We start from the raw sequence: 72,089 nt of genomic DNA, 5'->3' as shown, positions 1-72,089 counted from the left end.
TGAGTCTCATAATAGACTGGCACGTGTTCTGTAGGGATCACTTCTTAGCAGTCATCTCATTATCATCACAGGCAGAATTACAATGAAAGGTAAAGCTGGCCATACACATTAAGGCCTTATTCACACGAACGTGTCCGTCTTGCACGCGTAAAAAATGCAGCGTTTTTCTTGCGTTGCAGTTCCGTGTAACATCCGTGTACAATGTGTGTCTGCATTATTTATTCTCTTATTTCATACGTTTTTTACGTCAGTGTTTTTCTTTTTCTCATAATTTCTTTAGCAACTGTTGCGTGAATCACGGACAGCAGACAGATGTGCGTCCGTATGCTGTCCGTGATGTTCACGCACCCTTTGACTTCAATGGGTGCGTGATGCGCAAAAAACGCACAAGAATAGGACATACAGTAAGTTTCACACAGTGGACACACGCTGCGTGAAAAACACTGAATGTCTGAATGGACCCAATAAATTGTATAGGTTCATGTGACGTCCATTGTTTTAACGCGCGTAACACGGACATGAAATACGCTTGTGTGAATAAGGCCTAAATGTATGTTGGCCGAACCCACCAATTTTGGCAGGACCGGGTGACCATCTAATGTGTATGGCGGTATCACGACTCTCCTCCGACAGCACATGTCAGGGGAGAGTAGGATCGAGCTGTTGAATGGGAGAGGTGGCCAAAAAACAGCAATTCTGTTTTTTAATAATGTTATATTGTATTAGTTCAGACTTTTACAAACACGGCGATACCAACATTGCTTTAGGGAAAAAACTGTTTTTTTACTTTTTATTAGTCCCCCAAGGGGACTTGGATCACTTGCACAGTATACGGTAATACTTATGTATGGCAATATATTGTGGTTTTTTTACCAGCTCTTATTAAGCCCCCTGGCACAAAGATGGCAGACCTGGGTGCCTTCAGTAGACCATAAGCTGCCATAACAACCATAGGCATCTATATAAAAGAGTATCCGGCACACCAATTTTGAAATAAAGGTATTTTTTATTTTGTTTTTAATGCCAGTGACAGAGTGCGACGTTTCGGTCTAAGTGACCTTCATCAGGACCTGAGCCGTGCTGGGAAACTGAATAGACGCTCATGGAGCGCCATGATACAGCGGCCAGCCACTATCAGCACCACTAGCGCTCGTCTATTCAGTTTCCCAGCACGGCTCAGTTCCCGATGAAGGTCACTTAGACCGAAACGTCGCACTCTGCCACTGGCATTAAAAACAAAATAAAAAATACCTTTATTTCAAAATTGGTGTGCCGGATACTCTTTTATATTTATGTTTGGGTTGGGCCCCTATCCGTGCAAAACCTCACCCTTCCACGTATCTGGTGCTGTCTGAACCTATTCACAAACCATAGGCATCTGCAATCGCCTCGTGGGGGAGGGTGTCGATGGGTTGAGAGAGCTTCTAACGGCTTAGATGCCGCAGTCACTATTGAATGGTTATCTAAGTGGTTAAACGGTCGAGATCGGAGCGGTTTCCGATCCCGGCCGTTGCAGTAAGGCATACTTCCTTTTCCCGGCTATGAGCTAACTGTACACCAAATGTTGGGAATGGGTTAATTATAAAAAAAAAAAAATTAGGTGATAAATTCCCTTTAAGATTGACAAAGTCAATACTACTTTTAGAAGAACAACAAGAATTTCTAATCAATTGTTGCACTAGAGTAGTGATTTGTAGTATGTGAGTGAAATCCTACAAGACTTTCTTATTTCCAGGTCATCAGGTAACAGTAAAATTTACCTGGGAAATATAAAAATGCAGTGCTTATTTTCAAGGCCTTGCCTTAATAACAAATAGCCAGTGAGTGTTAAGATGATACTAGACAAATGCAAAAACAAAATACCTATTTGAACTCTTGAAATATTTGGGTGTCAAAAAATTATTGTCAGGTATTGATCAAATGCATTAAACAGAAACACAACCATAAATGTAATTATTTTTTTAATGCTTTCTCTAGCATTGTGAAAACACCAAAGATTGCTACACCGTAATAGAAAAATGCAAAGTATGAAATATATCTCTGATTAATACACTTTAAACCCTTCTCGACATCCTCTATACATGTACTGTGGAAGTCGGAGCGGGGAGTATGGAGCAGATTCACAGGCTGAAGCGGCTTCATATGCTGCGGGTGTCAGCTGTGTACTACAGCTGACAGCCTGTTCTTACGACCGGTATCAGATAACTCCGATCCTGGCAGTTTAACCGTTTCGATGCCTTGGTCAATAGCGAGCGAAGGCATTTAAGCCATTGGACAGAGGAAGAGGCTCTTTGTCACCCCATTGCCCAATGCTGATAGTTGTCTTGGTAGCCTGATGGCCTAATGAAAGCCACCGGTCTTCCTTCTTTGTCCTCCCATTATAGGAGAACGATAAAAAGCACAAAGCACTGCAATACAATAGTAACATAAGTATTGCAATGTATTATACCAGCAATCGAATGATCACTTATTCAACTTTCCTCTTGGAACTAAAACAAAAAAATAGATAAAACGGATGGCTTATGTAGACTCTTGTATTCTGCTGCATTTTGGAAACAGGAGCGATCTCGTTAAAGTTTAGGATGGGAACCGTGGATATTTTGTTGGAGGGCTACAGTGGCGACAACACAGAGTGTATTGTATCCAGCTAGGAGCGGTGGTAACTATGTTTCCGACAGAACGTAAGCATCGACACTTTGTTACTAGGTAAACGGCTGACGCTAGACTTGGTGGGAGGATCACGCATGTGTACATTGGCTCAGGGGCGACTGAGGCACGGCAGTATCTCTACTGGCATTGATTGAGAATTGTCAGCCGAGTTCATTGTAGTAGGGATAGTGAGCTTGTCAACAGACTTGTGGTGGAGCGGGGCATACATTTTACTATTAGCCATAATATGCTGGGCAACGAGAGGGAACAGGGAGGAAGGGGAAAGGAGTGAGGGGTAACAAATGACGATTGTTTTTGGTGGAAGTGTGATGGAGAAAATAAAGGGGATATGTTGAAGGAATAAAGGAATGTAAGAATTAAATACATGAATAAATACAATAAAGGCTGTGTTTGCATAACTATATTCTGTGGTTTAGACAATAAGTAAAGACTGGCAAATAATTGACATTTAAGAGGTAATGATAATGATAAAGGTAATGAGTACAGTCAATTTTGGTACGAATTGCTTTGTTTTTGTTGATCAAGGAGCAGTAGAATCAATGGAGAAAAACAAAAAAGCAATGTGGTATATATCAAATAGTAAAATCCATTTGAAAACTATAAATAATAGTTGTATGTCCAGAGCTATTAGCACATACCCCTTGGGATCCATTCTGAAAGCTAGAAGAGCGAAACCGTTCTGGATTTATTGGGATATGCTGTGCTGTTTTTACCTGTTAGTTTAAAATAAAACCTATATTGGCTGCTATCCTTTGAGTATTGCATGGACGTTGTGGTGAGGAAGTTTTCCGGAAGGTTTGGCACAGTGTTTTGTGCTCTATTTCCCACTGACACAGGCGTTACTGCTTGGCTACACTGAGAGATCCACAGGACGCGTTGGTTTGGATACAGGAGGAAAGGTGCCGACCGCAGCGTCTAGTGAGAGATTTTAATGAGGAGGCACTGAAGGAAGTGACCGGTAGAATAAAACCCAAGGAAGTCTGGACTGACACACGAGTCACATTTATCGAATCTTAGTCCAACTGGAGGATGGGTGAGATGAGAGTTTGATACAAATTAGAGCTCCGGGATAATCTTATTATTGATTTTAGACATTACTTTGAAGGCTCTTTTTAGACCAAGGGGCATCAGGAAGTTAATCTGAAAAATCCAAAACATCTCATGTTTATGTAACAGCTGGAAATGGTCAGTTGCAGACGGTGAGACTTGCTCGTTCGGTGTCACTATCAACAAATTAACATACGTATTCTCGTATTGAAGTCTGAAGATACAGTGAAGGAAATAAGTATTTGATCCCTTGCTGATTTTGTAAGTTTGCCCACTGTCAAAGTCATGAACAGTCTAGAAATTTTAGGCTAGGTTAATTTTACCAGTGAGAGATAGATTATATATAAAAAAAAAAAAAAAAACAGCAAATCACAGAGTCAAAATTATATATATTTATTTGCATTGTGCACAGAGAAATAAGTATTTGATCCCCTACCAAACATTAAGAGTTCAGCCTCCTCCAGACCAGTTACACGCTCCAAATCAACTTGGTGCCTGCATTAAAGACAGCTCTTACATGGTCACCTGTATAAAAGACTCCTGTCCACAGACTCAATTAATCAGTCTGACTCTAACCTCTACAACATGGGCAAGACCAAAGAGCTTTCTAAGGATGTCAGGGACAAGATCATAGACCTGCACAAGGCTGGAATGGGCTACAAAACCATAAGTAAGACGCTGGGTGAGAAGGAGACAACTGTTGGTGCAATAGTAAGAAAATGGAAGACATACAAAATGACTGTCAATCGACATCGATCTGGGGCTCCATGCAAAATCTTACCTCGTGGGGTATCCTTGATCCTGAGGAAGGTGAGAGCTCAGCCGAAAACTACACGGGGGAACTTGTTAATGATCTCAAGGCAGCTGGGACCATAGTCACCAAGAAAACCATTGGTAACACATTACGCCGTAATGGATTAAAATCCTGCAGTGCCCGCAAGGTCCCCCTGCTCAAGAAGGCACATGTACAGGCCCGTCTGAAGTTTGCAAATGAACATCTGGATGATTCTGAGAGTGATTGGGAGAAGGTGCTGTGGTCAGATGAGACTAAAATTGAGCTCTTTGGCATTAACTCAACTCGCCGTGTTTGGAGGAAGAGAAATGCTGCCTATGACCCTAAGAACACCGTCCCTACTGTCAAGCATGGAGGTGGAAACATTATGTTTTGGGGGTATTTCTCTCCTAAGGGCACAGGACTACTTTACCGCATCAATGGGAGAATGGATGGAGCCATGTACCGTCAAATTCTGAGTGACAACCTCCTTCCCTCCACCAGGACATTAAAAATGGCTCGTGGCTGGGTCTTCCAGCAGGACAATGACCCGAAACATGCAGCCAAGGCAACAAAGGAGTGGCTCAAAAAGAAGCACATTTAGGTCATGGAGTGGCCTAGTCAGTCTCCAGACCTTAATCCCATCGAAAACTTATGGAGGGAGCTGAAGATCCGAGTTGCCAAGCAACAGCCTCGAAATCTTAATGATTTACAGATGATCTGCAAAGAGGAGTGGGCCAAAATTTCATCTAACATGTGTGCAAACCTCATCATCAACTACAAAAAACGTCTGACTGCTGTGTTTGCCAACAAGGGTTTTGCCACCAAGTATTAAGTCTTGTTTGCCAAAGGGATCAAATACTTATTTCTCTGTGCACAATGCAAATAAATATATATAATTTTGACAATGTGATTTTCTTTTTTTTTTTTTATATATAATCTATCTCTCACTGGTAAAATTAACCTAGCCTAAAAATTCTAGACTGTTCATGTCTTTGACAGTGGGCAAACTTACAAAATCAGCAAGGGATCAAATACTTATTTCCTTCACTGTACATTCTAGTAGGTAAATGATGTAGGAGGAAGAGCAGTTCATAAATTATTTCATTGTGCATTGTTCTCCCGTGTTATTGCTATTGAACTTATATTGTCTTCATATGACAGCATTTTTTCCAGATTACTCCTTTAGCTATCTTTAATTTAGGGAAATAGGGACTTTTTGAAGTTGGTCATCACAGATTTATTTTTCTGACGGAGCTTGCTAGGGGCACATATATTTTTTAATGTTTGCGACCTCTTATACATAACTTATGGTCTGTTTGGTATGTCATCTTTCAGGAAGGGATCCCGTTTGAGGATAGGCCAGTATTTGTCCAAGATGTTTTGAATAATTTTGTGGTTTGGATTAATAGTGGTTATGAAATTAGTATTGTAGTTTGTACTTTTCTCGTCCTTCTTATCTGTGGTTTTGTTTTGCGGTATGAGGCATACTTACTGTGTGATTGCTTGTGCCCGATGGTATGCTGCTTCCACAATCTTTCCAGGGTAGCACTTGCCTTTGAATCTGGCCTTTAGGCTTTTACTTTGATTGATAGTTACTTATTTTTGTGCAGTTGTCTTTGAGACATTTTTACTGGCTGAGTGGGAAAATTGGTCTTCCATTTATTCTTGTGCGTACTACGAAAGTCTAAGTAGCTATTACGGTCTACCTTTTTTTGAAAAATGTTGTAGTTATAATGTTGTCACTTTCTCCTGATAGAATTAGATCCAGATACTGTTGGTGTTTATCACTCTTCTTATTTCTATATATAATTTCACTTGTGTTCTTTATGTTTTTATATATATATATATACATACACACACACACACACACACACACACACACACACACACACACACACTGTAAAGGATCTGCCAGGCACAACTTCTGTGTATACGCCCATTGGTAATCAGTCTGCACCTGAGTCTATGTCTCTGAGACGGACTCCATCTTCCACCACTCAGGATGGCAGGCTTAGGAGTGGGAGAGCCTATCGCAGCCTGGCCAGACGGAGCTAGCTCCCGCCCTCTATTTATACCTGCCTTTCCTGTTCCTCCTTTGCTTGAGATTCTTCTCGTGTGGTTTCCTGGCCCACCTACAGCTTCTATCTATTTGATCCTGCTCCATACTGACCCTGGCTTACTGACTACTCTCCTGCTCTGCGTTTGGTACCTCGTGCACTCCTGGTTTGACTCGGCTTGTTCACCACTCTTGTTGCTCACGGTGTTGCCGTGGGCAACTGCCCCATTTCCCTTTGCTTTGTGTTCCCTTGTCTGTTTGTCTCATGCACTTATTGAGCGTAGGGACCGCCGCCCAGTTGTACCCCGTCGCCTAGGGCGGGTCGTTGCAAGTAGGCAGGGACAGAGTGGCGGGTAGATTAGGGCTCACTTGTCCATTTCCCTACCCCAGTCATTACACACATACTGTGTATATATACAAACACACATATATACACTACCGTTCAAAAGTTTGGGGTCACCCAGACAATTTTGTGTTTTCCATGAAAACTCACACTTATATTTATCAAATGAGTTGCAAAATGACTAGAAAATATAGTCAAGACATTGACAGGCTTAGAAATAATGATTTTTATTTGAAATAATAATTTTCTCCTTCAAACTTTGCTTTCGTCAAAGAATGCTCCATTTGCAGAAATTACAGCATTGCAGACCTTTGGCATTCTAGCTGTTAATTTGCTGAGGTAAATCGGGAGAAATTTCACCCCATGCTTCCAGAAGGCCCTCCCACAAGTTGGATTGGCTTGATGGGCACTTCTTGCATACCATACGGTCAAGCTGCTCCCACAACAGCTCTATGGGGTTGAGATCTGGTGACTGCGCTGGCCACTCCATTACAGATAGAATACCAGCTGCCTGCTTCTTCCCTAAATAGTTCTTGCATAATTTGGAGGTGTGCTTTGGGTCATTGTCCTGTTGTAGGATGAAATTGGCTCCAATCAAGCGCTGTCCACAGGGTATGGCATGGCGTTGCAAAATGGAGTGATAGCCTTCCTTATTCAAAATCCCTTTTATCTTGTACAAATCTCCCACTTTACCAGCACCAAAGCAACCCCAGACCATCACATTACCTCCACCATGCTTTACAGATGGTGTCAGGCACTCTTCCAGCATCTTTTCAGTTGTTCTGCGTCTCACAAATGTTCTTCCAAACACCTCAAACTTCGATTCGTCTGTCCATACCACTTTTTTCCAATCTTCCTCTGTCCAAAGTCTGTGTGCTTTTGCCCATATTAATCTTTTCCTTTTATTAGCCAGTCTCAGATATGGCTTTTTCTTTGCCACTCTGCCCTGAAGACCAGCATCCCGGAGTCGCCTCTTCACTGTAGACGTTGACACTGGCGTTTTGCGGGTAATATTTAATGAAGCTGCCAGTTGAGGACCTGTGAGGCGTCTATTTCTCAGACTAGAGACTCTAATGTACTTGTCTTGTTGCTCAGTTGTGCAGCAGGGCCTCCCACTTCTCTTTCTACTCTGGTTAGAGCCTGTGTGTGCTGTCCTCTGAAGGGAGTAGTACACACCGTTGTAGGAAATCTTCAGTTTCTTGGCAATTTCTCGCATGGATTAGCCTTCATTTCTAAGAACAAGAATATAGACTGTCGAGTTTCACATGAAAGCTCTCTTTTTCTAGCAATTTTGAGAGTTTAAATCGAACCCACAAACGTAATGCTCCAGATTCTCAACTAGCTCAAAGGAAGGTCAGTTTTATAGCTTCTCTAAACAGCAAAACTGTTTACAGCGGTGCTAACATAATTGCACAAGGGTTTAAGTGTTTTCTAATCATCCATTAGCCTTCTAACACAGTTAGCAAACACAATGTACCATTAGAACACTGGAGTGATGGTTGCTGGAAATGGGCCTCTATACACCTATGTAGAGATTGTATTAAAAACCAGACGTTTGCAGCTAGAATAGTAATTTAGCACATTAACAATGTATACAGTGTATTTCTGATTAATTGAATGATATCTTCATTGAAAAAAAACTGTGCTTTTCTTTAAAAAATAAGGACATTTCTAAGTGACCCTAAACTTTTGAACGGTAGTGTACATATACACACATACAAATGCACAATATATATACACACACACCATATGTATATATATTTGGGACATAGGTCAGTTCCCTGGGGCTTGAACCCACTGCTGCCTGCGCTGCTGGACTTTTGTATTTTCTATATATTGATCAACTAGCTTGCACGGCATATCTTCACTACTTCCATGATGTCTCTACAACCAACATATCTTCCGATGTTTTTTCCTACAACAATGACTATGCTGAACGAATCTTGTTGGGACTGCAGGGAGAGACAGGATTCCTGACTATACCGTCCTCTACGGACCTAAAAAGGAGACATGAAAAGGAATCTAAAAGGGAAAATTACCTTACAATTACACCTAGCTACACTAGGTGAATATTATAAAGCAAAAAATAATTCTGCGAGGGATGCGATCCAACTTAAGAACAAACCTTTTTTCTCAAAACATATTTTTCTGCAACCGTTTTAAGCAATTATCTAACAAATATTAATTAGATGTAATTTTGTTGAACCTGGAATTTCTACAGCAAGAAATTGTGATTGTACAAAACATACAGGATACAGACATTGCTCTCAAAACTAGCATCAATAGTCAAGAATGAGAAATTTTCGGAAAATTTATCAACACAAATCTTGAGACTAAAAAATTAACAGGAATGAAACGAAGAAAACGGAATAGATACTGAGGACTATCTTAGAGGCCAAGTTTACAACTGGCACCAATATGATTAATTCAGAGAAGCAACCGTGACAATAGAAGAAAGAAAAAAACTCAAAATAAACCAGCTGCAAGTGATTCAATCCCTTTTTTAGGGGAAACCACGGATGCTTCTATACCAGTAAGAAACGTACCAGGAGAAGGGGAATAAGACACCACTGGCATTCAAGCACAAAGAAACCACAGAACAAGACCACCGATGACCAAAGGAGCGATGTCGCTAAGGAGACCATAGTGGTAAATCTTTAATCTAAGACATTATCTGTACCTCAACTCTCACTCCTGAATGAGATGAGGGACAAAAGGATAACCCCTTAGACGGATTGGTTTAAAGTAGAGACTGAAAGGTTTAATTTTTTTAGAGCTATAAAACTTAAATGGTGGTTTTCTGAACCTACAATAAGATAAATTAAAATTCTGAACGGAATCTTAAAAAAATGTGGACTTTCTAAAGGTAGCCATTATTTGCCTCCCACTAGTGTGCCCGTCATCGATGCCTTTATTACAGCAGTTCAAAATGATATAAATATACTTAAGTCTCATGAGCACGATAAAGCTTTCTTACACCCTAACTTAACAAAAACCTAAATAATGGCTATTAGTGAACTATCCAGTGACACCAACATCACAATTAAACCAGCCGATAAGGATGGGGCGGTGGTGGTAATGGATACTACTTTGGATCTGAATGAAATTAAAAAGACAACTAAGTGACACCTCCACATATAGACAAATCTCTTATGACCCTAAGTTTGAGGTACAGAGGGAAATTAAAACTATTATTGATGCAGCTCTAATGGGTGGGATTGATGAAAATCTGGCTCATTACCTTATCGTTGAACAACCCAGAACTCCTGTACTATATACCGTCCTTAAAATCCATAAATCACTAACATACCCTCCAGGCCGGCCTATTGTATCAGGGATAGACGCAATCTTTTTCCACATTGCAATCTTTCTTGACAAAATACTGAGAAGCTATGCAATGGAAGCTACCTCATACATACGAGACACATCTGACTTTTTAAATAAACTCAAAAATGTGACCTTACCTTTAAACACACAAGTCATACTAGTATCATTTGATGTAATTAATTTGTATTCAGTAATAAACCACACTAGAGGCATCAAGACAGTAGAGTGTTTTTGGGAATTTTCTGAATATACATCTGATTGTCGTAAATTAATTTGCCAACTCCTAAATATCATTCTTAGGCACAACTACTTTCTCTTCAGTGACGACTTCTTTTATCAACTGCAGGGGATGGCAATGGGGTCTAATATTGCACCCACCTATGCAAACATGTACATGCGCAGACTTGAGGAGACCTGTATCTATGTGACCCACCACTTCGGAAATGTTCTTAAGCGGTGGTGTTACATAGACAATATTTTCTTAATTTGGACAGGTGATCTAACTGTTACAATCTTTTTCACAGTTTTCTCAACACCATTCATGACTATGGTACAGTCAAACTGATATCCAGTTCCTTGATGTACTTGTGAAACATAGTGGACTAGGATTTAGCACCAAATTCTATGTTAAACCTACTGATTGCACCGACCTTCTTTTCTTTAACAGCAACCATCCAAGAAAAATGGTCAGTAGTTTACCAACCAGTCAAATGATGTGGGTTAAACGAATGGTCAATGACCCTGACAATTCGGAAAAAACACTGGACATAACGGTTGACAAATTTAAAATACATGGATACCCTACACGATTACTTGCTCAACACCGACAAAAAAAATCAACATACAATCGACAGAGATACACTTCTTAAACAAAAGAGATCCATAACAAAATTGGGCCGTATACCATTTGTCTCTACATATACGGAAGGTAGTGACAAAATAGCCAGTGTTATTCGTCGTTATTGGTCAATGCTGGGCAACTGTATTAATCATGCACCAGAGTTTACTAAACCTCCTCTATTTTCGTACCGCGGGTCAGCAAATCTAAAAGGACAAACTCGTGAAAACAGTTACAGGTCCATTGAGAGTAAGGCCTCATGCACACTTCCATCACTGTTTTCACGGCCGTTTTTCACGGATCAGTGTGTCCGTGATTGGATCAGTGTGGTTCCCGTGTGTACTCCGTGTATGGTACTCACTGTCCAGCGGTAGTCACTGTCCAGGGTGCTGAAAGAGTTACGATCAGTGCTGGATAGGGAGAAGGGGCTGCACTGATCGGCAGTAACTCTTTCAGCACCCTGGACAGGGACTATCGCTGGACAGTGAGTACCATGCACGGCACCCACAATATAAATTTGTAATGTTTCTTTCAAGAACCCGCAACAAAAAAAAGTTTATACTTACCCAAAACTCCCTGCTTCTTCCCCCAGTCCGGCCTCCTGGGATGTTTCATCTCATGTGACCGCTGCAGCCAATCACAGGCTGCACCTGTCACATGGACTGCCACGTCATCCAGGGAGGTCGGACTGGATGTTAAAATATGGACGCGTCACCAAGGCAATGGCCAGGGTACGTATGAACTGCGCTGCGGAAACTCTGCCCAAAAGGGCTGCCCCTTCTCTCTATCCAGTGCTGATAAGCAGTCTCTTCTCTCTATCAGTGCTGGATAGAGAGAAGGGGCTGCCGATTAGTGCAGTGCAATATCTCTTCTGTACTTCTGCCTGCCCGCCCGTTGCTAGGCAATGGCTCCGGCACACTGAAGGCACACGGAAGGCATCTGTTTTTTTGACGGACCCATTGACTTGTATGGGCCCCACGGTCATGGAATCTCGGACCAAAGTAGGACATGCTCTACTTTTGTCGGAACGGAATCGTCAAAAAAACTGAAGTGTGCATGGCCCCATTGAAATTAATGGGTCAGGGTGCTTTCAGTCAAAAAAAACGGCTAGCACCCTGAAGGAAAAAACAGAAGTGGGCATGAGGCCCAAGTAGGCAGACATATCTGAAATCCCCTAAATTCGGTTGTTTTCCCTGCCTCAAATGCATAAAGTGTAAACGTATCTATAAAGCTCAACTCTGGTACATCCGATCACTAATGTATCTTATTACATTTGTCACTATCTAACCTGGGATAGTGACTTTGTGATTTAAGTCCTACAATGTCCAAGTGGTCTTTTATATGTTGGAGAGATGAATCGGAACTTAAAGACAAGGTTAAATCAACACTGATACACAATTAGGAAAAAGAGGTTGGACTTACCGGTGTCTAAACATTTCTCAGAACTAGGACATAATGAGAATCCGCTTAGATTCTGGATACTGGACTGCATACCCCCTCTAAGATGAGGGGGCAATAGAACAAAATTGCTTAAAATTAAAGAATTAAAATGGATTGAAAAACTTAATACATTGAGAGTTAATGGTATCAATGTAGATTTTGCATTGGGTGGGGTAGTCTAGGTATTGCCCTCTCGGTTTCCTGTGGTCCTGATTTCTTTAGTTTGACACCGTTACTGGTGTCTAGATAGGAAGAAATTGAGACAGCAGTCCAAAACATTCAAAAATAGAGATCCTTTTATTCCACGTGTGTGCAACGTTTCAGCTCAATGCGAGCCTTTCTCAAGCATAAAGGCACGCATTGAGCTGAAACGTTGCACACACGTGGAATAAAAGGATCTCTATTTTTGAATATTTTGGAGTGCTGTCTCAATTTCTTCCTATCTTGACTGAGGGGTCACTCTTGGACTGTGGCCTGGGAGACGTGCACCCGTTCGAGAGAATTAAAGCCGTCCTGTGCTGCTGATTTGCTTCTATCTGTTACTGGTGTCTAGATGTATGACACTACTAATATATTTATTTATAAATGAGAACGATATTTGTTGATTTTATTAACAATTGTTCTTTTTTTATCCTCTTTAGGTAAATCGCCTTTCAATATTCTCATCACCTTTGAGATTCCAGAATATGCATTATACTGTACGTTATGGCTATTTTGATCTTACTAAACTTTTGGAGAACATATAAATGCCTAACTTACTATCTTATGCAACTCTCCTGTAGGGTAACCTGAATGGGAATTTGTGTGTGACACCCATCTAACCACTTACTGTACTATATAATATATATAAATTCACTTTTATTTTTCACAACATATTGGCTATTTGGAGAGTTATGTGGACTCCTTCAGGCACATGGATGTGTGACGCACCTCCAGACTGCCGGAGTTCCACGTTCTGGCGACATCGATATGATGGCCAATGATGTTTCTCTCCCTCCCTATGGTTTAGCGATTGTCTAAATATTCCTTCTAACAAAACACTATATCCTCTTGATATACAACAGTTGGATGTTGAATGTATGTCATCCACAAATATTCCCTTAGTTACTAATATGTTACTAATTACTGAACAACATATTATGCCAATTGTCACTTTAATCTATTGTTTGCATCTCAGGATGACTGGGAGTTGCGTTACATATATACGCGTAGACCGCATTAACAAAATAGATATATCCATTCCCATAACTAAGATGGCTGATATGGCCTCCTTTCATCTTAGCGCATGCGCTGACATGCGCATTGCATTCTTGTTATCCCAAACTAAGTAACATCCTCCCGCGCATGCGCACTAGTGCTACACGGACGCAGAGTTTGGCGCTTTCATTATTCTGGAGACGAGGAGGTGATTGATTTTAATTTTATTATTCACTACACCTGTATTCACCTATCTGATTAATACTTATCACTACACTATTATATCTCTGTATACATCAATACAGGTTTATGTACAAAGATACTGTTTGTCACATTCCCTTGCTGACAATATATGAAATTTTACTATGTAATCAAATTCACATCAAGATTTTGTAAAATGTTTTACTAATCACTTAATAGAAACTATGTTACATACTGTGTCCTCACAATGTGTTAGTTGCTCGAGAAAGGCTCTAGAGGAAAGAGCTGAAACGTCGCACAAGGAAATAGAAGTACCTATCGTTTTCCACTTGAACCATTGGAGTGCTGCCTAATTTTTGTACTACTATATATTTTGGACATTGGTCGGTTACCTGGGGCTTGCACACACAAAAAAAAAAATATATATATATATATATATATATACACATACATACACACACGCCCTTCTGAATGACTTAAAATATCAAAAAGTTAATTTATTTCAGTAATTCAATTCAAAAGTGATCTATTTCCAGCATTTTTTTCTGTTAATGTTGAAAATTATGGCTAACAGTTAATGAAAACCCAACATTTAGTGTCTCAGAAAATTAGATTATATAAACACAATTTAAAAAAATTATTTTTAATACTGAAATGTTGGCCTACTGAAAAGTATGTACAGTATATGCACTCAATACTTGATCAGGGCTCCTTTTGCATGAATTACTGCATCAATGCGGCGTGGCATGGAGGCGATCAGCCTGTGGCACTGTTGAGGTGTTATGGAAGCCCAGGTTGCTTTGATAGCGGCATTCAGCTCGTCTGCATTGTTGTATCTGGTGTCTCATCTTCCTCTGGACAAGACCCCCATAGATTCTCTATGTGGTTTAGGGCAATCAGCATCTCCATAAAGCTTGTCAGCAGAGGGAAGCATGAAGTGCTCTAAAATTTCCTGGTAGACGGCTGCGTTGACTCTGGACTCAATATAACACAGTTGGGTGAAATGGGCCAGACAACCCCTTTAATATCCACTTCATGAATTTCGATTTTGTGACATAAGTCACCAGTTTCAGATCATCTCCATCCTCTTCAAAATTCCTTTCAAACATATTTCAATTGCCGTTCTTTTCTTTTTTTAACCATCGATTGGCAGGTCATTCAAGAACACATTGGACAGGTCTGTACAGCAATAGCTGCCAGTCCATTGGATTGTCAAATGCTGGATTAACCCTTTCAAGCATCTGGACGTAGCTGCACGTCCTGGTGCGGGGGTTGAAGTATGAAGCGGGCTCACGTGCTGAGCCTGCTCCATATGCTGCAGGTGTATTATAGCTAACACCTCGCTCTAACGGCCAGGCACAGATCGCGGGGTGCGGATGTTGTCACGGCAGCCGAATGAAGGCTCCCAAGTCTGCCTTCTTTCTGCCTCTGTGAGGAGCCTATGAAAATGTATTGTACCAGCTATCGGATGATCTCTAGTTCAAATCCCCTGGGGGGACTAAAAAAAAGTTATTCGTTTGAAGTTTTCAGTAGTGTAGAGAAAATAAAATATTAAGACGAAGGCTTGACGTCGGGTGTGACGCCAGACAGCACAAATCTATGGGTAAGTTGCTTATACTATATATCCACATATACTTTTTCTGTAACACATTACATGTCTGCTGGGTTTGTATATCTCATACACTATGTAGAGCACTGAATTGGCTGCAGTTACTCCAAGACTTACTCATAATACTTCCAAAACACATATATGTTTATTTATTATCCAACTATTGTCAACTGTCTGGCCTCATCTGCTGCACACTGTGGTGATCATCTTTGATTTTAATGTGAGTATTTTTTATATTTTGTACCAATAAAAATATATATTTGATCAGTATAAGCATGGTTTTGACTATTTTTAGATTTTTGTTCAAAATATTAAAAAAGGTATAAAAAAAAAACCTTTTCCCATTTTTTTCTCTAACGTAATGTAAAAAATAAAACAAGTGATATCGCCACTTCCATAAAATTCCAAACTAGTACTATATAACATTTAATAGTATCAATAAAACGTACAGCTCGTTCCGCACACATCGCTCCAACACAAAAAAAAAAAAAAGTTATGGCTCTCAGAATATGGTGACAAAACAATTACAATTTTATTTGCAAAAGTAAAAAAAAAAACTATATAAAACCGGGCATCACCGTAATTGTATTGAGCCGCAGAATAAAGTGAAGTTGTCGAGTTTACGCAGTGAAAAGCTGTAAAAACTCACCCCCCCCCCAAAAAAAAAAAAATGGAAGAAGAATCTCAGTTTTTCCCAATTCTACCCCACAAATGTTTTCTTCCCCAGGTTTCCCAGTATATTATATGGTACAATAAATAGTGCCAATGGAAACTACAACTCCTCCTGCCAAAAATAAGCCTGCACACCACTCCACTGACGGAATAAAAAAAAAAAAAAAGTTATGGCTCTTGGAAGGCAGGGAGTGAAAAAAAAAAAAAAGTCTTAGTTCTTAAGAGTTAAAGTATTGTTTTAATTGTATGGCCTGTCTGACAATTTATGTCACATATTATCTTAGTGCCTCCATCAAGAGGAATTTCAATTTGTTTGTGTCACATTTTGTCATAACACAAGCTTTATGTTTCCTCGGTAGCATCCCTAATGTATCCAACACCATCATTCCTCGAGTCAATGTCCCACTAGGTTCAACCCCTACTGCACAACTAATAATATCAGTGACAAATTTGTCATCTATGGCAGCAGCCATAGCATAGGAGTCGCAAGATACAAATCCTTTAGCCCATTGCTCTCCATGTTCCTCCGCACAGCTTTTGGTGAAATTTTCAGAGTGAGCGGATACTTTTCTCATGAATTCTGCCTTATCTGTTTTCTGAGAGATCCACTCATGGTAAAATACCTGGAAAACCAAAAATAGTGATTCAAGGGAATGAAATCATGTCTTCTTTAGATCCAACAGTCTATGCCAATTCATTTCATGATCTAGCTTCATAGGATGTCAGAGCTGTGTTTTTCTGATACAGAGACCCAAATTATTAGTATAGACAGAGTTAAAAAGTAAAATTGTGCTTGCCTCCAGTCACCATTAGTGGGAGAGTAGGAGCTTACTGCATATTGTTTATATATTAAATCAGGGATGGGCAAACGTCGGCACTCAGGCTGTTGTAAGTCTACAATTCCCAGCATGCCCCGACAGCATTTGGCTGGCATAATAAAGCCTTTGGCTGTCAGGACATGCTGGATGTTTTAGTTCCTCAACAACTGGAGTTCGACTCCTGCATTAAATCGAGACTGTAGTCGGTAAGTTTCTATACTACCCCTAGCAGTGGCTGGATCTACAAAGTAAATTGATAGGCAAGACCGCCTTCCCAATCTCTAGAACGGGGTGGTCTAAACCACGTTCTAGCTTTCTGTGCTCAAGACTCCCGGCGACTTCCTGATTACGTGGTCAGGAGTTAGCGAGTTACGCTGTTTCGGTGAGCTACGCTGTTTACATAACTCCCATAGTAGTGAATGGCAGTTACGGAAGCAGAATAGCATGCGAGCTACGCCGTTTTCTCCTTCATGGTCGGAAATCAGCAGGAACACAAAGAGGTAGAACGGGGTTTAGGGGCCCCTTTCTAGAGATAGGTGCAGTTCCCAGAGGTAGGATCCGAGTCTATCTGACATTTACGACATATTGTGTGGAGATGTCAAATGTCCCTTGTTGGAATACCCCTTTAACCCCTTGAGTACCCAGCTCATTTTGGCCTTGAGGACCAGACCCATTTTTTCAAATCTGACATGTGTCACTTTATGTGGTAATAACTCTGAAATGCTTTTACCTATCCAATTGATTCTGAGATTGTTTTCTAGTGACATATTGTACTTTATATTAGTGAAAAAATTTGGTCGATAAATTCATCGCTTATTTGTGAAAAACACCAAAATTTAGAAAAAATTCGAAGAAATTATGATTTTTCCAATTTTAAATGTATCTGCTTGTAAAACAGATAATAATACCACACAAAATAGTTACTAATTAACATTTCCCATATGTCTACTTTATGTTTGCATCGTTTTTTGAACATCCTTTTATTTTTCTAGGAGTCGTTACAAGGCTTAGAACTTTAGCAGCAATTTCTCATATTTTTAAGAAAATTTCAAAAAGCTATTTTTTCAGGGACGAGTTCAGTTCTGAAGTGGTTTTGAGTGCCCTATATATTAGAAACCCCCATAAAACACCCCATTTTGAAATCTGCACCCCTCAAAGTATCCAAAACCACATTCAGAAAGTGTTTCAACCCTTTAGGCGTTTTACAGGAATTGAAGGAAAGTAGAGCTGAAGTGTTCAAATTTCATTTTTTTTTTTACAAAATTCATATGTAATACATTTTTTTATGTACCACAGAAGGTTTTACCTGAGAAACGCAACTCCATATTTATTGCCCAGATTCTGCAGTTTTTAGAAATATCCCACATGTGGCCCTAGTGTGCTAATGGACTGAAACACAGGCCTCAGACGCAAAGGAGCACCTCTTGGATTTTGGGGCCTCCTTTTTTCAGAATATATTTTAGGCACCATGTCAGGTTTGAAGAGGTCTTGTGGTGCCAAAACAGTGGAAACCCCCAAAAGTGACACCCATTTTTTAAACTAGACCCCTCAGGGAATATATCTAGGGGTATAGTTAGCATTTTGACCCCACAGGTATTTTCCTATATTTATTGGAGTTAGTCTGTGAAAATGAAAATCTACTTTTTTTCTGGAAAAAACGTAAAAATTTCAAATTTTTGCAAGAAATAAAGGAGAGAAAGCACCCCAACATTTGTAAAGCAATTTCTCCCGATTACAGAAATACCCCATCTGTGGTAATAAACTGCTGTTTGGACCCACAGCAGGGCTCAGAAGGGAAGGAGCGCAATTTGGATTTTGGAGCTCTGATTTTACTGGAATGGTTTTCGGTGCCGTGTCACGTTTGCAACGCCCTGGAGGGACCTAAACAGTGGAATCCCCCCAAAAGTGACCCCATTTAGGAAACTATACCCCTCAAGGAATTTTTCTAGTGGTATAGTTAGCATTATGACCCCCACAGGTTTTTTTGCTGAATTTATTGGAATTAGTCTGTGAAGATGAAAATACTTTTTTTGGGGAAAAAAACTGAATTTTCTAATTTTTATAAGGAATAAAGGAGAAAAGGCACCTTAACATTTGTAAAGCAATTTCTCCTGATTACGGTAATACCCCATATGTGGTAATAAACTGCTGTTTGGACCCACGGCAGCGCTCAGAAGGGACGGAGCACCATTTGAATTTTGCAGCTCAGATTTTGCTGAATTGGTTTCTGGGGGCCATGTCGCATTTGCAGAGCCCCTGAAGTACCAGTACAGTAGAAATTCCCCAGGTGTGATTCCAATTTGGAGACTATACCCCTGAAATAATTAAATTAGAGGTGTAGTGAGCATTTTGAACCCTCAGGTGTTTTATAGATTTTATTGGAATTGGTCCGTGAAAATGAAAAAAATTTTTTTTTAAATAACCAGTAGATTTAGCTCAGAATTTTTCATTTCCACAAGGAATACAGGAGAAAAGACACCCTAAAATGTGTTACACAATTTCTTGTGAGTAGGGAAATACCCCATATGTGGTTGTAAACACCTATTTGGACATACGGCAAGGGTCTAAACGGAAAAAGTGCAATTTCGTTTTTGGAGTAGAGATTTTACAAAATTAGTTTTTGACGCCATGTTGCATTGCGGCTGAGGTACCAGTACAGTGAAAACTCCCGAGAAGTGACCCCCATTTAGGAAACTACACCCCTCAAGGAATTCATCTAGAAGTGTAGTGAGCATTTTGACCCTCAAAGGTTTTGCAGAAATTAGTGCACAGTGGATGTTGAGGATTGAAAATTGCCATTTTCCACAGATATGCTATTTCAGTGCCCAATGTGTTGGGCCCAGCTTGTACCACTGGAGACATACACCCCATAAATTATTAAGCGGTTCTCCAGAGTACAGTAATACCCCATATGTGATCATAAACTGCTGTTTGGGCACATTGCCAGGCCCAGAAGGAGCGCCATTTGGCTTTTGGAGCACAGATTTTGCTTGGTAGTAGTTTTGTTTAGTGTTTTACTGGCGTTTCAGTTTATAATGTCGGGGCATATGTAAGCTGGGCGGAGTGCATCAGGGTATATGTTAGCTGGGTGAAGTGTATCAGGGTATATGTAAGCTGTGCAGAGTACATCAGGGTATATGTTAGCTGTGCGTCAGGGTATATGTTAGCTGGGTGGAGTGTATCAGGGTATATGTAAGCTGGGCGGAGTACATCAGGGTATATGTAAACTGTGCAGAGTACATCAGGGTATATGTAAGCTATGTGGAGTACATCAGGGTATATGTAAGCTGGGCGGAGTGCAACAGGTCATAATAATAGGATGATGTAATAATGGGGAGAATGAATAATAAAATTATCCATGGTACGTCACGCTTTGAACCAATCGTTTATGCACAGGCCGGATTATTGGGTGCAGGAGTCACACTTCTAAAGGGTGTCTGTGGTGTTGTACAAAACATCCGCACTCCAGTATTGCCTAATCTTTGACTTCTTCACTAGCCCCACAGAGCCCAAAATGTCATAGTTTCCGCTGAATTTACAGGGTCTACCTGTGGGGGCTGCAAATGATGACGTGGGGTTTTAGGTGAAGAACTGCACATATAAATTAGTCTGGGCCGTCGCTTTGCATTATTGCGTTCCAAGAGTCATAACTTTTTATTTTTCCGTTGACGAGCTGTGTGAGTGCTTGATTTTCATGGTATGAGCGGTCGTTTTTATTAGTATTATTTTGGGGTACATGCGATAATTTGATCAGTTTTTATTCCATTTTTTCTGAGGTGAGGAGACCAAAAAACAGAAATTCTTTCACAATTTTTTTTATAATTTTTTACCGGCATTCTCTGTGCAGTATAAACAACATGTTTACTTTATTCTGCGGTTTGATACGATTATGGCAATACCAAATTTATATCGTTTTTATATGTTTTACTACTTTTACAAAATAAAAACACTTTTTTCTAAATAACATGTTTTAGTGTCACCATGTCCTGAGAGCCATAACTTTATTTTTTTTGTCGACAGAGCTTTGTGAGGGCTTGTTTTTTGCGTGACACACTGTAGTTTTTATTGGTACCATGTTTGGCTACGCGCGACTTTTTGATCACTTTTTAGTACATTTTTTTTTTTAAACAACGTGACCAAAAAAGGAAATTCTGCCATTGTTTTTTTATTGTATTTTTTTTTACGGTGTTCACTGTGCGGGATAAATATGATATTTTTTTAGGTCAGGCCAATACTAACGCGGCGATACCTATTATGTCTAGTTTTTGTCTAATTATAAAGGGCTTGATCAGGGAAACAAGGCGATTATTGTTTTTATTACGTAAAACGTATTTATCTAAAACTTTTTTTCACTTTTTATTTTACACATGCTAGGGGACTGGAAGATCTGATATTCTGATCCCCTGTACAATACACTGCACTACTTCTGTATGTACTTGTGTAGTGCAGTGTATTGTAACTGTCACTTTACAACTGACAGTTGAGCCTATTACGTCCTGCCTTGGGCAGGACCTAATAGGCTCCCGTACCTGGCAACCAGGAAGCCGTTGCTAGGCTTCCTGGTTGCCATTGCAAACATCAGAACCCCGCGATTTATTGCGGGGGGGGGGGCAATGGGGTGCAGAGGGAGCTCCCTCCCTCTGTATCAATCACTTAAATGCCGCTGTCTCTATTGACAGCGGCATTTAAGGGGTTAAACTACAGCGATCGGAGAGGACAGTTATTGCTGTAGTTGCAGTGGGATGTCGGCTGTATATTACAGCCGACATCCGATGAAGATGGAGCGAGCACAGCTCCTGTGCCCGCTCCATCCTCAGGGTGTTACTATATGCCCATTTTTGGGAAGGGGTTAATAAAAATAGTGGTTTTTTTTTTATACCGCTTTCTCTGATCTCCTCACGGATCTCACAGAAATGAGGAGATCAGAGAAAGTGACAGGAGCTTTCTCCTGCAGACGACTTCACAGACGGCTGTGATTGGTCAGTCTTCAGAGACTGACCAATCACAGCAATCGCCGGCATTGGGGACTGCTAATTGGTCCCCAGGCCGGTAGCAGAGACTGTTAGCTGTCAATGACAGCTGCCGTCGCTGTTATATCGCTATGTGATTTCACATAGTGACAGTTTATTCCTTCTCCGCAATAGTACGGCGAAGGTACGCTGCAATGAGCGGCCTGCGACGTACTATTACGGAGAAGGTACGCAAGGGGTTAAACAAGGTATTCAGAGAAGAAAAACTGCCAATCATGTTTACTCCTTCCCACTGCAGCCATTTTTCCTTTTCTTTTTACCTCCCTGCATTTCAAAAGCCTTTGTATTATATGTATAGTATAGTATTTTTCTATTGACATAGCCGTAGGACTGTTTTGTTTTTTCTAGGAAATGCTGTCGTTTTTATTGGCAAAATGTAGAAATAGGCACACCAATAAATGAGACAACAACCCGTTAAAGTTGAAAAAGGATATATTCTTCGTATAAATATAACGGCATACAAAATCACTATAAATATAGTGCAGAAGTGTAAAAAAGTAGTCACCCCATATGGAGAAGTCCTTTCATTCAGATAGGCCAGTAAGAGGTCTTGTTTTCCGGACTTGAGATCTGGAGGACTTCAGCAGAGACCTACGTGGAGAATAAGAAAGCGTTTGACTACACCAGGTGCGACGTTTCAGGGGACCTCCCCCTTTTTCCTCACGTCTTATCCTCCACGTAGGTCTCTGCTGAAGTCCTCCGGATCTCAAGTCCAGAAAACAAGACATCTTACCGGCCTATCTGAATGAAAGGACTTCTCCATAGGGGGTGACTACTTTTTTACACTTCTGCACTATATTTATAGTGATTTTGTATACCATTATATTTATACAAAGAATATATTTTTTTTTATTTTTTTCAACTTTAACAGGTTGTTGTCTATCATTTTTTTGGTGTGCCTATTTCTACATTTTGGCTGTTTCTGAGATTAAGTGAAGCATCTCAGCGGCACATAACACCCCTGTGTATTAGAAGGTCTACTCACTAATTTGTATGTAGTTTTTATTGGTACTATTGGAGTACAAACAAGATTTGATTGTTTTTTTTAAAATTCATTAATGTGATCACTTTGTTTTAGTTCCACTAGTAGACTTTAACAAGCAATTGTTTGATTGCTGGTACAATACAGGGCTTAATAGTACCACCAAGATGGCAGACCTTCATAAAGATCCCCAGGCCACACTGACAACTGTCAACACCCATGCGATCACGTTGTGGGAAATCGGGGGAGGGCCGATTGGGTGACAAAAAGCCCCCCCCCCCTGTATGTTGGCTTTGCATTTAAAAAGGATCTGTCACTACTTTATTAATTCCTTATCTCCTAACTAATCTAATAGGCGCTATGATGCGGTTATACAAAAAGTATAAATTTGCATAGGTTCACTCACCGCGATTCCTGAAATAATTCCATACCACGTTTGAAACCCTGATGGTGCTTGAAGATGCAAAGCGATCATCTTAGTCGGCAGCAGATGCAAAAGGCAGTAGTAAATGAAGAGACGTATCCAGCACTCGTAGTAGAAAACTTCTTATTTTATTCGGTCATGTTTACATGACCGATTGAAAACTACCATGCGTATTTTAATTTGTTACATTGTGTGAGGTAGTGGCAACATAAGTATCTGTTTTCAGGACTTTTCTTTGACACGGTCTGGGTATGATCGACGGGACCAAAAAAAAATTAAAAAAAAAAAAAAAAAGTACTGTCCTTCAGCACCACGGACATAATGATTATTATCATGCACCCTAAACTTCACCAACAGGATTTTTTCATAGAACGTATAAACACAACACAGTGTTTTAACCAATATTGTTTGGCATTAATTGTATCCACAGAAAGTGTTACATTATGTGAAACATGGGTAACTAAATAACAAATAAATATATGTTTTGAGGTCAGCCGTGAAACACTTCTATTTTGTGTCTAGCGAAGAACACTTGGGGTTAACTTTAACTCCACCTATAGTGAGTCATGACATACTGTTCCTAGTTATAAAAGCGGATTTTGAAGTTATAGGAAGTTAGCTACGATTAAGAGCCCCAGTGGCTCGAAGCGCGTCAGCATCTTCTCAATAGTTTGAATTTTTTAAACACGACCGAATAAATGAAGTTTTATACTACGAGTGCTGAATACATCTCTTCATTTACTACTGCTATGATGCTGATAACTACAGTGTAATTTATTATTTTTTTAAAAAAAAGCTTATCTGCATAGTTATGAGCGTTTTTCTAAATATGCTAATTTGGCTATACTTGACAAATAGGTGACTTTCTTTTCACTCTGGCCGGTGTAATGTTTTCTGTAGGACGCTGTCAAATCGTCATACAGCTTCTCCCCCTTCCCTGCCCAGCAACACAGCATGATCATATAGTATACAGCTTCCATTCCCGACTGTTTTCAACTGGTGATATCTACAGTTGTTTCACAGCTAGAACTACGATCTCAGAATTTCATCTTTCATATGCCACTAGAACCATTGTTTTAGGTGGTCACAGTCCGAGATATGGCTGTTTTAAGTGATCCCCCTTCCCTCCTGAGTCTCTCACACTGTGTGAAGCAGCTTGATGCTGATAGGACAGCATCAGAGGATGTGACGTAGCTCCACCTCAGGAGAATCGCTGGTGTTGACTCCCATTTGTCAAGTATAGGCTCATTTGCAGATTTAAATGTAAAAACCTCCTAAAACTTAAAATAATAAATGTTTTGGGACACAACTGTCACTAGCATTATCAGTATGACAGTGCCTATTAGATTAGCTAAGAGATTGGGCATTACTAAACTAGTGACAGATCCTCTTTAAGTGGTTGAGTGGCTAGGATCGGAGTTCTCCAATCTCGGCCATTAGTGCGAGGCTCTCAGCTGTAATACACATACGACATCTGAAGTGTATGGAGCGTGCTAAGCCTGTGATCCTGCACCATAACACCCCCTGCAGACTTAGACAAACATTTGCGTCAAACGTCGGGCAGGATTAATCCGGGACGTAAAAGAATTCTACAAAAAAAAACCACATTTTTTATAAGCGCAGGTAAGTGGATACAATAAACAATAAAAGCGAACAATACTAACCTGTTCAATCCTCTGCCGCTCCAGTGTTTTCCGGTGGTAATTTTTATCTTCCCTGCACAAGACTGCTGATGCCAAGTCCGAGACCGGTGAGGATTGAATAGGTGCGAAACAGGGGATTTTTTTTTTTGTTTTTTTTATCCACTTTCCTGATCTTTACATATTTTTTTTCCCCAGAAAACTATTTTAAAGCTCCACAAATAGATTACATTTTTTTTATTTTGTAATAGAAATAATGCTAATTCAAAAACTAAAAGAAAAAGGAGATAAGGCTCTGTCCACATGAGTCGTGGCTTCCGTTTATAATGGACACCACTGGACAGTGCTAAACCTATTGTACAACAAATCCCAACAGTGCCCGACAGACCCCATTGACTTAGAATGCGGTCCTTCAGGTTTGTGGTTTCTGTAATTTTATTGGCAGGAATAGTGCTGCATGGCGCGATATTCTTGCCGTGAAATATGACTGAACTACAGATGGAAGCTCTGGATCTCCGACATCAGTGTGACCATAGCCTAAGCCAGTGTGCTCAATCTATAGGAGGATAAGGGAATAGTCAAATAACTTCTACATTTTTTACAATAAATATTCTGTAAGGTAAATCCCATCCAATTGGAATATATTGCCCTCATTACAAGGGCTGTCTGCTTCTTACAACTACTTTTCATGTACCATATTAGTTCTTAGGGGGGCTGTGGCAGCAGAGGGTTCAGTACTTATTTACTTATTTAGGGTGTATTATTGGTCACTTAAACACTTCAAACAATGAAAAAAACATTGCGATTGTATAAAAATAAAAACCGCTGACTGCAAAAAAACCACAATAACTTACCCAAGAAAGATTATTGCTACAAGTGAATTCCCAGGTTGCAATATGAGTTGGACAATCAAAACCATTCAGTACAATGTAAGCTGCTTCCGGATCACATGCAAAATTGAATTCTCCACAAACGGTCACATTGCCCCTGGCTTTAAAAAACAAAACAAAACGTATTACATTGTAAAAAATACATATCACATACATACACTGCAAGCAAAAACTCAGGTTTGGATTTTTCTTCAATATTGTAACCTACATGTGGTGCAACTAAAGTCGTCGTGCTGCACTTGCCAGAAATTAGTTCCTTAAAAGTCTGATCTGCTAGATCTGCCCTTGTCAACCTTAAAGGGGTTGTGTCATGAAGGACATATATGGCATATCTATGCCAAATATGCACGATGTTGCGCGTTCCAATATCTATCTCAGGAACGGAGGTTCTCTTGACTTCGTTGATGGCCACTGCATTCAGACGAAGCATCAGTGCATAGCAGGAAGGATTTTGGAGAAACAGTCGAGCTCACTAAAGCGATACGGTTTCCATTATTAGAGATATAAAAACCGTATAGCTCAGCGAGCAGTCTAAAAAAAAAACAACATGTTCTGCTGTGCACTGATGCTCCGCCTGGATGCGTCTGCTAGCAGCCGCCTAATCCGATGGGACCTCTGTTCAGGAGATAGGTATGAGTCCAAGAGGTAGGACCTGCATATTTTAGACATTAATGGCATATATCGTGGATGACATAACCCCTTTAAGTGCAATTATGGTGTGGTGGAAGTGTATAGGAGTAACACAGCTCAGCCACAAAGCAGTAGCTAACACAAACTCACAGTGCGGGGCTGCCGAGTGCTGTAGCGCGAGGCATGTCAAAATTGCCTATCCTCTATTGAATTACTCACTACAAAGTTCCAAACTACCTCGGAAAGTGACATCAGGATTAAAAAAAAAACATGTGTCTGGTGCTTCACGAAATCGGTTTGCGTGGTTGAGAAGCTGAACACAAGTCTATTACCATGCGCAATGCCAAGCGTCGGTAGGTGTAAAGATTGCTGCTAGGTGAACTCGACCAACTGGAATGCATAGTGCCTACTGTCAATTTTGGTGGAGGAGGGATAATGGTCTGGGGCTGTTTTTCAGCGTTTGGGCTAATGGTTTGCTTCCTACTTTGCCACAACATTTTGGAAAAGCCCCTTCCAGTTCCAGAATGACAGTACTGTGCCCAAAGAGATTACCATAAAAAAAATGGTTTGAGGAGTTTGGTGTGGAGTAATTCAAGTGTCCTGCACAGAACCCTGACCTTAACCACATCCAACACCTTTGGCATAAATTTGGATGTCAGTGCCGGACCTCACAAATTCTTTTGGCTGAATGGGCACAAAGACGCACTCCCAAATCTTGTGGAAAGTCTTCCCCCAAAAAAAAGGGGCCCCAACTGCATATGGTTTTGGAATGTGATGTCTAACCAACTCATATAGGTGTGACAGTCAGATGTCCACATACTTTTGTCCAAACAGTGTATAGGGATGTATTGAGAATGTACCATCCCTAATTTTAAAAAGGAATGGCAGTCACATAATTATTTATATTTTGTTATAACCCAGTGTGATTAACAATACTGTTCAGGGAGATCAATGCACACAATCTGTCGCCCGGTGATCACCACAACTTCACGTAGAAGGTGTCATATTTTACAATTCTGGTAGTTGTGCGTAGCAGCACTCACAACCTAGCAGTACAGGGGAGTTAAAAAAACAAACAAACAACCCTATGTGAAATCAGATGTCACTGCCTGTCCATGGACAGTGAGAGCAGTCTTGGACACAAGACAGCAGCATTACTCCTGGAATAGCCCAATAGTGAAGTGGCAGCGCATGGTCATGACGGCGGCCTATAAAAATGACTTACAATATATTAGAGAACTCTCAATAGAAATAGAAGTACTTACATTCCATATTACCACCCATGATAAAAAGACACTTAATTTTCTGTGGAAATGTGGGATCCATGTTCACAGCTAAAGCAAGGTTAGTCAATGGACCGATTGCAACAAGCGACACCTGAAATAAAAATGGAATCCTTACGTTTGTGTGGTGTAAAAAAAAGTACAATGGCATAGCGAATGGTGTGATAATTCTTCTAATAGGTATTAAAATCACAAATGCTCAAATAGAATAGAGCACAAAGCATTATTCATATCCAGGTTTTCGCATAGGATTATGCAATTAGTTCTCAGCGAATAATGTCATTTTTAAACAAAAACAACAAATTCACTGGAGATTCATTTTTTTTTTGTAAAATGCTTTTTGGCACCGATGGAAATAATGTCCACCTCTTTAGTGTTCCAATGCAAGATTCAATTTAGATAAAACCGTAAAATAGGAAAAGAGCAATAAGAAGAATGCAAAAGTAAATGTTATTGTACATAAAAAATAAACAAACATTGTTTCAAGGATTTAGATAATAGGTTTAATTATAATGACTGCAAAATAAAAAAGCTACAAAGTATGTTGACATTTCTATTGGATGCAATTCCTCTAACATTGTTCAGTTTCATATTAGGAGGTTTATCATTACTATGCTGATAATTTAATAAAGGATCAGAGATGTGGGGGTGTTGATCCTTACGAATGTGTCAAATGGAACTCTAAATATGTTAGTAAAGCATATTTAACCCCTTAATGACCGGGCCATTTTGCACGTTAATGACCAAGGATTATTTTTTGTTTTTCCACGGTCGCATTCCAAGAGTCGTAACTGTTTTTTTATTCCGTCTATATAGCCGAGTAAGGGCTTGTTTTTTCCGGGACGAGTTGTATTTTGTAATTGTACCATTTTTAGATGCTTATAACATATTGATTAACTTTTATTAACTTTATTTTAGGAGAGAATTGAAAATAAGCAGCTATTCCAGCATTGATTTTCACGTTATAAATTTACGCCGTTTACTATGCAGCGTAAATAACATGTTAACTTTATTCTATGGGTCGGCACGATTACAGGGATACCAAATGTGTAAAGGTTTTATATGTTTTTTCTACGTTTGCACAATAAAAACCCTTTTAGAAAAAAATTACTCGTTTTTGCATCGCCGCATTCCAAGAGGCGTAATTTTTTTATTTTTCCGTCGATGTGGCCGTACGTGGGATTGATTTTTGCGGGACAATGTGTAGTTTTCATTAGTACTATTTTGGGGTACATAGGACTTATAGATGAACTTTTATTTTATTTTTTATGGGGGGAATGGGAGAAAAGAGAGAATTTTGCCGTTGTTTTTTGCGTTTTCTTTGGACGCCGTTCATCCGGCGGTTTAATTAATGTGTTCATTTTATTGGTCAAGTTGTTACGATCGCGGGGATACCATATATGTGTATGTGTGATTTGTTTTGACCGTTTTATTAAATAAAACCACTTTTTGGGGCAAAAAAGTAGTTTTATTTGACTTTGACTGTAATTTTTTTTATTTTTTTTTTCACAAACTTTATTTAACGGTTTTACTTTTTTTTTTTTAGTCCCACCAGGGGACTTCACTATGCGATATGCCGATCGCATATATAATGCTTTGGTATACTTCGTATACCAAAGCATTATTGCCTGTCAGTGTAAAACTGACAGGCAACCTGTTAGGTCATGCCTCTGGCATCGCCTAACAGGCAGATGCTGAAGACAGACCTGGGGGTCTTTGTTAGACCCCCGGCTGTCATGGAAACCCGACGGCGACCCGCGATTTGTTTGCGGGGGCGCCGATCGGGAGACAGAGGGAGTTCCCCCCTCTGTCAAACACATTAAATGCCGCTGTCACTGTTGACAGCGGCATTTAATGGGTTAAACTGCCGGAATCAGCGCGTGCTTCGATTCCGGCAGTTGCAGCAGGAGCCAGGCTGTGTATAACAGCCGTGCTCCTGCCGCTGATCGCGTGGGTAAACTGTCAGTACCCGCGCGATCACAGGACGGATATATCCGTCCTCCTGCGCGAACTAGCAGCTGCTGAGGACGGATATATCCGTCCTTCGGCGTTAAGGGGTTAAAGGGGGTTCTCCCCAAAAGACACGTATGGCATACCACTAATCTTTCGGGAGAAAAGGGGTTCCCAATCAAATTTAGAGAGGTTACGGAAACAGCAGAGCAAATTTTTATCCTCAGGTGCTGTGCTGCTTCGCATTACCCACAGAACATGCCACATACGCGAGGTTTGACTACACAGTATAGCTTAACTACACAGGTATAAATTAATTGTCACATGGGCTCAAATGTAATGCTTTACAAAAATACACAGGAACATTTGACTTTGCACCAAAAGGTTAACACTCTATGAAGAATGCTGCACATAAAAAACAAAAAACAAGAGCATACATACACGAGGCTGGGATAGGCATAGACTTTAGAAGTCAGTTATACCAATCCAGGTACCATTTTTTTTTTGGATTTTTTTTTAAACAGATTGCCGATCCAAGGTTTAAAAAACAAAATTGTGGCAACAAAGTATACAAGGTACATACGTTTATTGTAATAGAATATCAGCTGTTATTATATTACAATGAACGTATGTACTTTGTTTTATTTTTGAAACATTGAATTGGCAATCACTTAAAAAAAATCCAGCACCACTTTTGCCACCAAGTGACAGCGCTGGGTAAATCAATACTTTCCAGTACATCCCTCATGACAGCACTACAGGAGGTTGCCCTATTGACCTCTGTAGGGACAGGAAGACAGAGAGGTTAAAAGGCCCCTCCCACCACCCACTTGCCAGTGTTCTTCCTGTCCCCACAGGGTCAGGAGCAGAGAGACGTCGCTCCTGTATTACTGCAGGAAAGAAACTCGGGCAGGGGGCAAGATCGGGGGGTCCGTGCACTCCCCCTTCTCTGCTCCCTAAAGCCCAGGCTAACACCCCTCGAACGAGGGGTCCCTTAGCTCCCACCCTGAGACACCTACCGGAGGAATCCTAGGCAGGGTTCGGGTAGTGTGTGGGGGCTGGGGATTCCCAAGCAGGCTTCGGCCTGGCCGCGGACCAGGCGGGGACCGGCAGCTCCATAGACGTGGACGCACCGGCAGGGATCCTCGCTGTGCCGCATAGCAAGCCTCAGTCGCCGGCTATGGCAGCTGCACTACAAGGAAAGAACGAATAGCCGACCGGAAATGACGTCGGGCTACTTCCGGTCCGCGGCCATCTTGGAAGGCGGGAAATTCAAAAACGCCCGCATTTAAAGGGACACACACAGGTATGTAGTTAGAGCTGATAACTCTAACTTGGATTATTTTTGTGGATTGCATATTGCATTGCCTGTTATCTGGAGTTCCATCAGGACGAGAAAGTTCCATACCGCGACAGGTATGTCCCAGGGTCACGTGAGTCTCACCCTTGAGGTAAGGGTTATGACTCCTTACGTATGTACACCATACTTTAGCTACCTTCTGTTTTCTCTAGGATAAAGATTCCTCTCAGAGACAAACTGATAAAAAGAAGGTTAAAAAATGTGCGACTTGTGCAAAAAAATTGCCAGAGTCACATAGGAAACAATTGTGTCAGGATTGTATTGCAAAAATACTAAAGGAGGAACAACCAACGTTCATGTCTGAACTTAGGTCTATGATTCGTGAAGAAGTGGGTCAGTCAGTAGCCTCCCTCGCCCCTCCTCAAGAAACTCCCTCCCACTTCCGGGCAAAAAGACCACGGATGGAAGTGGATAAAAAATATTGTCTTCCCTCTCAGGGGTCTGACTCGGAGCAGGAGTGTTATTACCTATCGGAGGGTGAGTTAGAAGAAGGAGAGGAACTCTTGCCTTCAACTTCTTCCACTCGAGAAAAAAAATTTCTTCTCTTCCGAGATGTCTGATACCTTAATTCAAGCAATACGGGAAACCATGGATATTGCCGAAGAAGACCAACCACATACCATCCAAGACGAGATGTTTGGAGGTCTAACGGAAAAGAAAACAAAAAGGATTTTCCGGTAAACGAAAATCTCAAAAGAATGGTGACAACTGAATGGGAAGATTCAGAAAAAAGGCTCTTCATTTCAAGAGATTTTAAAAACAGACTTCTCTTTGATCCAGAAGACACTAAATCTTGGGATGAGATCCCAAAAGTAGATGTCGCAGTAGCCAGGGTTGCTAAAAAAAACGCAATCCCATTTGAAGATTCCTCGCAGTTGAAGGACGCCATGGACCGAAAGGCAGACGGGCTACTGAAAAGAGCGTGCAAATCTTCCTCTGCTTTGATCTCGACTAATATCGCGGCCACATCAGTAGCAAGAGCAATGTTTATATGGTTAAACCAGCTGGAGACCCATTTGATGATGAAGACATCACAACAAGATCTATTAGAATCTCTACCCTTACTAAAAATGGCAACCGGATTCTTGGTAGACGCTTCAGCGGAATCTATTAGATTTGCTGCCAGGAATGGGGCTCTCTCAAATGCTGCTAGAAGAGCATTATGGCTCAAAATGTGGTCAGGAGATACGAAGTCCAAGAACAAATTGTGTTCTATCCCGTTTACAGGGTCTCTGATGTTCAGTCCTCTCCTCGATAACATGCTGGAGAATGCAGCAGATAGGAAAAAGGGGTTTCCTGAAGAGAAACCAAAAAAAACCCCTCAGTTTGGGAGGTTTCGCCAACAGAGGGATCCTACCTTACAGAACTACAGCGGGAAAGGGAAGTCCGGTCGCTGGAGTTACCCCAAAGGAAAAAGGGGTCGAGGATATCTCCTTAACCCAAATAATTCTTTCCAGCCCTCAAAGCAATGACGCCAAGAGCATAGGAGGAAGACTCCTACAATTTTATCCCAAATGGTCGAGAATAACCCAGAACCCCTGGGTTCTAAAGATCATAGAAGAAGGGTACAAAATAGAATTTTCCTCCATTCCTCCAGAGAAATTTCTAATAACCCAGTACCAAGCATCCTTATCCAGGACGTCCAGAAACTACTCAAATTGAGAGCCATTTCTCCAGTTCCCCACAACGAAATATGCAAAGGCCACTATTCAAAGATCTTCTTAGTCAAAAAACCAAACGGTTCCTACAGGACAATAATCAACCTGAAGGTCCTAAACAAATGGGTGAAATATCGAAAATTCAAGATGGAGTCTATCAGATCGACTATTCCTCTAATAAGTGAAGAGGCATCAATGTGTACGATCGATTTAAAGGATGCGTATTATCACGTTCCTATCCACCCCGTGTACCAGAGATTCCTCAGATTCGCAATTCAGGACGGTCCTTCCATTCTCCACTTCCAGTTTGTCTGCCTCCCTTTCGGCATTTCCTCCGCCCCCAGAATTTTTACAAAAATTATGGCAGAGATCATGGCATTCATAAGAAGTCAGGGTATAGTAATTATACCATATCTAGACGACTTCATGTTGACGGCAGATACTCCGTCTATCTTAGACAGTCATCGGTCACAGGTTCTTTCCCTACTACAGGAATTGGGATGGATAATCAACTTTCAGAAGTCGAGTCTTCCTCCCCAAAAACAGAAGGTCTTCTTAGGAGTACTGCTAGACTCCTCCCTTCAACATTCCTTCCTCCCAAGAGAGAAACAGATACTCCTACTGGCAGAAGTAAGGAAATTTTGGGGGAAAGACGCCTGTTCCATAAGGGAATGTATGCGGATGTTGGGAATGATGACGTCTTGCATCCAATCTATTCCATGGAGTCAATTTCACTCCAGACCCTTACAGAATCTGATCTTGTCCCAGTGTGATCAAAAACAGAACTCCCTGAATTCAAGAATTCAAATTTCCGAGACTGAAATCATCCCTCCTGTGGTGGCTCTGCACAAACAACATAGACAAGGGAGTCCCCTGGAGAACTTCTCCTTATGTAGTGATTACCACAGATGCCAGCAAACATGGCTGGGGGTCGGTAATCCAAGACCAGCACTTTCAGGGCACATGGCCTGTTCAAATGAAGATGATGTCCTCAAACTTCAGAGAACTAAAAGCCGTATGGGAGACACTTATAAAAGCTTCACCCATCACAAAAGGGAAGCATATAAGAATTTTATCGGACAACATGACAGCGGTGTCCTTTCTTCGCCATCAAGGGGGAACAAGACACACGCTTCTTCAGGCCCTCTCTACACAAATTTTCAGTTGGGCAGAAGAAAATGTCGTATCAGTCTCTGCAGTCCACCAGCAGATTTCCTGAGTCGGGAAAAAGTAGACCCTGGAGAATGGTCGCTAAACAGGGAAGTCTTTCTGTCCGTAACCCGAAGGTGGGGTTATCCACAAATAGACCCGTTTGCCACGAGGAAAAACTCCAAAGTAGACATTCTTCTCCCTAAGGGTATGTGCACACACACTAATTACGTCCGTAATTGACGGACGTATTTCGGCCGCAAGTACCGGACCGAACTCAGTGCAGGGAGCCGGGCTCCTAGCATCATAGTTATGTACGATGCTAGGAGTCCCTGCCTCTCTGCAGGACAACTGTCCCGTACTGTAATCATGTTTTCAGTACGGAACAGTAGTTCCACGGAGAGGCAGGGACTCCTAGCATCGTACATAACTATGATGCTAGGAGCCCGGCTCCCTGCACTGAGTTCGGTCCGGTACTTGCGGCCGAAATATGTCCGTCAATTACGGACGTAATTAGTGTGTGTGCACATACCATAAATCTCAGAGACAACCCATTGGGAGTAGATGCATTGTCCCAACCCTGGGGCATGGATCTGGCCTATGCCTTTCCTCCGTTTCCTCTAATACCAATGGTATTAAGAAAAATCCAGGAAGATTTGATAAAGCTCATCATTATTCTTCCCTATTGGCCAAAAAGAAGTTGGTTTCCAATCGTAAAATACCTAGCGTTGGAAGACCCTATCATGCTCCCAGTCAGAGAGAATCTTCTCTCCCAGGGTCCCTTATTCTTTCAGGGAATAGAAACTCTGAAATTATCAGCCTAGATTCTGAAAGGCAGATCTTGAGGAACCACGGTCTGTCAGATGAGGTAATTTCAACTATCTTATCAAGTCATAAAGAAGTTACCTCAAAAATCTATCAAAAAATTTGGATGAAATTCTGTTCCTGGTATGGAGACCCAGGACCAGACCCCTTTTCTCCCAACATCGCGAAAATCCTAGATTTTTTACAATCGGGATTCAAAAAAGGGCTTAGTCCTAGTACCTTAAAAGTACAGATTTCAGCCTTAGGAAATTTTTTTAATACTCCCCTGGCTGAACATCGGTGGATCAGAAGATTCACTCAAGCGGTCTCTAAACTGAAACCTTCCCTAAAGAAATCAGTTCCTACCTGGGATTTGAATGTGGTGTTAACGACTCTTTGTGAGCCCCCCTTTGAGCCGCTCGACACAATTAGTATGCACTTTTTAACTCTAAAAGCTGCATTCTTAGTCGCTATTACTTCAGCAAGAAGGATTGGAGAAATCCAATCTCTGTCAGTCATAGAACCGTACCTAAAAGTACAAGAGGATAAGATCATCCTAAAGCTGGATCCCTCCTTTATTCCAAAAGGTATCTACTGCTTTCCATAGAGAACAAGAAATAATTCTACCTTCCTTTTATCCAGATCCAAAAAACCAACAAGAAGAAAAATTCCATTGCCTGGATGTCAGGCGAACAATTCTTCAGTATCTGGATAGAACCTCCTCCTGGAGACAAGATAAAAATCTATTTGTCCTCTTTGGGGGAAAGAATAGAGGAAAGAAAGCCTCAAAAGGCTCTCTAGCGAGATGGGTAAAAACTACCATACAAGAAGCCCACAAGTCCCAAGGACTATGTGCCCCACAAGGCATCAGAGCCCATTCGAGGGCAGTTTCGGCATCCTGGGCAGAAAGAAGAGAAGCCTCTATGGACCAAATCTGCAGAGCTGCCACTTGGTAAAACCATCATACGTTTTGCAAACATTATAGGCTCGATGTTCTGTCCGATACGGATTTAAGTTTTGGACGGAAAGTCCTTCAATCCGTAGTCCCGCCCTGAGCATTATAATCTGGTATTGCTCCTGTAGTGCTGTCATGAGGGATGTACTGGAAAATAGGAATTAGACCTACCGGTAATTGTATTTCCAGGAATCCATCATGACAGCACCCTTACATTCCCTCCCTTATTGAAATTCTGATTTGTGCAATTAACATGTCAGTTATTATCCCTAGAAATAAAATAGGGTTGCATCCATCCTGGTGTAGTAATTGAAAAACACTGGCAAGTGGGTGGTGGGAGGGGCCTTTTAACCTCTCTGTCTTCCTGTCCCTACAGAGGTCAATAGGGCAACCTCCTGTAGTGCTGTCATGATGGATTCCTGGAAATACAATTACCGGTAGGTCTAATTCCTATTTTTTTTTCCTTCTTCATTATTGCTACTGACCGTGCCCCCCGAACAGATCCCTAGCTGCAGTCTCTTTCCATCGATAGGCAAACTGGGACGTTGTGCTCTAGGCACAACACCACAAGGTTAGCATAACCGCTTACCCAGTGACCCCACTTGTATGAAACAACATGAGATGATGCAGAGGCGTAGCTAGGTTCTCCTGCACCCGGGGCAAAGATTCAGTTTGGCGCCCCCCCCCCAACTTATTTCCCGACATCGCCTTCCCCCTCTCCGTGTTTTCTTTCCCTACCAATCAATGAGGTGTAATTTTTTTTCACTATTTTTTTTATGTAACGTGAGTATAAAAGCATTTCTACATTTTACAAGCGATATAGTTCTATAATGTAATTAACATAATAATAAATTAAAAGAAAATAAATTAAAGAGGCCACACACAGCCCCCCTTGTAGATAGCGCCACACACAGCCCGCTTCCCCCCTAGTAGATAGCGCCACACTCCCACCCCTTGTACTTAGCGCCACACTGTGAACAGACCGGTGAGTGGTAGCCTACCTCTACCACTCTCCGCTCTGCCTGGTGTGACTTACCGGAGAAGCCAAGGAGGTCATGCGGCGCAGGCAGCGGCGGAGTTCCTTCTGACTAGGGTTGGTGACAGCCAGGGCCGGCCTTCACTTGGATGGCGCCCTGTGCGGGACTCGCTATTGCCGCCCCCTACACAAACCAAAAATTAACCACATATATGGACATGATGGAACATATATACTGTACATACATAAAGATAGATATTTAGACATACAGGCAAATATACATACACACATCTGGAATATATACAAACAGGTAAATATATAGACGTACAAACACACACAGATAAATACACAGACAGGAACATATACAAATACATAAAAGGCACAAATATACAAGCACAAAGACACATTCACAAACAGACCCATATATACCCACACAGGCACATATGTACACAGCACAGATAATGTAGTAGATGTTACCTGCAGTCCTATGTAACACCACAGATAACACAGTGATAACTCTCTGAGTACTGATAATGTAGTTGTGTCCCCTGCAGTCCTATGTAACACCACAGATAACACATTGTGCTAAATTACAATCTCAGCTCTGCTACACAGTACAGATAATGTAATAGATGTTACCTGCGGTTCTATGTAACACTACAGATAGCATCAGGGGCGTAACTAGGAAAGACTGGGCCCCATAGCAAACTTTTGACTGGGGCACCCCCTCCCCTGGGTGTCACACAACCCCCCCCCCTTGTAGATAGTGCCTTTTTTTCCGCCCCCCCTGTAGATATCTACAGTGGGGGCTGTATGGCGTTATCTACAGGGGGGACTGTATGGCGTTATCTACACGGGGGGCTGTATGGCGTTATCTACACGGGGGGCTGTATGGCGTTATCTACACGGGGGGCTGTATGGCGTTATCTACACGGGGGGCTGTATGGCGTTATCTACACGGGGGGCTGTATGGCGTTATCTACACGGGGGCTGTATGGCGTTATCTACAGGGGGGCTGTATGGCGTTATCTACAGGGGGGCTGTATGGCGTTATCTACAGGGGGGCTGTATGGCGTTCCCTACAGGGGGGGCTGTATGGCGTTCTCTATAGGGGGGGGCTTATTGGCGTTCCCTACAGGGGGGGCTGTATAGCGTTCCCTGCAGGGGGGAGGCTGTACGGCGTTCTCTACAGGGGGGCTGTATGGCGTTCCCGACAAGGGGGGGCAGTATGGCGTTCCCTGCAGGGGGGGCTGTATGGCGTTCCCTGCAGGGGGGGCTGTATGGCGTTCCCTACAGGGGGGGCTGTATGGCGTTCCCTACAGGGGGGGCTGTATGGCGTTCCCTACAGGGGGGGCTGTATGGCGTTCCCTACAGGGGGGGCTGTATGGCGTTCCCTGCAGGGGGGCTGTATGGTGTTCCCTGCAGGGGGGGCTGTATGGCGCCACAGCCCCCCTTGTAGAGAACGCCATACAGCCCCCCTGTAGAGAACACCATACTGCCCCCCCCCCCTGTAGAGAACGCCATACAGCGTCCCCCCTCCGAAAAAATCCGACCTACACTTTGTCCTACAAAAGACATGTATCCCCTCTCCACAGGATCTCCACAGGATAGGGGATACATGTGTGATCGCTGGCAGCGATAGGGAGAACGGGGGACTGAAATTCCCCCAAGTTCTCCATGACTAACCTCTGACTTCCGGCGTCTGTGTCGGCAGCTCAATATAAATGAAAGGAGCGCCGGTCACGCATGCGCACAAGCGCGACCGGCGCTCCATTCATTTCTACGGAGAAGCCGACACAGACGCCGGAAGTCAGAGGTTAGTCATGGAGAACTTGGGGGAATTTCAGTCCCCCGTTCTCCCTATCGCTGCCAGCGATCACACATGTATCCCCTGTCCTGTGCATAGGGGATACATGTCTTCTGTTTAATGGCAGAGCGGGGAGATACCTCCCTGCTCTGCCGTAGTGTTCAGTGGCGTTGCGCTGTAGCAGCTATAGCAGCTGCTAGCGGAGCCTCCGGCCATGTGGGGGCCGTGCCGGCGGGCGACCCGGGCCCCCTTATGCCGCGGGCACCGTAGCAGCCGCTACGGCGGTAGTTACGCCACTGGATAGCACACTGATAACTCTGAGTACTGATAATGTAGTTGTGTCCCCTGCAGTCCTATGTAAAATCACAGATAACATTGTGCTAAATTACAATCTCAGCTCTGCTACACAGTACAGATAATGTAGTAGATATAAGAGACAAACACATGCAAGTACACAGACAGACACACACACACAACAGACAGACAGACACACATTACACACAGACACTCACCAGGTCTACTTGCTGACAGGTCAGGACGGGCTGTGTGTGGGCGGAGCTTCCTTTCTACTTCTCGGCAGAGCACAGGCAGATGCAGGGAGGCTGCAGCACAGGAGTGGACCTGTCCCCTGACCTGAGTTCATCTGACCTCATGTCACTGACGTGAGGTCAGGTGACAGGTCAGGTGACTGGACTGGTCCACTCCATGGCTGTCACAGACCCCAGTCAGAACGCCCTATATTTCCTGGCTCTTCCTAAGCTGCTGCAGGTGTCCGACATATGGGGCGCCTGTCAGCAGCGATGAGCTGCTCTCCGGCGACCCCCCTTCCCTTGCGCCCGGGGCAAATGCCCCGCCTGCCCCCCCCCCTAGCTACGCCCCTGAGATGATGCACTATGTGCGCCGGGCATTCTCTTTTTTACACATTTAGTCATGGCCATATTACGGCTCCATTTTGTAAGGAGCCATGATAGAGATGTCACAGAGGTACATGAGCCTTCTACTATATGCCTCCAATTTTAGATGGAGACAAAGCTTTTTTCTGTTGGATCCAGTACGCCATACGTACAGAGGTATACTCCTCTAGAATATATCTGTACATACAGCCCCCGACAAAGCCTTTGCAGCAGCACAGGGAGGCTGTGCAGCTCTCTACAATGAAGCCGTACAGTTTCCATGGACTTCTGTATAAATTCCTTTCAAACGGCTCTGCTGTGTGCATAAGCCCTTATCCTGATCACACTAACACTAAAGTGGGTTTTAGGCCTCATTTACACGAGCGTGTGCGTTTTGCGCACGCAAAAAAACGCAGCGTTTTGCCTGCGCAAAAGGCACTTGACAGCTCCGTGTGTCATCAGTGTATGATGCGCGACTGCGTGATTTTCGTGCAGATGAGGCTAGTCGACGTCAGTCACTGTCCAGGGTGCTGAAAGAGTTAACTGATCGGCAGTAACTCTTTCAGCACCCTCGACAGTGAATTCCGATCACCATATCGAGTAACCTATTTAAAAAAAAAGAGGTTCGGGGGCGTGGCCTAGCAGCGCATGTGAGAAGAAGCAGGATCCGGAGCTCCCGCTGCCATTATCCTTAAACTATATCCTGCAGTTGTTAATTTGAACGGTGAATCACGTAACACGAGAGGAGAAGTGGTGGAGAACCCGGGGACGATATTTTGGAACAAAACCGACGCTCATAATGACCCGATCCCGGAAGTCAAAGGCGGCAGAGGATGAGGAGCTGAAGAAGCAAGATGGTGCCGACGCGGGCTCCTTCACGGAGCGCAGAGATGTGAGAGGGGCGGTAGCATCGAGGTTAGAGCGCTTCGCCCGGCACGCACCTACGAAGCCTGCAGTAATCAGGGGGCAGATGAGTAGTAGGGAGAGGATGGCGGAGGGTTCAGGCTCCGGGTCCCGGTTTGAGCCACTGAGGACGCAGATGGAGTCGGATGAGGAGGAAAATGGAGAAGGGGTGCCGGATAACCACGCAGACGGATCGGAAGGAGGCATACATGACAAGGCAGTGCCTGGACCCACCTTGGCAGACGTTTTTTTGGCGGTAAGCCAGTGCAATTCCACTCTAGCCAAACTTACCTGTCAGGTGGGGGGGATCAAAGAGGACATTTCTATTATACGACATGACCTGCAGAAGGTGTCTGAACGTACAACGGCGGTGGAGGGTCGGGTCTGTGAGCTGGAAGACAGAATGCTGCCCATGCGGAGAGATGTGAATGCAACGGCTGTGGATGTAAATTACCTTTTGTCCAAAACGGACTACTTGGAGAACCGTTTGCGCCGAAATAATGTGAGGATGGTGGGGATACCGGAGAAAGTGGAAGGGGCCCATCCAGATTCTTATTTTGAAAAATGGCTGCTAGAAGTGTTTGGCAAAGAATCCTTGACGCCATTGTTTGCAGTGGAAAGAGCACATAGAGTTCCCACTCGACCTGGCCCACCTGGAAGGCCGCCCAGGCCAGTTTTGGTGAAATTGCTCCATTACAAAGACCGAGATCTGATTCTTAGGCAAGCCCAGGAACGCCAAGATATTAGTGTGAACGGGGCGAAAGTCTCCTTTTATCCAGATTTATCAGCTGAGATTCAGAAGCGACGACTACAGTTCCTGGATATAAAAAAACGGCTGAGGAGTCTTCGAGTCCAATACTCCATGTTGTATCCAGCGAAGCTGCGGGTGGTGGCGCTGGGGACTGTCCAATTCTTTGAAAGCCCAAAAGATGTGCTCAGATGGCTGGACAGTCATGAGGATCGTCTTCGTCAGGAGAGGGAAGAAGCTAATGTGCGCACCTGAGATGGAAGGTTCCTGATGGGACTGTTGCTGGTGGGGGGAGAGGAGAAAGAAATGCGGTTGTGCGTTGAAATGTTGAGTTGTTGGAGGGGAGTTGAAATCCTTTTCTTTTAGAAATGGGGAAGGAAGGGGGGGGGAATACTGGAAGGTTGACCGTGATATGATTATTTGAAATGTGAAGATAACATGTATATGCTGTATTCTGGTGGCGGGAGGATCGGAGCTTCTGAAGTACAATGCATAGAATATTTTACATGTATTTATACATTGTGAATAAGGTGCTGAAATGTCCTGATAAGGGCGAATTGTTCGCCTGCCCTGGCCCTCTTAGGAGGGTAAGTTTATGGCAAGGTGGGGAGTTGAGGGATATAAAAAGGGGGAAGGGGATGTGTTGCGGGGGGGGGGTGGGAGGTTAAAGCGTGCCGTATTCAGAAGTGTATTATACTATATGGTATATCTCAATGTCAAATCCAAGCCTTGATTAGATGGGGGGAAGGGTAAATTTTATGTCCTGGAATGTCAGGGGTATGGGGGAGGCTACAAAACGCAGGGCTATTTTTGATTCATTGAAAAGACAGTCTGCTGGGGTGATGGGATTGCAGGAGACTCACCTGACCAAAGACACGGCCCATCAGGCGCATAGAACCTGGATTAGACACAGTTTCCACTCTTTTCATTCCACATACTCAAGAGGGGTTAGTCTCTTGATACATCGGAGCCTGCCGTTTAGTTGCCTGGACTCATTCAGTGATCGGGAAGGTAGATATGTAGGGGTACATTGTAAACTTTTTAACTGGGAATGTATTATAGTGATACTGTATGTGCCTCCCCCATACTCTGTGGTCCCCGTACGGGAAGTGTTAGAGAAATTGGCTGGCTGGCCGATGGTCCCCACTATACTAATGGGGGACTTTAACAATATAATGGATAAGGCGCGTGATAAGTTCCTGGGGAATGGAGGGGGAATGGAAGCCGGCTTGACATCGTTTGGAAAATATATGACGGAGGTGGGGTTTACGGATGTGTGGCGAGCTAAATGGCCATCTACTGTGCAATATTCCTGTGTCTCTTCTACATATGGATCACTGTCCAGGTTGGATTTGATATTCAGTAATAGTCTGGGAGTTATGTGTGTTGAAGAGGTGGAATACTTGCCGCGCTCGCTGTCGGATCACTCTCCAATGCTAATGAAAGTCAAAACCAGTCCTCAGGAGGGAGGACTTAGAATGCATTGGCGGCTAAATCCGTTCTGGATTCAATTGGTAGGGGGGGGAAAAAAATAGCCTCGAGTTTTACAGGAATATTTTGAATTTAATTCTGGCACGGTGCCTGTAGACGTCTTGTGGGATGCGATGAAGGCGTATATTAGAGGGGTATATACGAGAGATTACGGCCATTAAGAATAGGACTAAACAAATGGGTGTAGAATTGTCAAATAGGGTAACACTAACAGAGGAGAGACATGTTACACATTGCACAGCAGATACGCTTGCTCAGTGGAAGAATGCCCAGAAATTATTGAGGGAACATGTGATGGAACAGGCGGCTAATAAACGACTTTTTATGCAACAGAAATATTATGAGGAGGGGGAAATGACAGGTAGATTGTTGGCCACTATAGCTAGACCTGCACAAGATAGTACGTTTGTTCATTGCTTACAGGACGGGAAAGGGGGGGGTGGCCAAAGACACAGGAGGTGTGCTGAAGGTGTTGAAATCTTACTATACTGAACTATATAGCTCTAAAGTTGACTATACGGGAGCGTTATTGGCAGACTATTTAGAGGGCATGACATGGGTCACACTGACGGCAGAGGATAGGGAGGGGCTGGAGGCACCACTAACTCTGGAGGAAATACAACAAGCGGTGAGTTCAATGGCAAATGAAAAGGCACCAGGGCTAGATGGCATACCAGTGGAGCTGTATAAAACCTGCGGTGATGTACTTTTGCCAGAGTTATCGACAGTGTTTCAGGATGGTTTTGAGAGGGGGTGTCTGCCCCGGTCAATGTCTGAGGCTGCCATAGTAGTTATTCCTAAGGAGGAGAAAGACAAGACTATGCCTGAATCTTATCGGCCAATCTCCCTGTTGACCTCGAATGTTAAAATTCTTGCAAAAATTCTTGCTAATAGGCTGGCGAAAGTAGTGACCACCATTGGCCCAGACCAGTCGGGGTTTATGCCATCAAAATCTACGGCAGTTAATCTGAGAAGGTTGCTCCTGAATATTCAGGCAGATACTGAAGATGCTCGGTCTAGAGCAGTGTTATCCCTAGATGCTGCCAAGGCTTTTGATAGTGTAGAGTGGGGGTATATGTGGGCGGTGATGGAACGCATGGGGTTTGGGAACAACTTTATTACCTGGGTGCGACTGTTATACAAACAGCCAATGGCAAGAATTCGAGCTAATGGAAGGATGTCTGAGATCTTTGCTCTGGAAAGGGGGACGCGTCAGGGATGCCCGTTATCCCCGTTGTTATTTGCTTTAGCAATTGAGCCCTTAGCGAATGTTGTGAGGCAGCATCCGGATATTGAAGGATTTCGATAAGGGGACTTAGAGGAACGTATAGCCTTATATGCGGATGATGTTTTGTTGTTTTTAAGGGGACTAGATCGGTCGTTGCCGGTAGTTATGAATGTGCTGGAAAGCTTTGGTAAATTCTCGGGGTTGAGAATCAACTGGAATAAGTCAGTGCTATTGCCGCTTACCCCTCTGAGTCTGCCGGTGGTGGTGAGAGGGGTGAATATACCCTGTGTGAAGGAATTTAAGTACCTGGGGATTACAGTTTCAGCAAAGGTGCAGGACTTTGTTGCCCTAAACGTGAAACCCTTATTGGAGAAAATCCGAGATAGATCAAAAATCTGGTTGAAGTTACCGCTCTCAGCACTGGGACGGGCGAATTTAATTAAAATGATTTTAATGCCCCAGATCCTTTATGTGGTGCATAACGCTCCAGTGTGGTTGCCTAAGTATTGGTTCAGGAGGATTCATAACCTGTTCAGGGACTTGGTGTGGAAAAGGGGGATTCCTCGAATTAAAATGGAAAAATTGCAGTTACCAAAGGAGCAAGGTGGGTTGGCTATCCCAAATGCGTGGGTATATTACTTGGCGGCGCAGTTGCAGCACTTTGCAGGATGGAAAGATAGAGAGGATTGGGATTCCAGGGGGAAGCTGCTATTCTACCTGGGGCAGCGCATGAGTATGCTAGAGGCCTTGGAATCCCATAAATTAAAGAGGGAGGCGAGAGGAAAACCTACCTTGTTATTGCTTCATAAGGTTTGGTGGGAATGTAAGGCCATACTGGGGGTTACGGGGTGCTCTAATTACATGCCCATTTGGAACAATCCATACCTTTGGGAGTTTAGCACACTGGAGGGATTTCAGGAGTGGGAGCAAAATGGAGTTCGAATGGTGAGTCAGCTATATGATGAGGGAATTTTTAAACCTTTCTCACAGCTTCAGGAAGAGTTTGGCCTCCCCCATAGGTTATTTTATCAATACCTTCAACTGCGGCATGCGGCACAAGCACAGGCAAGGGTGCTGGATATGGGTTGTTCCAGTATGGGAGTGGTGGAACAGATACTGGGGGCAAGAGACACAAAAGGGCTTATATCTTTAATATATGGCACGCTGCTTCTCAAATTTCTAGGAGATCCGATGACAGAAGTTAAAACAAAATGGGAAAGAGATGTGGGGACATTGACAGAGGACGAGTGGGGGGAAATATTAGTCATCGAAAGTCCTCTCCCTTAGTGTGGCGCATAGGAGGTCGCAACTTTTTCTCCTACACAGAGCATATAGAACACCTAAGGTGCTCTGGCAAATGCGGCTTAGATCTACAATGGAATGTCAAAGATGTTTATTGGATGGGGCAGATCTGAAACGCATGTTCTGGAGCTGTCCGAGGCTGCACGGATACTGGGGAGAGATTAAAGAAATGGTGTCTCGGATATATGGCAGGGAATTCCCACTGGATCCTAAGATATACCTGCTGAGCTGCATCGGAGGGGTGGAAGAAGATAGGGCTGAACTGTTATGCATTAAAAAGGTACTATATCACGCAAGAAAATTGATTGCTAAATACTGGCTACAGGGGGATCCCCCGGAGGTTTCTGAACTAGTGAGTTATGTTACTTGTACGGTGGCCTTGGAGCGAAGAATTTATACGAAACGTGGAGCGATTCATAAATATGATAAGCAATGGGGTAAATGGGCACAATACTATGGATTGGGAGGTCAATAAAAGTGGAGTGAGATATACCAAGGGATAGAGACATGGACGCGCAGGGGGGGAAGGGGTGTGGAAGGGAGTTAAGGTTGGGGATGTTATTAAAGAACCATATGGGAAATATGTAATGTATACACAGAATTTATACGAAAAGATGATATGTGTAATGTAAATTTTATTTTGCTGCTAAATATGGATTTATAGCAGATGACAGATGTATATTGTGTATTTTCAATAAACAGTTGTTTGATTTAAAAAAAAAAAAAAAGAGGTTCGTACTTACCGAGAACTTCCCGGCCGTTGCCTTGGTGACGCGTCCTTGGTGACACGCCTCTCTTGACATCTGGCCCCACCTCCCTGGATGACGCGGCAGTCCATGTGACCGCTGCAGCCTGTGCTTGGCTTGTGATTGGCTGCAGCTGTCACTTGGACTGAATTGTCATCCCGGGAGGTCAGACTGGAGGAAGAAGCCGAGAGTTATCGGTAAGTCAGAACTTTTTTTTTTTTTTACACGTTCACTTATTGGGATCGGAAGTCACTGTCCAGGGTGCTGAACCAGTTTAACTCTTTCAGCACCCTGGACAGTGACTGTCTCCTGCCGGGTTCGGTCAAAACGAGTTCGGCCGAAAGCGGTGAAGTTCGGTTCGCTCATCTCTAAGACACTCCGTTCGGATGTTTGTAAACAGAAAAGCACGTGGTGCTTTTCTGTTTACATTCAGTTTGACAGCTCCTGCGCGAATCACGCAGTTCGCACGGAAATGCTTCCGTGTGACCTTCGTGGTTTTCACACACCCATTGACTTCAATGGGTGCGTGATGCGCGAAAAACGCACGATTATAGAACATGTCGTGAGTTTTACGCAACGCATTCACGCTGCGCAAAATTCACGCATTGTCTGCACTGCCCCATAGAGTAATATAGGTGCGTACGACACGCGTGAATAGCACGCGCGTATATTACGCTCGTGTAAATGAGGCCTTACACTGGGTGATTATCGGGCAGACAAGCGCTCATAGAACACTCATTGCCGATAATTGCCCTGTGTAAACAGGGCAGCGATCAGCAGATCAACGAGCAAACGATCGATCATCTGCTGATCGTAGTTTTTAAAAAAGTTTAATATTATCGTTGTCAGCAGCACATCTCCCGGTGCAAACAGGGAAACATGCTGCCGACATGATAATAACATAGGAGGACGAGCGATGGGAGTAACGAGCGCTCGTCCCCATCCATAGCTCCATGTGACAGGAGCAAACGAGCGCCGTTTAACGATGTCTCGTTCATCGGCGCTCGCTGCTCCGGCCGATTATCGGCCAGTGTAAAAGGGCCTTTACTGAAGAAAGTTATCAAAGCCGTATAAAAGTAATCAATTTAAAAGCTGAAAACACAGTAAACTGGGATTTTGTATCTGTAGATTAACCCACCTGTCCAGGGTATTTATTCACAATCCTGATCATTGCAAGGACAGCATGTTCTTTGTGTAGGTGGTCAAGATCAGGCGATGTAGAATCTGGTGCATCACCCAATCCATCTACACCATGGTAATGGCTGGCATGGAGAGAATTTCCTAGTAGTGGTCTAGTTGCCCCTCCAAATACAGGAATCTGCAAGACAGATATAAATTATATCAATGTATATAAGAATAACAGACTTTTTTCCCTGGGAGATTATTTCAAACGTAAAGTTACAATGTCATTTGAAAGCAGTGACAGCATAGAAGGGGAAACGGAGAGGCAGTGGGAGGACAAATGCTCTGGAGTCACTACGTGATGGGTCCGAGAACAAATCAATTCCCACCAAAAGTTGAATGTTCAGCCTTGGTGGCAATAGTTCTTAAATTTCCTTGCCCTATTTTAAAAATAAACCTCAGAACAAGGAATGACAAGGCACCTGGAGTCTGTCGCATGTTTTCAAGACACGTAGAACATTCCTGCAAACATTTTCTAAAGTAGTGTTTCCATGGCAGCAGGTGATTCCCAGGATCTCAACATGAGGAGCCGCCAATGCCAACATCAGTGCTTGAGCATCATCTACTCCACAGTCCACATCCACCAGCAACAACTTCTTGTCCATCCTGCAAAATCTAACAAAAAAAAAAAAAGTCAAGTTTGTAACTTTTGCAGTCAGCACGGAAACCTAGCATCTCATGTGTACAAACATAACTTTTGTTGAAAAATTATTTGCATGTTTGCTAGGAAAAGATGAATATTTAATCAGTTGCATACAAACCAATTACTATGTCAGAAAAGAACCAGTAACCAGTAAGTATGCTCATAGAGTTGTGCCTATAAAGCCAAGAGAACTTTGTTGCAAGGCCTGGTTGAGGAGGCTTAAATTATTCTTAAAGGGTAATTTAACTTTTAATGTCATAGTGACATGTCAAGCTTTGATCGGGGGGGGGGGGGGGCGAGCACTGAGAACCGCACCAATCTCTAAAGAGAAGTGGCAGAAGCCACCGGGGGGAGCGCTGTACTGTTTCTTTTCTGATCGGCTTTCCTCGGAAAGCCAAGAGTGCGGTGTATGGGCTCAGACTTTCTATTGAGCCCACACATCATTTGCTCGGCTTTCCGAGAAAAGCCGATCAGAAATGTAATGTACCGATTGTTACGTCTGTCCAGTGTCACTAGATAGCACTGCAACTGGGAGGCTTTTAAAAAAAAGTAATGTCAATTATTTGTATGATCGTTCTAATATATGTAGACTTGTTGGTAATTATTACTCTTCTCCATTTTGTTGACACCTTAACGACCGCCCACCGTCTTTTGCAGGTGATGAGCGCTCATCCTCTAAGCAGGAGCTGTAAGGCCGGATTCACATGAGTGTGTCCGGTCCGTGATATACGGACTGTATGCTGGCAGTATTTCCCAGACCAAACTCCCTGCAGGGAGCCGGGCTCCTATCGTCATAGTGATCAATGACGCTAGGAATCCCTGCCTCGCTGCGGAAAACTGTCCCGTACTAAAAATATGATTACAGTATGGGACAGTTTTCCCGCAGCTAGGAAGGGACTCCTAGCGTCATAGATAACTATGGCTCCCTGCAGTGTGTTGGGTCCGGGAAATACTGCTGGCATATGGTCCGTATATCACGGACCGGACACTCGTGTGAATGCGGCCTTACTTACAGCTCCTTACCTTGGAGCAACCTGCTAAATACAGCTGGGGTCGGAAAACATTCGGACCACAGCTGTTTAACCCTCCGGTCGCAGCGGACCGTCAAAGGAAATTCTCCTCTTTGATTACGTCACCGGAAACCCGGTAATGTGATCAAAGACCGGGGAATACCTCAGCAGCCAGCCCTGGGGACCTAGAAGGGACCCCGGGGCTGTCTGTTCAGTTTGCCTGCCCTAACAGAGGCCTGTGTCACAGTGTAATGTATTAGCATACAAGAGTATGTTAATACATAAGTAAAAAATAGAGTTGTAACTAAAGTTATACCTTAATGGGATTTAAAAAAAAAGTAACAAAAAAAGAAAATAAAAAATGTCCAAAAAAAAGGCATTATTTTGCAGAAAATATACTTTATTGCCCCTACATTAAATAAAAAATCTACACATCAGGTATCTAAACTACTGTAATAACCTGAATTAATCTAACAGGTTATTTAGCGTGAAACGTGAACAGAATAAAAACTAAACAAGAAAAACTATGCCGAGAATTGCTTTTTCCTATATTCAGGCTGTAAAATTTATTTTTTTCTACCCCCAAACTGTGAAAAAAAAATACAATTTCTCCCGCAGACAACAAGGCCTCATATGTCCACATAAAAAAAAAAAAAAAGTTATGGCTGCTGAAAATCTTAGCTGGTCATTAAGGCCATTTCAGGCCCGGTCATTAAGGGGTTAACCAGTAAAAATAGCATTGTTGTTGCCACATCGTTGTAATTTTCAATCATAATTCATTACTAAACATAAGAAACTAAGCAGCACATCGCTCACCCGAGCGCTTATGACGCTTTGTTTTAGAGGACGATGGGGGTCTCAGTGCTTATCCCCCCACCACTCGATTGAAACTTCTGACAGGTCACTAGGACATGTGAAACGTTTTTAGAATATGTAGTTGCCCTTTAAATTAAGGTATCAAAGGAGACTCTCTAATATTCGATATGACATTAGGGGCTCATACACACAAGCTTATTACAGCTCTGCAGAAACGCAGTTGGGCAGAAGACGATGCCCATAGAAGTCTGTGAGGTCCTACTGTACCTCCTTATGACTCATTTTGAACAGAGGTTTTTTTTCGTATAAATCCAATTGTACCCTGGGGAAATCAAGCAGCATTAAAATAAATAAATAGTTTAAACTTACCCCCGTGTAGTCATGCGATGAGTCTATCTCTTCTGAGCGCAGCCCGGCCTCCTGGGATGACGCTTTACTCCATGTGACCGCTGCAGCCTTTGATTGGCTAAAGCAGTCACATGGAAGGAAATGTCATCCCACGAGGCCTGGGCTGTACTCAGAAGGGAGGACCGTGTCCCTAGGACTACTGCAGGCAGTATGAGCTTTATTTATTCATTTCAAAATAAAAGATATACATATTTGCGGCAGATTCGCAACTGTTTCGCAGCAAAAGTCGCAACATATAGCACTTTGTTGCAGGTTTTACCACCTCATTGAAGTCAATGGGGAAAACTCGCAACAGAAGAAGAGGAGTGATTCCGCAGAATTACTTGACATGCAGCGGCAACAAAAAGAGCACCGAAGGTCAATTTATGAACGCTTTTTTGGGGTGATTTTTTCCGCTGTTTCGGGATGCGATTTGTTCAAATATCACCCCCACTGCTGCTACTGTATACGCTGCGGATTTTCCGCAATGAAATCCATTGCGGAAAATCTGCAGTGTTTACGCTATGTATGTTCCTACACTAACGTTCCACCATGTGACCGGCGATAAATGACACCAAGTCCTCATGCACACGACCGTATTTTTTTTTTTTGCTGTCCGCAAATACAGATCAGTTGTCATCCGCAACTCATCCACATATACGGCACGCTATCCGCAAGTACGGTCCGTAGTTCCTCCGTATTTATGGATCCGAAAAAAAAAAACAGCAAGGAACCTTGGGTAATCCCCTGGCGTCCCATAGCAACGGTTCGACAATTACGGACTGCTATGGATGCACATCCATCCGTAGCTGTCCGCAATTACAGAAGCGTCCATAGACTTCTACGGGGAGTCCGTACCGTAATTATGGACAACAATAGGACATGTTTTATAATTTGCAGATAATTTCTACAGCACAGACACATCTGTAAATATATAGAAAGGTGTCCATGGCCAATAGAAATGAATGGGTCCGCAATTTCATCCGTAACTATGGATCGGTAATTACGGATAAAAGCTACGGTCGTGTGCATGGGGCCTAACCACAGGAATCACAACACAAACACATTCTTGGTTACTGGTTCACACTGGTATAATGGTTCCATTCATGCAGGCTTCTGTGGCCCCTGACAGGCAGAATATAGCCGACCCTTGCGTCAAAAGCTTAAACCTGAGGCCCAGTTCACACATTCAGGATCTGATGAGGATTTAGACGCAGTTTATGACTTGCTTATATTTTGTGTGGATTTTGAATAAAAAAAAGCCATACAGTAGATTGATTTCTGTTACTTATAGGCTCTGTTCACACAAAGTTTTTTTTGCAGGCAGAAAAATCTGACTCAAAATTCCTTCAGGAATTTTGAGTCAGATTTTGACCTGCCTGAAATTTGTTGCCACGATTTGAGAGGCTGAGGCTTTTAGCCGCACGCGGTAAAAAAAAAGCGGCATGCTCTTTCTTGCTGCGGTTCCGCCTCTAACCGCACATTGAAATCGGTGGGAGGCAGAGAGAAGCGTTGTTCACTGCGTTTTTTTCCCCGCAGAGCTCAACGGCTGTGGGCTAAAAAAATAAAAATAAAAAAAATAAAAAATCGCAGCGAAAATCATGGCAAGAATTTGCAAGCGGGTTAAAATCTTTTTCTGCTTGCAAAAAAAACTGTTTGAACAGGGACAAAGAGCATGCAGCTTTTTATTTTTATCGCGAACGCAGTGGGAGGCAGTTTTGGACGTTTTTTAGCGCTGATTCCAACGCATCAAACTGTGTGAACTGGGCCACATAGTGCCAAAATATTTCAAAGCCCTGTACAGAAGTTTTCCTCACAATCTAAATTCCTTATCTGCAGGTTTTTAAAAGAGAACAGGTCTATTAATCCACATGTTAATGCACTGCCATGTCCGCAGTGGAAATCAGAGAACCCTACTCGGGTTTCTGCCGCAGATTCTTTGTAAAATATTGGGATTTACCACAGTAACGTGTGAACACAGCCTTAGGCCTCATGCACACGACCGTATTTTTTCCCACCCGTAAATACTGGCGTAAATACGGGTCCGGTGTCACACGTATTCCACCCGTTTTGCACCAGTATTTACGAACCCGTGCCCGTAAATATGGGTCCTGTGTCACACGTATTCCACCCGTATTTACGAGCACGTTTTTGGCGGCAAAATAGCACTGCACTAATCGGCAGCCCCTTCTCTCTATCAGTGCAGGATAGAGAGAAGGGACAGCATTTTCTGTAATAAAAGTTAAAGAAATTCATACTTACCGGCCGTTGTCTTGGTGACGCGTCCCTCTCTTCACATCCAGCCCGACATCCCTGGATGACGCGGCAGTCCATGTGACCGCTGCAGCCTGTGATTGACCTGTGATTGGCTGCAGCGGTCACATGGCCTGAACCGTCATCCAGGACTTCGGGCCGGATGTCGAGAGGGACGCGTCACCAAGGCAACGGGCGGGAGACCGGACTGGAGGAAGCAGGAAGTTGACGGTAAGGATGAACGTCTTTTATTGTTATTTTTTACAGGTTTATACTGATCGGTAGTAACTGTCCAGGGTGCTGAAAGAGTTACTGCCGATCAGTTAACTCTTTCAGCTCCCTGGACAGTGACTATTTACTGACGTCGCTTAGCAACGCTGCCGTAATGACGGGTGCACACATGTAGCCACCCGTTATTACGAGAGCTCCATAGACTTCTATGGACTGTCCGTGCCGTTATTACGGCCTGAAATAGGACATGTTCTATCTTTTTCAACGGCACAGGCACCTTCCCGTGAGAAAACGGGAAGGCACCCGTCGCCAATAGAAGTCTATGAGCCCGTTATTACGGGTCGTGATTATGACCCGTAATAACGGGCGTTTTTACGGTCGTGTGCATGAGGCCTAACAGACCCAATATTAGAAGTCAATAGTATCTCAAATACTATCACATTAGACCTGGATAACGTGAAAATGGAACGGACAACTGTGTCAAAGACTAAAAATGTATAGACATATACAAATATTTAGTCCTGCATGTGTTGTTAAAGTTCTGATAGGTCCAATATATATATATATATATATATATATATATATATATATATATATATATATATATATATATATATATATATATATACATACGCACACCTGGGGGTCAGAACTTACAATGTTTACCAGAGTGTGTGTAGAATACAGCGGGCACAGACAGCGCAGTATGAGCTGCAGGCAGTAATAGAGGCCGCCAGCACATTCATGTACTGTGTACCGGCCACTGTCTCCACACTACAGCCGATCCCTTACCCTCTTACTCCAGCGCGGACCACCACTACTAACTCCAGAACTGGGAACTTCTTCCCATTTGACCTATCGTTCCGCCCACGGCTCTGATTCGCTGTCCTGGAAGCCTTCTCCTGTCAATCAACAGTGACACGTGATCTCTATCTAAGTTCCGCTCACCATCCTGCTTGTCGGAAGCTGGAGGGAGGAAAGCTGCGGTTTTGAGCGGAAACGCGCCTCGTGGCTATGATGTTGAGGAGAGTGCAGCCCCACTCCTATGCTGCGATTTTAGTGAATTGGATGTTATAATATTAATATAGTAAATAATGAAATAAAGACAGGTGCATTCTGTGAGCGCAAAAAAAAAAAAAAAAATCCTATTCAGTTGAAGAAATGTTGTTTTGGAGTGTGTTAAAAAAGGCATTTTCGATTTTTGTGTGGTTTATGTTTGTGCTTTTCTACCTCATGTATAACCCATGACCGCAGCTTTTCTTGCAGTTTTCAATGTTTCGCTCTTCACACTGCCATGAAGAGGGCATTCTGTGGTATAAGGGGATATGCTGTGGTATAAGGGGGCATGCTGTGGTATAAGGGGACATGCTGTGGTATAAGGGAACATGCTGTGGTATAAGGGTGCATGCTGTGGTATAAGAGGACATGCTGTGGTATAAGAGGACATGCTGTGGTATAAGGGGACATGCTGTGGTAGAAGGGGACATGCTGTGGTATAAGGGAACATGCTGTGGTATAAGGGGGCATGCTGTGGTATAAGAGGACATGCTGTGGTATAAGGGGACATGCTGTGGTATGAGGACATGCTGTGGTATAAGGGGATATGCTGTGGTATAAGGGGATATGCTGTGGTATAAGGGGACATGCTGTGGTATAAGGGGACATGCTGTGGTATAAGGGGGCATGCTGTGGTATAAGGGGACATGCTGTGGTATGAGGACATGCTGTGGTATAAGGGGACATGCTGTGGTATAAGGGGACATGCTATGGTATAAGGGCATGCTGTGGTATAAGGACATGCTGTGGTATGAGGACATGCTGTGGTATAAGGGGACATGCTGTGGTATGAGGACACATGCTGTGGTATAAGAGGACATGCTGTGGTATAAGGGGACATGCTGTGGTATAAGGGGACATGCTGTGGTATAAGGGGACATGCTGTGGTATAAGGGGACATGCTGTGGTATAAGGGTGCATGCTGTGGTATAGGACATGCTGTGGTATAAGGAGACATGCTGTGGTATAAGGGGGCATGCTGTGGTATAAGAGGGCATGCTGTGGTATAAGAGGACATGCTGTGGTATAAGAGGACATGCTGTGGTATAAGGGAACATGCTGTGGTATAAGGGAACATGCTGTGGTATAAGGGAACATGCTGTGGTATAAGGGGACATGCTGTAGTATAGGACATGCTGTGGTATAAGGGGACATGCTGTGGTCTAAGAGGACATGCTGTGGTATAAGGGGGCATGCTGTGGTATGAGGACATGCTGTGGTATAAGGGGGCATGCTGTGGTATAAGGGGGCATGCTGTGGTATAAGGGGACATGCTGTGGTATAAGGGAACATGCTGTGGTATAAGGGGACATGCTGTGGTATAAGGGGACATGCTGTGGTATAAGAGGGCATGCTGTGGTATAAGAGGACATGCTGTGGTATAAGAGGACATGCTGTGGTATAAGGGAACATGCTGTGGTATAAGGGGACATGCTGTAGTATAGGACATGCTGTGGTATAAGGGGACATGCTGTGGTCTAAGAGGACATGCTGTGGTATAAGGGGGCATGCTGTGGTATGAGGACATGCTGTGGTATAAGGGGGCATGCTGTGGTATAAGGGGGCATGCTGTGGTATAAGGGGAAATGCTGTGGTATGAGGACATGCTGTGGTATAAGGGACATGCTGTGGTATAAGGGGGCATGCTGTGGTATAAGGGGACATGCTGTGGTATAAGGGGACATGCTGTGGTATAAGAGGACATGCTGTGGTATAAGGGGACATGCTGTGGTATAAGGGGACATGCTGGGATATAAGGGGACATGCTGTGGTATAAGGGGACATGCTGTGGTATAAGAGGACATGCTGTGGTATAAGGGGACATGCTGTGGTATAAGGGGACATGCTGTGGTATAAGGGGACATGCTGTGATATAAGGGGACATGCTGTGGTATAAGGGGACATGCTGTGGTATAAGGAGACATGCTGTGGTATAAGGGAACATGCTGTGGTATAAGGGGACATGCTGTAGTATAGGACATGCTGTGGTATAAGAGGACATGCTGTGGTATAAGGGGACATGCTGTGGTCTAAGAGGACATGCTGTGGTATAAGGGGGCATGCTGTGGTATGAGGACATGCTGTGGTATAAGGGGGCATGCTGTGGTATAAGGGGAAATGCTGTGGTATGAGGACATGCTGTGGTATAAGGGACATGCTGTGGTATAAGGGGGCATGCTGTGGTATAAGGGGACATGCTGTGGTATGAGGACATGCTGTGGTATAAGGGGACATGCTGTGGTATAAGGGGACATGCTGTGGTATAAGAGGACATGCTGTGGTATAAGGGGACATGCTGTGGTATAAGAGGACATGCTGTGGTATAAGGGGACATGCTGTGGTATAAGGGGACATGCTGTGGTATAAGGGGACATGCTGTGGTATAAGGGGACATGCTGTGGTATAAGGGGACATGCTGTGGTATAAGATTACATGCTGTGGTATAAGGGGGCATGCTGTGGTATAAGGGGACATGCTGTGATATAAGGGGACATGCTGTCGTATAAGAGGGCATGCTGTGGTATAAGGGGACATGCTGTGGTATAAGGAGAAATGCTGTGGTAGAAGGGGACATGCTGTGGTAGAAGGGGACATGCTGTGGTAGAAGGGGACATGCTGTGGTATAAGAGGGCATGCTGTGGTATAAGGGGACATGCTGTGGTATAAGGGGACATGCTCTGGTATAAGGGGACATGCTCTGGTATAAGGGGACATGCTGTGATATAAGAGGACATGCTGTGATATAAGAGGACATGCTGTGGTATAAGAGGGCATGCTGTGATATAAGTGGACATGCTGTGGTATAAGGGGACATGCTGTGGTATAAGGGGACATGCTGTGGTATAAGGGGACATGCTGTGGTATAAGAGGGAATGCTGTGGTATAAGGGGGCATGCTGTAGTATAGGACATGCTGTGGTATAAGGGGACATGCTGTGGTCTAAGAGGACATGCTGTGGTATAAGGGGGCATGCTGTGGTATGAGGACATGCTGTGGTATAAGGGGGCATGCTGTGGTATAAGGGGAAATGCTGTGGTATAAGGGGAAATGCTGTGGTATGAGGACATGCTGTGGTATAAGGGACATGCTGTGGTATAAGGGGGCATGCTGTGGTATAAGGGGACATGCTGTGGTATAAGGGGACATGCTGTGGTATAAGGGGACATGCTGTGGTATAAGAGGACATGCTGTGGTATAAGGGGACATGCTGTGGTATAAGGGGACATGCTGGGATATAAGGGGACATGCTGTGGTATAAGGGGACATGCTGTGGTATAAGAGGACATGCTGTGGTATAAGGGGACATGCTGTGGTATAAGGGGACATGCTGTGGTATAAGGGGACATGCTGTGGTATAAGGGGACATGCTGTGGTATAAGGAGACATGCTGTGGTATAAGGGAACATGCTGTGGTATAAGGGGACATGCTGTAGTATAGGACATGCTGTGGTATAAGAGGACATGCTGTGGTATAAGGGGACATGCTGTGGTCTAAGAGGACATGCTGTGGTATAAGGGGGCATGCTGTGGTATAAGGGGAAATGCTGTGGTATAAGGGGAAATGCTGTGGTATGAGGACATGCTGTGGTATAAGGGACATGCTGTGGTATAAGGGGGCATGCTGTGGTATAAGGGGACATGCTGTGGTATAAGGGGACATGCTGTGGTATAAGGGGACATGCTGTGGTATAAGAGGACATGCTGTGGTATAAGGGGACATGCTGTGGTATAAGAGGACATGCTGTGGTATAAGGGGACATGCTGTGGTATAAGGGGATATGCTGTGGTATAAGGGGACATGCTGTGGTATAAGGGGACATGCTGTGGTATAAGGGGACATGCTGTGGTATAAGATTACATGCTGTGGTATAAGGGGGCATGCTGTGATATAAGGGGACATGCTGTCGTATAAGAGGGCATGCTGTGGTATAAGGGGACATGCTGTGGTATAAGGAGAAATGCTGTGGTATAAGGGGACATGCTGTGGTAGAAGGGGACATGCTGTGGTAGAAGGGGACATGCTGTGGTATAAGAGGACATGCTGTGGTATAAGGGGACATGCTGTGGTATAAGGGGACATGCTCTGGTATAAGGGGACATGCTGTGATATAAGAGGACATGCTGTGGTATAAGAGGGCATGCTGTGATATAAGGGGACATGCTGTGGTATAAGGGGACATGCTGTGGTATAAGGGGACATGCTGTGGTATAAGGGGACATGCTGTGGTATAAGGAGAAATGCTGTGGTATAAGGAGAAATGCTGTGGTATAAGGAGAAATGCTGTGGTAGAAGGGGACATGCTGTGGTAGAAGGGGACATGCTGTGGTATAAGAGGGCATGCTGTGATATAAGGGGACATGCTGTGGTATAAGGGGGCATGCTGTGGTATAAGGGGGCATGCTGTGGTATAAGGAGACATGCTGTGGTATAAGGGGGCATGCTGTGGTATAAGGGGGCATGCTGTGGTATAAGGGGACATTTACATGGCGGATCTGTAGCGTGCACTTTTACAATGTTTTTTCTGTGTTTTTCCTAATTGACTTTGGTAGAGACTGCAACTACAATGAAAACCACACGTACAGCTATATGTGCGTTTTTTATGTAGTAATGCATTGAAATTTTACATAGACTTGTATAAAACCGTGATCATGGCAAAAACCGCTTGAAATTTTTGTTTTTTGTAGTTGTGGAAATAATGTGTCTCACGGTTATTGCGCTCACCTTTGATATCCCGTGAATACATGCATAACGGCGAAGTCAGCATATTAGATACTGTATAGTTACGCAACTACAATAGAACTACTTCTTTTAGCATTTATTTTTTTAATTCAAGCTACTTAAAATTGACTTTAATGGGTTTCATCAGGTTTCCGTCATGGTTTCCCTGATTTGCTGGACAAAATACCACTGCATGCTCCCGCTATGCAGATGAGTACCCATCCTAATAAAAGCTAGTAGCCCTTAAACATATTAGTTATTGAAACCAATAAAGCATTTATTATCTAATCCTGACTTTTCATCTGGAGTGATATCGCTAAAAGTCATGCTATTGTAATTTCTTCTACCATCAACTTCTACTGCGCGGATACGGTGAGTTTCACGGAGCAATAACATCTGAGCCCAGCCGTCAACACCCACCACCCATTAAATTGGGACACAAGCCTCATACTTATCTATACATGGTAAGCCTAATTCCTATTAGTCAGGAGACACTTTTGTTATTGTTTTAACCCTTTCAAGACCGAGCTCATTTTGACTTTCATGACCAGCCCCATTTTCTCAAATCTGACATGTGTCAATTTATGTGTTAATAACTCTGGAATGCTTTTGCCTATCCAAGCGATTCTGAGATTGTTTTCTCGTGACATATTGTACTTTATGTTAGTGGAAAAATTTGGTCAATAAATTCATTGCTTATTTGTGAAAAACACCAAAATTTAGAGAAAATTTGCAAAAATTATGATTTTTCTCATTTTAAATGTATCTGCTTGTAAAACAGATAGTAATACCACACAAAATAGTTACTATTTTATATATTCCATATGTCTACTTTATATTTGCATAGTTTTTTGAACATTATTTTATTTTTCTAGGACGTTACAACGTTTAGAACTTTAGCAGCAATTTCTCACATTTTCAAGAAAATGTCAAAAGGCTATTTTTACAGGGACCAGTTCAGTTCTGAAGTGGCTTTGAGGGCCTTATGTACTAGATAGACCCCATAAATCACCCCATATTAAAAAAAACTGCACCCCTCAAAGTATTCAAAATAGCATTCAGAAAGTTTCTTAACCCATTAGGCGCTTCACAGGAATTAAAGCAAAGTAGAGGTGAAATCTACAAATTTTATTTTTTTTGCTGAAATTCATTTGTAATACATTTTTTTCTGTAACACAGAAGGTTTTACCCGAGAAATGCAACTCAATATTTATTGCCCAGATTCTGCAGTTTTTAGAAATATCCCACATGTGGCCCTAGTGTGATAATGGACTGAAACACCGGCCTCAGAAGCAAAGGAGCACCTAGAGGATTTTGGGGCCTCCTTTTTTTAGAATATATTTTAGGCACCATGTCAGGTTTGAAGAGGTCTTGTGGTGCCAAAACAGTGGAAATCCCCCAAAAGTGAGACGGTTTTGGAAACTACACACCTCAAGGAATTTATCTAGGGGTACAGTTAGCATCTTGACCCCACAGGTATTTTGCTATATTTATTGGAGTTTGTCTGTGAAAGTGAAAATCTACTTTTTTTCTGAAAAAATATACAAAAAAAATAATATTTGCAAGGAATAAAGATTAAAAAGCACCCCAGAACTTGTAAAGCTACTTCTCTCGATTACGCCAATACCCCATATGTGGTACTAAACTGCTGTTTGGACCCACGGCAGAGCTCAGAAGGGAAGGAGCGCCATTTGGATTTTGAAGCGCAGATTTTGCTGGATTGGTTTTCAGTGCCATGTCGCGTTTGCAACGCCCTGGAGTAAGCAAAACAGTGGAATCCCCCCAAAACTGACCCCATTTTGAAGACTACACCCCTCAAGGAATTGTTCTAGGGGTATAGTTAGCATTTTGACCCCACAGTTTTTTTGCTGAATTTAGTGGAATTAGGCCGTGAAAATGAAAATCTACTTTTTTTCTGAAAAAACATAGAAATGTTTAATTTTTACAATGAATAAAGGAGAAAAATTACCCCAAAATTTGTAAAGCAATTTGTCCTGATTACAGCAATATGCCATATGTGGTAATAAACTGCTGTTTGGACCCACGGCAGGACTCAGGAGGGAAGGAACAATATTTGGCTTTGGGAGCTCAAATTTAGCTGGAATGGTTTTCAGGTGTCATGTCGCATATGCAAAGCCCCTGAGGTACCAAAACAGTGGAAACCTCCCAAAAGTCCCTTTAGGGGACTGGAACGAGCGATCATTAGGTCGCTGGTACAATACACTGCAATACTAATGTATTGCAGTATAATGTCATTTTACAGGCTCCTGTAACAGCGTGATCGCTGTTCCTGTCCGTTAGTCCTGGGTGTCAGCTGTAATACACAGCGGACACCTGCAGAATATGGAGCGTGCGCAGCGCATGAGCCCGCTCCATATATAACCCCTCGCATCACGACATGCTATTAAGTTGTGGTGCGCCAAGGCGTTAATGCGCAGCGGATGGTGCAAAGTGAAAATTAAAATTTTCCACTGATATGCCATTTTAATGCACAATATATTGTGCCCAGATTGTGCCACTGAAGACAAATACCTCATACAATGTTGAGCGGGTTCTCCCGGATATAAAATATCATATATGTGGACGTAAGCTGGTGTTTGGGCACGCTGTGGGGCTCAGAAGGGAGGTAACACCATTTGGCTTTTGGAGCGCAGATTTTGCTTGGTAACTGTTCTGTTTGGGGTTTTGCTGGTATTTCAGTTTATGATGTGGGGGTATGTGTAAATTGGGCAGAGTACATCAGGGCATAATAAGAGGGTATAATAATGGGGTACATAAATAATAATTCGCAGATATGTGGCCGGTGTCGCAATGATAAATGGCGCCCGATCTTATCCGCTTTTGGACACTCTGCACATTTTGCATCGCCATACCATATTCTGAGAGCCAGAACTTTTTTATTTTTTCTCCAACGGAGCTGTGTGAGGGCTTATTTGTTGCGGCACAATCTGTACTTTTCATTAGTACCATTTTAGGGTACATGTGATTTTTTTTATCACTTTTTATTAGATTTTTTTGGAAGCAAAGTGACAAAGAAACATAAATTCTGACAATGTTTTTTGTATTTTTTTTTTTTTTACAGTATTCACCATGCCTGTATAAATGACATTTTACTTTATTCTGCGGGTCGGTACGATTACGGCGATACCATATGTATATAGGTTTTTTATGTTTTGTGGCGATTGCGCAATAAAATCACTTTTCGATAAAATTATTTCTTTTTTGTGTCACCATATTCTGAGAGCCATAATTTTATATTTTTCCGTCAAAAAAGCGGTGTAAGGGCTTGTTTTCTGCAGGACGGGTTGTAGTTTTTATTGGTACTATTTTGGGGTACATGCGACTTTTTGATCACTTTTTATTCTATATTTCGGGAGGGGTGGTGACCAAAAAAATAGTGATTCTTACATTGTTTTTTAATTTTTTTTTTTGCGGTGTTCACCGTGCGGGAAAAATTATTTTTTAGTTTGGGTCGTTACGAACGCGGTGATACCAAATATGTGTACTTTTTTTAACATGTTCATTTTTTTCCTATAATAATAGACTTATTATAGGAAAAAAAAGCATTATTTTTTTTTTGTAACTTTTATAACTTGTTTTTACACTTTTATAAAACTTTTTTATTACTTTATTTTTTACTTTTTACTTGTTTTACTTGAAGCCTGGCAGCACTGATCGCTGCTATAATACATTACACTACCTAGGTAGTGTAACGTATTATAAACTGTCAGTGAGACGCTGAGAGTCACACTGACAGGAAGCTTATGAGAACCAGCATCCGGCTGGTTCTCATAGGCTGCTGTGCATGGCAGACCCGGGGGCCGTTATCTGGCCCCCGATTCTGCCTTATAACCGACTGCAGCACCAGCAATCGGTCCCCGGGAAAGATTGTTGTAGCAACAAACTTTCCAGTTTGTTATAGCAACAAACTTTACAGTTCGTTGCTACAACACACTTTCCCTGCGATCACATGACCGGGACCTGAACTAATCAGGTCCCGATCATATCTCCGGGAACAGAGGCAGGTGATAACAGCGCGATCCGGGTGTCAGCGCTACTCTGAGACACTCGGATCGCGCTTTTAACACCCACCGTGAATTCACGTCGGCACTGCACAGAGCCCAGCAAGTGCCGACGTGAATATACAGTGGGCGGTCGGCAAGCGGTTAAACATAATACACAAAGAGGGGTCATCTGTTTTATTTTTTTAAATATTTCTTTTTTCTCAGAGTTTTCTTTTGTCATACAGCTATCCGTCTTCCCGCTCCTTTTCCTAAATCTCTTTCTCTCTCTTTCTCATTTCTGTCCTTTTGGGTCCCCAATTCTCCCTCTGGCACTGTCACTGCGCCTCAAGGGTTTCAGTCTACACTTTTGCAACTGCTTAGTGTCCCTCCATAATACCACTGCTGACTCAAAAGTAATTTAAAGACTGTGTACACCTTTTGAAGCAAAAAATATTATTTTGCAATAAATTATTATATGTATTCTTTATACATTAAAGCTGTATTGTTCTGTCAAAATCGCCACCGTCAGTTCAGCTGAGCTCACGTCTCGGCTGTAAGCGGATAATGCAAGTTCCAGCTAATAACGATCACATCTAAGTTCATAACTTACAAGTAATCGTTATTAGTTGGATCCTGTGTGCCAGAGACATGCTGGACCAGCACTCAGCTGAGCCGTCAGTACAGCTAAATTGATGGAATCGGCTTTGGCAAAACAATACCGCTTCGCTGCATACAGGATACATGGAAGCTGCTGTTAAAAAAAAAACGTCTTTTCCTTTAAGATCGCCTTGACTACTGGTCTAGCTTCTGGGTGGTTCTGGTTTTACTTTGAGCCTATCTCTCTTCTCTGTCTTTTTCCCTATTAGAGGTAAGGGTGGAGTATTTATACCTGGCCTCTTCACTTGTTCTTTGCTTGTAATTTACTGGACTTCATGTGTTTTTATCAAGCTTCTGACAAAACCCTATACCTGTGACTTCTGGACTTCTTGGAAACTGACCTTGGTTTGTCTCTGGATAACCCCTTGTTTACTGGTTTGGAATATCTGCTCCCGGCTGGTTTTGACCTCTGCTATACCTAATATACACTTGCTTTCTGATTTGGATTTTCTGTGTACACTTTGCCTGTCTGGTTATCCTGTTCAGGTTTGCCGGCATTGCACCTCTTATCCAACACTGCTAAAATAACCCGGGTTATATGCAGCAAAAAACATCCTGCCTTGCGGTCGACTCTGGCAAAAACCATAAAGTAGCGTACGACTCTGTTGATCAGAGTTGTGACTGATTAGAGGTTGCGAATTCATTTGCACACTCAATCCCGGCAGTCTCCTGCAGCCTTTGGGGAATCTCTTGCATAGCAATTCCAGAAATTTTAATAAAAGTCAATTGAAAAGTTGTTTCAAATTACTTTATACATTGATTTATTTTATTTTTTTAAATTTGCTTCAAAGGTATACATAATCATTAAAGGCACTATCTTCCAACATTCCTCTACCACTCTAGCCTCACAGGCATTTTCACTAAAATCCTGCCTCAGGTTTCCTATTCTCAAAGGGATTATTGTACCCTTTTCTCTAGGGCTGCTTCAGTGGTTGCCTGCATGGAATAATGTCAAGCCATCCTCATCCACAGCCTGCCTCTTTTAGCCCCTAAAACTATGGACTTTGTCTAGCTCACTGTCAGTTCTGGAAGCAGATTTGGAATCCAGTGGCTGAAACACTCTGGATAGAGGGTGATAACAGCAAGAGTAGTCAAGTAACAGTCAAGGTTCGGTACACAGATAAGCAGCAACAGTTTGTAGCGTAAGGCAGAGACGTAGTCAGAAAGCAATCCAAGTTCAGTACATGGATAAGCAGGTACAGTTTGTAGCATAAGGCAGAGATGTGGTCAGGAAACAATTAAAGTTTGGTACATAGATAAACGGCAACAGTTTGTAACGTAAGGCAGAGTCGTCAGAAAAAAATCCACGTTCAGTACACAGATAGGCAGGAACAGTTTGTAGCATAAGGCAGAGATATGGTCAGGAAACAATCCAAAAACCTAATGGTCTTTGTCTAGCTCACTGTCAGTTCTGGAAGCAGATTTGAAGTCCAGTGGCTGAAACACTCTGCATAGAGGGTGATAACAGCAAGAGCAGTCAAGTAACAGTCTAGGTACGGTACACAGATAAGCAGCAATAATTTGTAGCGTAAGGCAGAGACGGCAGAAAACCGACTTCAGTACACAGATAAGCAGGAATAGTTTGTAGCATAAGGCAAAGACGTGGTCAGGAATAATCCAAGTTCTGTACATATATAAGCGGCAACAGTTTGTAGCATAATGCCGAGTTGTGATAAGGAAGCAATCTAAGTTCGATACACAAATCAGTGGCAACAGTGTGTACTGCAAGGTAGAGACATGGTCAGGAAACAATTTAAGTTCTATACACAGATATGCGGCAACAGTTTGCAGCATAAGCAGAGACGTAGTCAGAAAACTATTGCATCCATTAAAAAAAAAAGAGAGGTTATACTTCTGAGATGCAGCGGTCGCTATTGCCCGCAACATTTTTTTCATTTGCGTTCTTTCCTCCCTGTCATCAAGAAATATAATAATGTGTTGAGACCCATAACTTTTTTCGATGGAGTGGTGTCATAGTTTGTTTTTTGCAGGGTAGGTTGTAGTTTTTATTGGTACCATTTTGGGGTACATTTTTATTACTTTTTATTCTATTTTTTGGGGAAGTGCCTGAATAGCAATTCAGGCATTGTAAATATTTTTTTTCAACGGCGTTCATCTGGTAGGTCGAATAGCATGATATTTTAATAGTTCAGACTTTTAAAGACACGGCGATAGCAATTACATTTACTTTTTTCTTTTTTACATTACTTTAGGGGAAAAATTGTAAGGTTTTTGTTATATTTTAAATTATTTGTACACTAGTAAAAATGTTAACTTTTTTTAAAAAATTTTTGGCCCCACCTAGGGGACCTAATTAGGCGATTTTTTTTTATCACTGGTACAATACACTGTAATACCTATGTATTGTAACGTATTGTGCTTTTTACCTGCTCCTATCAAGCCCTGCCAGAAAAGACTTGCTATTGAGCCTGTACACCGCTCGCTTTGCACCCCGCGATTGCGATTGAAAACCTGGGGGCCTTCATTAGGCCCCAAGGCTGCCATGACGACCATCAGCAACCCGCGATCTTGACGATTGGGAGGACTATGGGCTAATGAGGGGGCTACCCCATTTTTTCAATAGCATCTAAGTGGTTAAATGGTAAGTTTCGGAGTTATCTCCGATCCCGGCCGTTGCAGTGAGGTGTCGCCCACTCCATACTTGGCATACCTTGGCAGTTGTGACATACAGTGACGTAACATGACGCCAAAGGGTTAATACATCCTATTAATTTTTATATACACATTCATAAAAATCATATTTGAAGGGTAACTAAACTTTTAACATGTCATAGTGACATGAGAAGTTTTGATCGGAAGGGGGCACAGCACTTACACCCCCACCGATCGCTAAAACTAAGTGGCAGAAGTGCTTGGGCGAGCACTGAGCCACTTAGTTTCCTGTGCGGCATTCCTTAGAAATCCGAGCGAACGGTGTATGGGCGCAATAGAAAGTCTATGGTCCTGTACACCGCTCGCTCACTGGACACACACTTACCATATATTAGATGCGTGCAACACATAAGGCACTCAAAGTGCATTTCAGTCGCTCATACACATATCGCTTAATACAAACATCACTTAACAACCATTACTCAATAACATTGTAATACTTACCTGCTTTCTTTTGCACAACATCCTTGCATAGATGGTAGCAGGCCCCTGACACAACTATGCCCCATCCAATGTCAGTTAAGTCCGCTCATCACACTGCAAAGCCCCGTCCCCTTATGCTGTGAAATATTTTATGCAAATGACCTAAACTCTTGGCCCCCAGTTTAGCAGTACTGTCTGGTCCCTTGATTGACAGTGTCATGGCTATGGGGTATGTGGAGTAGGAGCTGGTCAAACAAAATGTCAATGACAGTCACTAGGGCGAGAATACCTGGATTGCTGGCTTGTGCCGGATAATCAGAAGCAAGCTGGTGCCAGACTATCGTCAGCTGGCTTGTGCCAGACTATCGGAAGTTGGCTTGTGCTGGATAACTGGATTAGTCTCAGATACAGGACACAGAAACTGTAGTTGTCACAAACACTGGACTTGGCACAGACACTGGATTTGAACACAGAAGTTGTTTCGGACACTGGACTTGAACACAGAAGTCGTCTCGGACACTTGACTTGAGCACAGAAGTCGTCTCGGACACTTGACGTGAACACAGAAGTCGTCTCGGATACTGGACTTGGCAAGGACAACGGACACAGTTATTGGATACGGAATACAGGAACCAGGATACAGCTTGGGAACCTTTGCAGGACAAACACTGGGAAGACACAACATTGCTCAGGCACTGGTGAAAGGAGCAGGATTCCTTTTAAGGTCCAGGGTGCTCAGAGATAGGTTGGGGATAATTTTACTGGTGTGTGCGCTGGCCCTTTAAGACTTGGCACGAGAGCACAGCAAGCCGGCATCCCTGGGAAGGGAGGCACTGGGGAAGAGACACAGTCCTGTGGTCACAGCCACTGGTAAGAAGAGGATTCCGGCGGTCCACGGCTGCGGGCGTTACAGACTACTGCTCTCTAGCTAGGATGGCTTCTCCCTTATCTCTGGGCTACTATGCAGCTGAACAGGCTGTACAGTTTGCCTCTGTCCCACTGTTACCTCTGTCCCTGCAATCTGGAGCAGCTCTGCTCCTTGTTAACTTTACTGCTGCACACTCCATTGACAAGCTAAGGTGAAATAACGCTGCTCTGTGTAAACTGCTCACACACGGAGGTAGTCTTATAACATTCCATTGTCTTCTACAGACCCAAGTGTAAAGAGTTCTCTTCGCCCTGTGTGTAACTTGTTGCCACCGGAGACACTATGGGACAGCCGAGAAGAGGAAGCAGAGAGCACAGCGCGCCGGCGTCCTTGGTAAGGGAGATGCTGGCGAAGGGACACAGTCCTGTGGCCGTTGGTAAGAGGGGGATGCCTGCGGTCCGAGGCCATGGGCGTTACAGTACCTTCACCTTAGGCCCCCTCTTCTTAGTTCCAGAGCGTATGAGGAATTATTTTTATGAGAGCTGGAGCATCCATATTTTCTTCTGGCTCCCAAGACCTCTCCTCAGGACCAAAACCCTTCTAATCTACCAGGTAGAAGGTCTTCCCTCCTACCTTGTTGTAGTCCAGGAAGGTAAGTAATAAAATCCATGGCAATATGTTGCCAGGGACCATCAGGAATGGGCAGAGTTTGGAGTAGACCAGCAGGCTTGGAATGGGTAGCCTTGTTTTGGGCACAGTTGATACAAGATGAGACATAGTTCACAACATCTTTAGGCAGCGTGGATGTCTACTCCCTTCTCTCTGGGCCACTGTGCAGCTGAACCGGCTGCACAGTTCGCCCCTGTCCCATGGTTACCTCCATCCCTGCTACCTGGAGCAGTTCTGTTCCTTGTTAACTTTACTGATGCACACTCCATTGACAAGCTAAGGTGAAATCACACCGTTCTGCGTAAACTGCTCACACACAGAGGTCCGGCAGAAGTATTATAACATTCCATTGTCTTCGACAGACTCAAGTGTAAAGAGTTCTCTTCGCCCCATGTGTAACATTTGCCCACTGGAAACACTGGTGGCTGCCAGCAGTGTTCTGACTGAGAATCCGGGACTCTCTCTGTTCACTGTCTGACAGGAGACAGGTGGGAGAGTTCTGCATCACTTTCATTCTGAGTACGTAGAGGTCCAAGCGGCATGCAGAGTCTCTCCAAAGCTCTGGAGTTTTTGTATCCGTGCAGTCCCGGACTCACACTCATTGCATGGATGTGTTCCTCTGCTCTCTTGCTGCCAGCTCCCACACTTCCCGTGTCTTAGAGCTTCTTACATTATACTAATCTATTGCACAGCATCTCGGTGGGCTCATATATATGAAACAGAGCACCTTGACGTACAGAGCATAAGATCTGTATAATGTAAAAAAAAGCTTTTAGCTCCATGTGCATGCAGCTTATAGTACTGTATAATGTAAGAAGCAGTATACAGAGTGGCGGTGTGGTACTCCAATTGAGTCATTACACCTTCTGCCTGGTCAAACTGCTGGTCAGCCAGGGAGTGTCACAATCTAATGGCCACACCCACCAGTCCCCGGCATCTTCTGATCCCAGGCCGTGTCTCTCCTCCACTCCATGCTGCTGGTCTTTACTGTGCCGCTTTCCTTCAGCTCCCCTGGCGACCACTAGAGCACTCGCGACATTCCTCCAGTTTCCACAGGTACTTAAAGAGGCTCTGTCACCAGATTATAAGTGCCCTATCTCCTACATAGTCTGATCGGTGCTGTAATGTAGATAACAACATTGGTTTTTATTTTGAAAAACGATCATTTTTGAGCAAGTTATGAGCAATTTTAGATTTATGCTAATTCGTTTCTTAAAGACCAACTGGGCGTGTTTTTACTTTTGACCAAGTGGGTGTTGTAAAGAAGTGTATGAGGCTGACCAATCAGTGACCAATCAGCCTCATACACTTCTCATTGTTCCAGCCCAGCATGATCCACAGGACAGTCTGATTATGCAGTGAAAGAAGCTGGGCTGGAACAATGAGAAGTGTATGTCACTGATTGGTCAGCTACACTTCTTTACAACACCCACAACACCCACTTGGTCAAAAGTAAAAACAAGTTGGTCTTTTAGAAACTAATTAGCATAAATCTAAAATTGCTCATAACTTGCTCAAAAATGATAGTTTTTCAAAATAAAAACCATTATCTACATTACAGCGCTGATCACATTATGTAGGAGATAGGACACTTATAATCTGGTGACAGAGCCTCTTTAAAGAGGCTCTGTCACCAGATTTTGCAACCCCTATCTGCTATTGCAGCAGATCGGCGCTGCAATGTAGATTACAGTAACGTTTTTATTTTTAAAAAACGAGCATTTTTGGCCAAGTTATGACCATTTTTGTATTTATGCAAATGAGGCTTGCAAAAGTACAACTGGGCGTGTTGAAAAGTAAAAGTACAACTGGGCGTGTATTATGTGCGTACATCGGGGCGTGTTTACTACTTTTACTAGCTGGGCTTTCTGACGAGAAGTATCATTCACTTCTCTTCAGAACGCCCAGCTTCTGGCAGTGCAGACACAGCCGTGTTCTCGAGAGATCACGCTGTGACGTCACTTCCCCAGGTCCTGCATCGTGTCAGATGAGCGAGGACACATCGGCACCAGAGGCTACAGATGATTCTGCAGCAGCATCGGCGTTTGCAGGTAAATCGATGTAGCTACTTACCTGCAAACGCTGATGCTGCTGCAGAATCAACTGTAGCCTCTGGTGCCGATGTGGCCGACACGATGCAGGACCTGTGAGTGACGTCACAGCGTGATCTGGCAGAAGCTGGGAGTTCTGAAGAGAAGTGGATGATACTTCTCATCAGAACGCCCAGCTAGTAAAAGTAGTAAAAACGCCCCGATGTACGCACATAATACACGCCCACTTGGACTTTTACTTTTCAACACGCCCACTTGGACTTCTGCAAGCCTCATTTGCATAAATACAAAAATGGCCATAACTTGGCCAAAAATGCTTGTTTTTTAAAAATAAAAACGTTACTGTAATCTATATTGCAGCGCCTATCTGCTGCAATAGCAGATAGGGGTTGCAAAATCTGGTGACAGAGCCTCTTTAACCCCTTCCCGCACCTGGAAGTAACTGTACGTCCAGGTGAGCAGTAACTTCGCACACCTGGGCGTACAGTTACGTCCGCGCTTTAACAGTTAACTGCCGCGCGGCGCTACACCGCAGCGGCGGTTAACTGTGCAGGGTGTCAGCCCTGCTCTCCCCGTTGCCGATCAGCGGCCTGTCGCCGCTGAAATCGGCAATTAACCCCTTCGATGCGGTGGTCGATTGCGATCACCACATCGAAGAGGTTTACAGCGGATCGGCAGCCCCCCACATGTATTTGCGGGGGCTGGCGATCCTTATCATGGCAACTAGAGGCCAGACAATGACCTCCGGGTTGCCATGTACGGAAGCCTCGGAGGATCAGCCTCCGGCCGGTCCTCCGATGCTTCCTGTCAGTGTGACTGTCACGTCACAATGACAGTTAGAACACATTACGCTACGTGTGTAGTGTAATGTGTTCCAGTAGCGATCAGAGCTGCAAGTCTAAGTGTCCCCTAGTGGGACAAGTAAAAAAAGTAAAAAAAAGATAATAAAAATGTTTTTAAAAAGTGTAAAAATAAAAGTTATAAGTGACATAAACAAAGAATGCTTTTTTTCCTATAATAAGTCTTTTATTATAGGAAAAAAATTAACACGTTAAAAAAAGTACACATATCTAGTATCGCCGCGTTCGTAACGACCCCAACTATAAAACTGTAATATTATTTTTCCCGCACGGTCAACACCGCAAAAAAAATAAACAAAAAACAGTGCCCGAATCACAATTTTTTGGTTAACAACCCTCCCAAAATATACAATAAAAAGTGATCAAAAAGTCGCACGTACGCCAAAATGGTACCAATACAAACTACATCCCGTCCCGCAAAAAACAAGCCCTTACAGCGCTTTTTTGACTGAAAAATAAAAACGTTATGGCTCTCAGAATAGGGTGACACAAAAATTTATTTATTTTATAAATAAGTGATTTTATTGCACAAACGCTGCAAAACATAACAAAATTATATACATCTGGTATCGCTGTAATCGTATCGACCCGCAGAATAAAGTATAATGATCATTTATAGCCCAGGGTGAAGGCCATACAAAAACGAATAAAAAACATTGTCAGAATTGATGGTTTTTGGTCACCTTGCTTGCCAAAAAATGGAATAAAACGTGATCAAAAAATTTTCTGGTACCACAAAATGGTACCAATGAAAACCTACAGATTGTCCCGCAAAGAATAAACCCTCACACAGCTCCGGTGGAGAAAAAATAAAAAAGTTCTGGCTCCCAGAATATGGCGATGCAAAATGTGCAGAGTGTTCCAAAAGCAGATAAGATCGGGCGCCATTTATCAGTGCGACACCGGCCACATATCTGCGGATTATTATTTATTTACTGCATTATTATACCCTCTTATTATACCCTGATGTACCCCGCACAGATAACATATACCCTGATGTACTCCGCACAGATAACATGTACCCTGATTATACCCCGCCGCGATAACATATGCCCCCACATTACAAACTGAAACACCAGTAAAACCCCAAACAGAACAACTACCAAGCTACATCTGCGCCCCAAAAGCAAAATGGCGTCCCTCCCTTCTGAGCCCTGCAGCGTGCCCAAACACCAGTTTACGTCCACAGATATGGCATCGCCATACCCGGGAGAACCCGGTTAATATTTTATGAGGTATTTGTCTTCAGTGGCACAAACTGGGCATAACATGTAGTGCACTAAAATGGCATATGAGTGGAAAATTTTAATTTTCACTCCGCACCATGCGCTGCGCATTAACCCCTTCGCGCACCACAACATAGCATGTCTTAGTGTGGGGGGTGATGTATGGAGCGTCTCACGTGAAAAATAAAGAATTTAAAACGGCAAAATCGCTGTTTTTTTGGTCACCTTGGCTCTAGCTAAAAATGTAATAAAAAGTGCTCAAAAAGTTGTATGTACCAAAAAATGGTACCAATAAAAACGACCGCTTGTCCCTCAATAAATAAGCCCTCATACCGCTCTATTGACTGAAAAATAAAAAAGTTGTGGCTCTTGGAACGCGGGGAGGAAAAAACTAAAAAGGAAAAGAAAAAAATGGATCAGTCCAGAAAGGGTTAATTACTTTCTAATGAAAAACCATTTATGACCACACGTGGGGTATTGCCGTACTCGGGAGAAATTGCTTTACAAATGATGAGCAG

The 72,089-nt window shown here is 43.1% G+C and overlaps 1 protein-coding gene across 2 annotated transcripts; it reads right to left on the bottom strand.

The window, feature by feature from the left end:
* Positions 1 to 14,434: 14,434 nt before the first annotated feature.
* On the bottom strand, positions 14,435 to 53,279 carry LOC142740868 (nucleoside hydrolase-like). 2 transcript variants are annotated; one of them, XM_075850292.1, is made up of 6 exons: positions 53,022 to 53,114; positions 47,447 to 47,639; positions 46,981 to 47,160; positions 27,855 to 27,966; positions 25,924 to 26,060; positions 14,435 to 16,798 (listed from the first exon to the last, which is right to left on the bottom strand). In XM_075850292.1, exons 2-6 carry the CDS (start codon positions 47,627 to 47,629, stop codon positions 16,451 to 16,453), a joined length of 960 nt encoding a protein of 319 aa, XP_075706407.1. In that variant the 5' UTR covers positions 47,630 to 47,639; positions 53,022 to 53,114; the 3' UTR covers positions 14,435 to 16,450. The 2 variants fall into 2 exon arrangements, with proteins under 2 accessions (XP_075706407.1, XP_075706406.1); XM_075850291.1 differs by lacking the exon at positions 53,022 to 53,114 and adding an exon at positions 53,157 to 53,279 and having other exon boundaries at positions 14,436 to 16,798.
* Positions 53,280 to 72,089: the final 18,810 nt, after the last annotated feature.

Source organism: Rhinoderma darwinii, chromosome 2, assembly GCF_050947455.1.
Source record: "Rhinoderma darwinii isolate aRhiDar2 chromosome 2, aRhiDar2.hap1, whole genome shotgun sequence".
Lineage (NCBI taxonomy): Eukaryota > Metazoa > Chordata > Amphibia > Anura > Rhinodermatidae > Rhinoderma > Rhinoderma darwinii.
This window is presented reverse-complemented; position numbering and strand designations above follow the sequence as displayed.

Bases quoted from the DNA above. Each gene is read 5' to 3' on its own strand.
- LOC142740868 (XM_075850291.1), bottom strand. From the start codon at position 47,629: ATGGACAAGAAGTTGTTGCTGGTGGATGTGGACTGTGGAGTAGATGAT. The intron at 47,161-47,446 runs GTGCCTTGTCAT...TCTGTCTTGCAG, and splicing joins AAACATGCGACAGACTCCAG to ATTCCTGTATTTGGAGGGGC. The intron at 26,061-27,854 runs GTAAGTACTTCT...TGTTTTTTAAAG, and splicing joins CATGGGTGGTAATATGGAAT to CCAGGGGCAATGTGACCGTT.